Genomic DNA, 70,806 nt, shown 5'->3' on the forward strand with positions numbered 1-70,806 from the left:
TTCTGATTGAACAAGGTGGAGGTTGTGACTACCTAGACTCTCCACTTTGTCCAATCAGAGACCATTTTCATTCATTGAGTAAATGCAAAGCATTTTCTGCATGGCACCTGTGCCAAGCGGGCTACCCCTTGCGGCTACAATACAGCAAGGTATCCACTTGGCAAGGGATCCAGAAGAAGGTAAGGATCGCTGTAGTAGTGCTGGCTACTACAGTGATTCTCCGCTTCCACAGAGATCAGCCAGGTATGAAGCATGCTATCTTACATTGATCAATGCTGAAAAAAAACTTACCTGGAATTCAACTTTATATAATCCTTGTCTCTTCGAACAGCATTATTATATTGTAATCTCTGAAATATCCCAGTCTGTTATGACAGTGTATTACAGACATTTCTTAACCACTTGTTGCCCCGCCACAATACCTTTACTGCAGCGGGGTGGCAGCTGCAGGCACAATCACATACATATCCACTTGCCAACCAGTCATGTACCAAATACTTCACCAGTTTTCAAATGGTTGTACCAGGATGATGTCTGCAACTGCAGGTAGGGCTGTGGATAAGGGGGTACCACCGGTCCTACTGTATGGGGCCCAGGCAAGCAGGGGGGCCCAGGTAGCTGGGTGAATTGGATGTGGGCAGGGAGAGTGTTCTGCACAGTGTTGGCTGGGGGGATTACTAAAGCCGATCCCCTGTATGTCTGTCTCTGCAACAGCTGCAAGCTGGCTTCTTCTCCTCTCCCTCCTGCTGGCTTTCAGCTGCTGCAGAGAAAGCCATACTGGGGATCAGTTCCAGTAATTGCCCCCCGCTGTGCTGATCACCCTCCCTGTGCACCATTTGTTTCCCTTTACTGCCCAGTCCCCTCTGTGTACCCACCATACCCCTGCAGTGGTGCTGGATTTCCTCCTCTCCTTCCCATTGGCAGTTGCATGCACATGATAGGATCCTTCAGGATGGAGAGTTGGGGAAGTGTCCATTAAATATGTCACATTTTCCAGCTCTTTCCTTTCCTGAATGAACACAAATGAGTGATTAATACCCATCACTCACTTTTTTCATTCATAACTGAAGCATAGTGTTTATTTGAGGGGGCCCTATCAGGTTGGCTATATGGTGCCCCGTGGTTTCTAACAGCAGCCCTGACTGCAGGCATCACCCTGGTACTTTTTTTTTTAGAGTGGTTGGCTCTCTTGTAATAGCAATCAGAGAGGCATAAAGCATGAAAGCGCAAGTTAAAATGTGCTACAAATACGCACTGAAAAACACATGATTAAGCCCCAGCACTGGTATGAACCTAGGTTCACTGCTGCTTACATTCTGTGGGATTATTTGATCTGGTGTGCACAGCTTTTACGTATTGGAATTATATGATCTGTTATAACATCTACCAATTGTAAATAAGCAGGTTACCACTGGATCACAGAATCTACTAGACATTACATTTGGCAAGTTATAAATACTGAAAAGTTCTAGTGAATGTATGGCAGATTTATACAACAGACGTTTACCAAGATTCACCAAAATTTTATAGATATAGGCCCACTGTGTGAATCTTAGTTGGAGTGTATTATTACGCTGTGTAGTTTATAAATATACATATATACAGTATATATATATATATATATATATATACAGTCATGGCCGAAATTGTTGGCACCCTTGATATTTCTCCAGGAAATCATGTATTTCTCACGAAACGTATTGCATTAACACATGTTTTGCTATACACATGTTTATTCCCTTTGTGTGTATTGGGACAAAACAAAAAAAGGGAGGAAAGAAAGCAAATTCGACATAATGTCACACAAACCTCCAAAAATGGGCTGGACAAAAGTATTGGCACCCTTTCACAACTGCGGATAAATAAGAATGTTACAAGCATGTGATGCTCCTGTAAACTCACCTGGGGCAAGTAACAGGTGTGGGCAATATAGAAATCACACCTGAAAGCAGATAAAAAGGAGAGACGTTCACTTAACCTTTGCATTGTGTGTCTGTCTGTGCCACACTAAGCATGGACAACAGAAAGAGGAGACGAGAACTGTCTGAGGACCTGAGAACCAAAATTGTGGCAAAATATCAACAATCTCAAGGTTACAAGTCCATCTCCAGAGAACTAGATTTGCCTTTGTCCACAGTGCGCAACATTATCAAGAAGTTTGCAACCCATGGCACTGTAGCTAATCTCCCTGGTCGTGGACGGATGAGGAAAATTGATGAAAGATTGCAACGCAGAATAGTCCGGATGGTGGATAAGCAGCCCCAAACATGTTCCAAAGACATTCAAGCTGTCCTGCAGGCTCAGGGAGCATCAGTGTCAGCGCGAACTATCCGTCGACATTTAAATGAAATGAAACGCTATGGCAGGAGACCCAGGAGGACCCCACTGCTGACACAGAGACATAAAAAAGCAAGACTACAGTTTGCCAAAATGTACTTGAGTAAGCCAAAAGCCTTCTGGGAAAACGTCTTGTGGACAGATGAGACCAAGATAGAGCTTTTCGGTAAAGCACATCATTCTACTGTTTACCGAAAACGGAATGAGGCCTACAAAGAACAAAACACAGTACCTACGGTAAAATATGGTGGAGGTTCAATGATGTTTTGGGGTTGTTTTGCTGCCTCTGGCACTGGGTGCCTTGACTGTGTGCAAGGCATCATGAAATCTGAGGATTACCAAAGGATTTTGGGTCGCACTGTAGGGCCCAGTGTCAGAAAGCTGGGTTTGCGTCCAAGATCCTGGGTCTTCCAGCAGGACAATGACCCCAAACATACGTCAAAAAGCACTCAGAAATGGATGGCAAAGAAGCGCTGGAGAGTTCTGAAGTGGCCAGCAATGAGCCCAGATCTAAATCCCATTGAACACCTGTGGAGAGATCTTAAAATTGCTGTTGGGAAAAGGTGTCCTTCCAATAAGAGAGACCTGGAGCTGTTTGCAAAGGAAGAGTGGTCCAAAATTCCGGGTGAGAGGTGTCAGAAGCTTATTGATGGTTATAGGAAGCGACTGATTTCAGTTATGTTTTCCAAAGGGTGTGCAACCAAATATTAAGTTAAGGGTGCCAATACTTTTGTCCAGCCCATTTTTGGGGTTTTGTGTGACATTATGTCATATTTGCTTTTCTGCCTCTGTTTTATATTTGTTCCAATACATACAAAGGGAATAAACATGTGTATAGCAAAACATGTGTTAATGCAATACCTTTTTTGTGTGAAATACTTGATTTTCAGGAAAAATATCAAGGGTGCCAACAATTTCGGCCATGACTGTATATATATATACAGTATATAGATATACAGTGCCTTGAAAATTTATTCATGCCCCTTGAAATTGTTCACATTTTGTCATGTTACAACCAAAAACGTAAATGTATTTAATGTATTTTATTGGGATTTTATGTGATAGACCAACACAAAGGTACAAATAATTATGAAGTGGAAGGAAAATGATAAATGGCTTTCAAAATTTTTTTACAAACATCTGAAAAGTGTGGTGTGCATTTGTATTCATCCCTCTTTACTCTGATACCCCTAACTAAAATCTAGAGGAACCAACTGCCTTCAGAAGTCACCTATTTAGTAAATAGAGTCCACCTGTGTGTAACATAATCTCAGTATAAATACAGCTATTCTGTGAAGCCCTCAGAGGTTTGTTAGAGGAAATTAGTCAACAAACAGCATCATGAAGGCAAAGAACACACCAGACAGGTCAGGGATAAAGATGTGGAGAAGTAGAACAGCTCAGTTGTATTGTGTAACTATTTGGCTAAACAATTTTGCACATGCAAAACACACTCAAATCATTAATTTCTATGGAGATCAGGGTGTGTGGAGGGAAGGTTACACCTTAAACGCTCCTTTACTCTCCATGGTCTTCTCACAGAGGCAGCTCTTTAATTAGGCAAATTATGCAGTTGCCTAAGGCCTGACACACACAGGGACCTTGCGACTGCCTCATTTGCCTAAAGCAGTGTTTCTCAACTGGAGTTCCACGGCAATCTACCAGTCAGTCGCAGGCACACACGGTGCAGGGAAGCAGTTGGCATGCTATTGGTTGTATAGTGCACTGTTCCCCGCTAGCACCTCTTCCCCATCCCGGTTGCTTGTATGTGACATCATCTGGGATGAAAAGAATAGGAGGAAGGGCTTTCGGGTTACAGCGTGACACTGGAGGACTGTTGAAAGCCACCTCTGAAGTCAGGTAGAAGGAAGCCAGTACAGTAGTATTCCCAGCTGTGTCCCCACACTGTGCCCAACAGTCTATCCCATACAATGTGCTTTGTCTCATGTAATGTGCCCTGTACCATATAATGTGCCCTGCTTACCCTTCATGTACTGTACCCTCCTGAGGTCCTGTACCCTGCCCTGCTGCCCCCACCCACCCACTCATACATTTATCCCATGTTTAGGCCAGAATGGAGCATCTCTGCAGAAAAAGAAAGCACAAGTTTCACATTAAATAGGTATGTTTTAATATTTTTTCTTTTATTTAATTCTATTTCTAAAAATAATTATTATCAACAGCTTGCTGATCATACCAATGTTCCGTGAGCTGGAGATGTGAACATTATTTCAAACTTTTTTCTAGGAGTTCTTGGAAGGTAAAAAGGTATAAAGGTTGAGAAACAATGGTTTAAATTGCAGCGTTAAATTATCCCAGTTTTGAGGGACAGGGGACCTTAATACTGCTGTGCTCTGGCAGTGTTAAAAGCCCTGTCATACTCAACTTTCGCATAACCTTTCTGGAGCTCTGGACAACAGCCAATGAGGAGAGACATTGCGTCCGCGCACATCACCCCTCCCATCCATAGGGCAGTATTATCAGTGCTGGGCCTACAAGAAGGGGCGCTCTACAGGACAGCATTATCAGTTTGGCAGATAAGGGGGTTAGTGGAGTCACAGCGGTTGGCATCCGATGTCTCAGCCTTCAGTTGGTGTATACTGTATTTGCTCTGTAAGAGATGCTGCAAACCTGTAACTTTTTTCCACCCTCCATCCACCCCTATGGACACAGGGTGGTGTCAGTCTCATAATACCTTAATGTTGATTTGATCAGGGAACAGTCGGTTTCAAGTTTAAAGCAAAATATGTAAGTATCCTTCGGTACATCTCTGCATAAGGAAATTATATCTATATTGAAGCAGTTTCCTTTGTGCGGTTCCACTTCAGGTCTTTTGTAGAGGAACATTCTATCTGTCTGGATCATGAAGGTCCAAGCATTGGATTGCCGGAGGGCTTTGTCCCCAGTGTAATGCAGAGTGGTTGGTTGTTTGGTATCTGGAGAAGGGATAATTTTCCTTCCAGTAATATGGTAGATAGCAACCATTGATGCCAGTCTCTCTGGTTGGGGGGCTAATTTAAAGGTGGCTACATCAATATTTAGAACTTCAGGCAGTACGCCTGAAGTACGCCGGATCATTGGACGAACCCGTTACACAGGTGGTGGTCAGGGTTCAGTCTGACAATGCCATGGCAGTTGTATATATAAATCACCAGTGCAGTTCCAGGAGTCATGCGGTTCAGGAAAAGGTGAACCACATTCTGTCTGGGCCAGAACGACATGTGCTCTCTGTCGGCAGTACATATTCCAGGTATAGGAAACTGGCTGGGTTTTTTTTCCCCCCAGAAGTCAGAGGCTGATACTGGGAGAATGGTCCCTGCATCCCGAGACATTCTTGGCAATCTGCCAGGGATGTGGACCTACTGACTTCCAGGTTCTACACCAGGTTACACAGGTTGTGCTCAAGTAGAGAACCCACTTGCAATAAGAGTAAATAGACTGGTAACACCTTAGGGACCAGTTCCCCCTAATCTATGCTTTCCCTCGATTCAAATATTGCCATGTCTTTTGTACAGGGTGAGGGAGGAGGTAACACTAATAATAGTGGTAGCCCGGCCTAGCCCAGGAGAGCTTGATACACTGACATAGTGTATCTGGCAGGGGACACTCCAGTCCTCCCAGACCTATTGTATCCTGTATATGATTGCTAGGATTGAAGGCTTGACTTTTTAAGCCCAATTCTGCTAAGATCAAGGGGTCTTGGGTCCTGTTTTCTCTGCATTTTTGAGTGCTAGGTAGCCGGTGTCAGGGCGCTTCCATTATAGGACTTGGAAATCTTATTTGCCTGTTAGGAGGCCAGGAAGTGGCACCTGCAGAAGTGGGTAATTGTAAGGTTTTTTATCCTTTTTCAAATCAGAAGGGGAAATTAAATTTACCTTGAGAACCATTTAAGGTCAGATTTTGTCTCTATCCATGTTTTCCCAGAGACCGTTGTTCTCACTCCTTGATTGGAACTTCATGCAGGGTGTAACATGGATGGATGGTCAGGCTGTCCTTGTGACTTTGGCTGTCCTTGCATAGGCTGCCTTTGGAACCAATTAAACAAGCCTAATCCTTTGTTTCGGAAGGTGGCTTCTTTGGTAATTATCACTTCAGCAGGAAAAGTGTCAAAAGCTGGTGGCCCTTTCATGTAAGGAGCCATTCTTGGAATCATGATAGGATGGATGTTGCGTCCTCATCCATCTTCCTGCCTAGAATTTTTATTTTGTTTGGTTTTCACTTAAAACAGGACCGTGTCTTGCCTTTATTTTTTCCTAGTCCACAGTCAGCAGGGGAAAGAGTGCTGCATACTCTGCATGTAGTTTAAGTGGTCAGGATTTACTTGAGTTGGCTGCACAGGTCAGGAATCCTGGTTTGTGCTGCCAGAAGGGCCCAGAAAGGGCAGGAAGCATTCAGGTCAACTATTTTTCACTGGATTCACCAATTAATCATTCAAGCCTATAGTTTGGAGGTTAAAATCCCACCCTTTCGGGTGAGAGCACACTACCAGGATTGTGGGGGTGTCTTGGGCTAGCTGCCATCAGCTGTCAGTTGCTCGTTTGCAAGGCCTCTACATGGTCTTCAGTCCATACATTCACAAGGTTCTACCAGGTGGATGTCAGTGACATGATGGATTCTGCCATTGGCCGCAGCGTATTACAAACGGCTGAGTAGGTCCTGAGAGATTGTTGGCAGCGGCTACCATGGTGTCTCCCTCCCCTCAAAATTTCTTTATTGCTTTCATCCTATAGTCATAAATAGCCTGCTTTGTGTCCCGTGATGTACGAAAACTGGATTTTTTTTCTACATACTTACCTGTAAAATTAATTTCTTGGAGTACATCACAGGAGACAGAAGTCCCTCCCCTTTCTGGAATTTCATTGCTTGCTACAAGAACTGAAGTACTTCTTGTGTAGGAGAAGTTATATAGGAGAGGACTTCCTTTCTGATTGGTTGGCCAGTGTCCATTCATCTATAGGTGGCATATAACCCACATAGTAATGAATAGCCTGCTCTGTGTTCCGTGATGTAAATGGATTTTACAGGTACGTTTGTAGGAAAAAAGGAAGGAAATGTAACAGATGCAGATCATTTTGCTTCAAATAGGCCCCTTGTGTGCCTGAAATAGAGCTAGAATCATATGCTGAGACTGGTGTTAGAGTCAGTTCTTGCTCTGGTGCAAGGCATGCATAGTCAGTCAGAGGTTGAGTGTTGTGCAGGCCTTCTGCAGAGCAAAGGTTCACCTACCATTTTGCATTGACGCTCTTTTATGTAGTCTCCGCCATAGCTACAAGAGAGGGTGTTCTACTGCATAGTACTCCCAAATAGGGTTCAAAGTATAGGGTGAGCACATCCATAAGGAGTGCGTGGTAATCCAAGTGTCCTATAACAAATCCTAGTGGCAAAAGGGCAGGATGACGCTCTTGAATACCTTATAAGGTCTCTAGGCAGGCGTTGTGGTGTGCGAACAGTGATGTTATTTAACACATGGACACCCACCTGAGACTGGGTGGTTGAATTTTAGCACTAAGTTAATTAGTTTACACTGCAAGGTGAATACATTCCTAATGCATCCCTGCAAATTTCAATACCATCCATGTCTCTGTTCCTGTACTATCAGCCTTTGAAGCTGCTGTCTGTAACAATACATCTTCACATGGTAGATCATGCACAGCTCACAGATTAAAGGCAGAGGATAGGATTGGGGGTTGGCTGTGAGTGACACCATGAAAGGCTTGATGTCAAGGAAAGGCAGAAGCTGGAAAGGCTGATAGAATAAAATCAAAGATACAGATGCATTTCCCGTTTCTAAGACTGGCCATAGCTGTACGTATTTTTTGATAGTCCTTTGGCAGATTGATAAAAATTAGACATGTTTCCCTATTCGCATATGCAAGGTGAATGGAGGAATCATCCTCACTGTTCTATTGTATTCTGACAGGGACTCTGCTTTCTGAATACACAAAAAGATTTACAGTCTGAACAGAAATCAGATTCAGAATACAATGATCAGTGGCTACAGGCAGATGATCGACAAAAGTTTTCCAACAGTCTCATTCAACTTTTGTCAAGTGGGAACAGACATAGACGGATCAAAAGTTGGTTGGTCACTTCTAAACTAGCTGAATTTCTAACCATCTATCAGCAGGTTAACGTCTTTAAAAACTCACAGCAATATTAAGATTGATTTAAAGAAAAAAGTAATAGATCAGAAAACAAAATAAATGAAGAAAATCTCAAATGGAAGCCACCATTCTTGGACACCTTGGGCTTTCTGGCTTGTAGTCACTGTGCTACCAGCAAGGGAGAGAACTACAGCAAACATTATACAGGAGATAATGATACTACTAAAATCACTAGTGATTGATCGTTAGCACAAGCTATTAACTGATAAATAGAAAGACTCTTTATGGCGTAAGCTAGACAAGTAGCATTAGATAACATCTTGCAGTAATCTGTTGAAAAAGACTTGAATCTTACCAGACTGAAAAAGTTGGCACTAGATGGAGTAATTTTTTTCCATATGTTTAGTGATCAACTGCTACTACTAGTGAATAACCGTCACTGATTTTAGCAGCACAATAAAAAGCTCTAGTATGACAAGGTGACTGCCAGCAAATTGATAATAGTCTCCCTTTTAAGAGATTTATTATTATTATACAGTATTTATAAAGCGCCAATGGTTCGCTCAGCGCTGTACATTACAAAGGGGGACAGAACATGTGAGAGAACAATACCAATACAATGCAAAACATGAGGGGATCGAGGGCCCTGCTCTTTCGAGCTTACAATCTAGGAGGGAGGGGATGGTGGTACAGGAGATAGCTGTGGGGGATGGAGTGGTAGGAAGAGTGGAGGAGGTTGGCAGGGGGTGGGGTAGGCTTCCCTGAATAGATGGGTTTTCAGGGTGCGCCTAAAGGAGAGGAGAGTAGGTGATAATCTGATGGGTTGGGGCAGGGAGTTCCAGAGGATGGGTGACACCCTGGAGAAGTCCTGGAGGCAGGCATGGGAGGAGGAGACCAGGGAACTAGAGAGAAGGAGGTCTTGTGAGGAGCGGAGTGTGCGTGCTGGGCGGTACTTGGATATTAGGTCAGTGATGTAGTACGGGGCAGTATGGTGGACAGCTTTGTACGTCAGTGTTAGGATTTTGAATTTGATCCATTGCGCAATCGGAAGCCAGTGGAGGGATTGGCAGAGGGGGGTGGCGGAGATGGAGCGGTTGGAAAGGTGAATGAGTCTGGCAGCCGTATTCAGGATCGACTGAAGCAGGCATAGCCAGCGGTGAGGCAGGCCAGTGAGGAGGGAGTTGCAGTAGTCGAGTCGTGATATGATGAGGGAGTGGATGAGCTGTTTAGTGGTTTCTGGGGTTAGGAACGTGCGGATTTTGGTGATGTTGCGGAGGTGGAGTCTGCACGAGTTTGTTAAAGATTGGACTTGGGGCTGGAAGGATAGGTTGGAGTCCAGAATGACACCAAGTACTCTGGCCTGCAGGGCGGGTTTGATGGTGGCGTTGTTGGATGTGACGGAGAAGTCAATGGGGGGTGGTGTCCGGGCTGGGGGGAAGACAAGAAACTCAGTTTTGGAGAGGTTCAGTTTAAGGAAGTGGAGCGACATCCAGTCTGATATGTCACTCAGTAGGTGTGTGATTCGGGTGGAGACCGAGGGGGTGAGGTGGGGGGTTGAGAGATAGATTTGTGTGTCGTCGGCATAGAGGTGGTAGTTGAAGCCGTGAGAGTTAATGAGTTGGCCAAGGGAGGAGGTGTAGATGGAGAAGAGAAGGGGCCCGAGGACAGAGCCTTGAGGGACCCCAACAGAGAGGGGGAGTGAGGGGGAGGTGGTAGCATTAGAGGTAACGCTGAAAGTGCGCTGTGACAGGTAGGATGAGAGCCAGGAGAGAGCAGGATCACTGAGGCCGAGGGAGTGTAGTTTTTTGAGGAGGAGGGGGTGGTCGACTGTGTCGAAGGCCGCAGAGAGGTCAATGAGTAGGAGCACTGAATAGTGGCCATTAGCTTTGGCAGTTAGCAGGTCGTTGGAGAGTTTGAGTAAGGCAGTTTCGGTGGAGTGTAGGGGACGGAAGCCGGACTGTAGGGGATCGAGGAGGTTGTTGTCGTTGAGGTGAGAGCTTAGGCGGGTGTAGACTAGGCGCTCGAGGAGTTTAGATGTAAATGGGAGCAGGGAGATGGGTCTGATTTATATCACAAAAACGTGCACATGAGCCCTTAACCCCTTCACACCTAAGGGTAAAACAAATCTTAAAGCCGAAGTAAAGCTTTACAACTTTGACATGTGTTAGTACAATTGTACATATCATCACAACTACTTTGTACATCCAGGTGAATTATACCTTGTTTTTTTTCAGGACAAATGGAGGCTTTCATTTGATGGTAATGGATATCTCCTGATTTTTTTTTCTATTATCAAAGGAAAACTGTCCCAAAATAGTTAAAAAAAAACAAAAAAAAAACAACACATTTTTAATTTAGCTGTGTGTTTCTTGTTACTACCATAACCTACCACCAAAGAGCAACCCAAATACATTTTCCAGCTCTTGGCACTCGCAGCGATAACATATATGTGAGATAATTAACGAGCGCTTGGAGATGCGTAGCAAGCAGCTGGCATAAAAGGCACAAACCTCAAACCTTCACATTAAGACAATAACACATGCAGCGCTAAAAATAAAATTAAAACATAGAAAAACATATAGAGTAATATGTGATGGACTACTAGTGCTTAGTAGTGATTTATAAGTGTCCTCATAGCATGAATGCAATAGTCCCAATAAACTTGTGCAAGACGTGATGAACTCCGTGCTGTGAAGTGTTTAATATTATGCACTCACCAGAAAGCGCATAAAATGCGCATTTGAGTTGTCAGACCACTCCTGGTCCCAGAAAAGTTGAACCTATATGGATCATCTGGTGAGCTGTCACTCTGTCACTCCTTAACCAGCAGGGGGACTCACGACATCCAAGGAACCCCACAGGGATAATCCAGGCTCATTAACCAGGGCACTCACATGCAGTATCCACCTTGAGAGAGGGGGGGCTTGACCAGAAAGCCCACCCCAAAAAACACTGATAGTGTAGTATGTTCCAACAAATGTTCTTTATTAGAGATGATGTATACAAATAACTCACAGGGTATCCCAGATAAAAAGATGGCCGCCGGCCTCCACGAGGTACGGAACGGCGTGACGTCACCGGCTAGGCTCCAGCGCGCTCCCAGCAGAAAGACAGGTGCACAAATATGCGGCCCCACAGAAAAAAAAAGCAGTTTTGTGAGGCCGCATATTTGTGTGGCGTCAGCGTCAAGGGGTTAAAGTAATAGAATGAATATAAATGAAAATCTAAACATTTGTGTACACATATAAAAAGAAAACCTTATAAAATACCTTTTCCCCCCACTTTTGTAGAAGTGATCACAGTCCCTCTCAGTTGCATAAGAGCTGGGGAAGGAGAAACAGCAGCACACGGATCTTCTTAGTGAAAGGGTGTGTGTCAGGATATGTCTGATCATTGGAGAGAAGCAGGCCGAGTTCCCAGCACAGATAGAGAACTGACCATGCAGTGCTCTCCTGCCTAGTGTGGTCAGTTTTTAATAAGAATGCAGAGGGACTGGCAGGAACCCCAGGGATTTCACAAGAGTAACAATACAAAGACTGCAGGATAAATTTTCATAAACATACATGGTACAGCAGGCACATATCAGGAATATGAAATGCTGAGTTTACATATTCTTTAACCACTAGCCTAAGGGGCACTTATAGCCCCTTCCTGCCCAGGCCAATTTTCAGCTTTCAGCGCTGTCACACTTTGAATAACAATTGCGCGGTCATGCAACATTGTACCCATATGGAATTTTTATCATTTGTTTGAGACAGATAGAGCTTTCTTTTGACGGTATTTAATCACCTCTGGGTTTTTTATTTTTTGCTAAACAAACCAAAAAACAGAAAATTTTGAAAAACAAAAACAAACGTTTTTTCTTAGTTTTTGTTTTAAAATTTTTCTCTTTCACTGATGTGCGCTAATGACGCTGCAGTGATGGGCACTAATAGGCTGCACTGATGGGCACAGATAGGTGGCACTTATGAGGAGGCACTGGTAGGTGGCACTGATGGGCACTGACAGGCATCACTGATGGGCACTGAAAGGCAGCACTCATATATGGCACTGATAGGCGGCACTGACTGGCATTGATAGGTGGCACTTACTGGCACTGAAAGGAAGCTCAGATGGGCACTAATATGTGGCATTGATGTGCACTGGTAGGCACTGATATGTGGCATTGATGTTGCACTGATGGGCACTGGCAGGTGGCACTGACAGCTGGCATTGATGGGCACTGACAGGTGGCACTGCTGGAGCTACACTGATCATTAGGGCACACTGATCATCAGTGCCCTGATGATCAGTGTACATGTCCCCTCTGAGGAATGCCGATCTCCAGCTCTCCTCTTGAGCTGTCAGCGTGACACCTTAGTGGAGAGAAATGCCGATAACCGGCATTTCCCTGTTTACATGTGATCAGCTGTGATTGGACACAGCTGATCACATGACCGAGCTGACATCTTCGGCTCTTTCCGTTGATCTGTGATCCACTGTGTCTGTGGGACATAGCGCACCACCGATGGCGGCGCTGCGTGCTCCCGGAGTCGTGCACACGCGGTTAGACAGGACGTCATATGACGTCCTCCCAGAACGAGAGAACCGCCTTGCGCCTGTCATTGCCTTATATGGCAGGCGGGAGGCGGTTAAAGTCCAAAAACCCGTTTTACAGGGTTTTTTTTTTTTTTAAATGTGTGGGCGCTTAATTCTGTAAACGATGTCTTGTGATGGTTAACACCATCACAAGACATCACAAGGCGAGCTTCTCCTCTGCATGACACAGAACAGCATTTGCTATACCCTTCTCTCTCCCCCCACCCGTACAGGGCTCAAATTAACAACGCTGCTCATGGAGCATGATTGAAGTTGACTGGAGCGCTGTGCATGGGGTTGTCGGACCTCTGGGGTGCACAAGAGCAGTGGACTAGCTCTCCAGTGTGCTGCTGACATAGGGAAGCTTTTACAGTATTAAGCACACACAAAGTAAAAAAAAAAATAATATATATATATATCTTTACAACAGCAAAACAAGTATACTTGATACTTCCATTGTGCATTAAATCTACAGTCTATATATCTGCTCTATGCAACACAAATAAGAACATCTATGTACGAATACTCTAAAGATAAGCTCAAAGTATAAAAGAAAATAGGCATAAGCTAACATATAAACTTTTAGGATGATTAAAACACAAATAATAAGAACATGTTACCTTAAGTATCCGATTTTAATAAACATTTCAATATTTTCCTTACAAAAGTCACACATACAAACAAGAAAACATTTTTTTTTTTTTTAACACAAAGTGCAATAGTCTGTCACTTTTTCTCTCTTTTTTGGTAACATATTTCAAGGTCCATGAATATCAAAAGAGATCTAAGCTGAAAAAGTCTTACATGTTATTACTAGGAATGTGTATTAGAAAAGATGCATGGAAATCAAATATGCTGGTAAGGTCTATTGCCATAAATCTTCAGTCCGACCAAATTTGAACACAAGCCCCCTGTGAATTGAAAAAGAATGCATAAGAATTCCAAAATTTATACATGTAAATTTATTATGCACAACACAAGAGAAAAATATAAAGCACCTTCAGGTCTACTTGATACACTGCAGGGATGGTGGCAAACTTTGTTGCAGACCCTTACTCACTTTTTTCAAATGTTTCTACTTCAATGCTAAGTGAGAGAAACTGCATATAATATAATCACATGAAACAAACACGATATTAAGCTGGGTACGAGCCGAAAATCAGCCAAAAATGGTTGGTTCGGCAGGAACCGGCTGGCTTTTGGCCTGTGTGTACAGCTCCTGAACCAGCTTCTATTGAATGGGAATGTTGGAAAACCAGCATCCAATTAGTGCTGCCAGCCAATGGCAAACAGTGTGTGCTGGCAAGGGCAGTCCTGCTGTCAGAACACATTAGCTCAGAGGGGAAATAGGCACACTAACATTGGATGTGTTAGTATGACAAGCTGTACGTTTTTTTTCTTGTTCAGCCCGCTCAGATGAACGAACAAAAATAACTTCCTGTGTGTACCCAGCATAAGAGTTCTAAAAAGAACACTGCACCCCTAATATGTGCATCAACCTGTGCAAACATTACACCAAAAAGAAAAAATGCTCAGCAGACATTACAATGTACAATGCCTTGAAAAAGTATTCATACCCCTTGAAATTTTCCACATTTTGTCAGGTTACAACCAAAAACATAAAATATGTTTTATTGGGGTTTTACAGGATAGACCAAACACAAAGTGGCACATAATTATGAAGTGGAAGGAAAATAATAAATGATTTTTAAAATTTTTTTACAAATAAATATCTGAAAAGTGTGGCATGCATTTGTATTCAGCCCCCTTTACTCTGATACCCCTAACTAAAATCTAGTGGAACCATGTGCCTTCAGAAGTCACCTAATTAGTAAATAGTTCACCTGTGTGTAATTTAATCTCAGTATAAATACAGCTGTTCTGTGTTTGTTAGAGAACATTAGTGAACGAACCGCATCATAAAGGCCAAGGAACACACCAGACAGGTCAGGGATAAAGTTGTGGAGAAGTTTAGAGCAGGGTTAGGTTATAAAACAATATCCCAAGCTTTGAACATCTCATGGAGCACTGCTTAATCCATCATCTGAAAATGGAAAGCGAATGGAACAACTGCAAACCTACCAAGACATGGCCGTCCATCTAAACCGATAGGCTGGGCAAGGAAAGCATTAATCAGAGAAGCAGCCAAGAGGTCCATGGTAACTCTGGAGGAGCTGCAGAGATCCACAGCTCAGGTGGGAGAATCTGACCACAGGACAACGACCAGTCATGCACTCCACAAATCTGGCCTTTATGAAAGAGTGGCAAGAAGAAAGCCATTGTTGAAAGAAAGCCATAAGAAGTCCTGTTTTGCAGTTTGCGAGAAGCCATGGGGGGGGGGGGGGGACAGCAAACATGTGGAAGAAGATGTTCTGGTCAGATGAAGTTTTTGGCCTAAAAGCAAAAAGCTATGTGTGGTGGAAAACTAACACTGCATATCACCCTGAATACACAATCCCCACCACAAAACATGGTGGTGGCATTATCATGTTGCGGGGATGCTTTTCTTCAGCAGGGACAGGGAAGTTGGTCAGAGTTGATGGGAAGATGGATGGAGACAACTACAGGGTATTTTTAGAAGAAAACCTGTTAGAGTCTGGAAAATACTTGAGACTGGAGCATAGGTTCACCTTCCAGCAGGACAACGACCCTAAACATACAGCCAGAGCTACAATGGAATGGTTTAGATCAAAACCTATTCATGTGTTAGAATGGCCCAGTCAAAGTCCAGACCTAAATCCAATTGAGAATCTGTGGCAAGACTTGAAAATTGCTGTCCACAGAAGCTCTCCATCCAGTCTGAGCTTGAGCTATTTTCCAAAGAAGAATGGGCAAAATTTTCACCCTCTAGATGTGTAAATCTGGTGGAGACATCCCCAAAAAGACTTGCAGTTGTAATTGCAGTGAAAGGTGGTTCTACAAAGTATTGACTGAAGGGGGCTGAATGCAAATGCATGCCACACTTTTCAGATATTTGTAAAAAATGTTGAAAACCATTTATCATTTTCCTCCCACTTCACAATTATGTGCCACTTTGTGTTGGTCTATCACATAAAATCCCAATAAAATAAATTTACGTTTTTGGTTGTAACATGACAAAATGTGGAACATTTCAAGGGGTATGAATACTTTTTCAGGGCAATGTATATTGCATTTTATTCTTTAATGTCTACGTGGACTTCTAAGAAAACAGTGACCCAAATGCATACGCAGGGGGAAGCAAGGACTTTTGCAGAAAAATGCTGCAAGAAATATTTTTATATCTAGTAGATTTTAAAAATTGCAGCAGTTGTGGGTAGAGGTAGTTTTGATAGCATTCAATTATAAAAAGGGTTTTAGAACAATTAGATACTATAGAAATTGTGGAAAGTGATTTTAATTTTATGGCTAAAAGAAGACAAACTAGTGACTGTTCGTTTCCTTAAAGTGTTACTAAACCCACAACAGTAAAATCAGTGTGTATATGCAGTAAAGCATGCTTGTTATACTCACTGTGGAACCTAAGGGGTTAATGCTTTGCATTGCATAAAAAGGCTGTTTGAGTCTTTCTTTTCTGCCCCTCCTCTTGTTGAAATGATCACCTGATACAGACTGAATCCGTAGTAACATGCACATGCTCAGTTTAGTGTGCATTGCTAGAGAGATTTTCTTTTTTTCCATGTGCATGTGATCAGCAGAGGGCCAATCAGCACTGTCCAGAGGGTCAGAGGTTTCACATCCTCCTAGAGCAGAAAGAAAACTCCTCCTACAAGCTTTAACCAAGAAGTCACAAGACTGCTCTAACTGCTGATTAGAAAAGGTATTCAGCAGTTTATATTTACTAAAATAATTGCATTTCCATGTTCTGTGTACTGTGGGAGACCAAATATAGTGAATACAGGCAATAAAAGTGGCCATCCGCCGCCCAAGTCTATAACTGGCTTATGAAGCAAGGACACATAAACAGGCATCACATAGTGAATAAGGGGGAGAGAACAATGTTCTTGTACAACTTACCAGCCAGCTTGCTAACAACCGAATTAACCTGTCTAACAGTATGCGTTTATAACAGGGGTTTAGTTCGCACACATTTGCAAATACATACGTAAGCCACAGAGCCACGACACGGCACCCTGATAATCTGTGGTCCTAACTCTACAATTTGTGTTTGCCTTTAAGAGGGGTGGCTCCCTCAGGTTCAGCTGCCCTTGATCTATCCATTAAATGCATGTGCCTCTACTATGGGGACTCACAAATTGTAGAGTTAGGACCACAGAATATCAGGGTGCCGTGTCGTGGCTCTGTGGCTTACGTATGTATTTGCAAATGTGTGCAAACTAAACCCCTGTTATAAACGCATACTGTTAGACAGGTTAATTCGGTTGTTAGCAAGCTGGCTGGCAAGTTGTCCAAGAACATTGTTCTCTCCCCCTTATTCATAGTGAATACAGGCTCCTGGGTTTAGTATCACTTTAAGTATACCTATGGTCAAAATTTAAAATTATATCTTTCCACATTGCATTTCAATATTTTCTAACATACCCCAATATTCTGAATGATCTTGACATTTGTAAATGTATTTTTTTGAAGATTCCCACACTATTACTTAAATTTCAAGCCACATATTCACTATTCCCAGTGAGTAGGAAATGCTGTGTCACACATTCCACAGAGCCTGCCTTCTAATTTACAGAGGTGCTGAAAGGAGGAGTTTCAGGAGGCGGAGTACAGGAATCACTGCTTACAGGTAGCAAGGTACCATGGGATATGTAGTCCTTAGAAATCGAAAGTAAACAGCAGAGGAGATGCTGCAAAGCATGCAGGGAATCCAGGAAGTTGTGGGAAAAGATGACCAACAGACAGGTAGCATAGATTTCTTAGGTAAGCTTATACTGGATTGTCAAAAATAACTTTTTTCTATTGCTATTACAATGCTTAAGTTATGAGTGAAAGCGTATGCTGTGGCAAAAGAACTCTGTTACTTTGACTAAAACACAAGGGAATGATAGATCAATCTTTACTTACCCAAAGAAAATAAAAGTATTTTGAAAAAACACAGCAATACCAGGATACACTTCTGGGATACCTGTGAAAAACACAATCACTACATTCAAATATCTTATAAAAATCTTTGCACTCCCAGGAGACGATTTACACTTCGCATTTAACATTTGATTTTAAAGGCCAACTCCAGAAAAAAATTGTAAATTCTGCACCAGCTACATAGGAAAGAGGTAATAACAGGCATGTTGTTGCGTGTGCAGTGCTGCCGTCTCCCCTGGATTACAAAGTGCTGCAGGCATGAAAGCAGCCGCTATCGGTAGTGAATGGATCCCGTCGCATGCGCACCCTCCTCCCTCCATGCCCCATTCACAGAAATTCTTGTTTTTTTTTCCCTCCACAGAATACAAGGAGTTCTGTGATTGGAAGACAAGAAATCACATGCATCGCTCCACTCCTCTCACATCCCCCAATCACAGATGTGACCAGAGCCTGCTGTACCCAGAAATCCAGTGGAGCTTGCCTGAGATATGATTAGTAGCACTGCACACACAACACACCTATTATTAATTCTTTTACACATAGCTGGTGCAGGATTTACAATCACATTTTTTTCTCAGAGCACTTCAGCACTGGATCCTCGCTGCTGCTGTGTGCATTTACAACACGTGTTGTATGTGCATTTTAAGGATCCTATTCATTTCCAATGGGCCGCCAAGCAAGTAAATGTAGTAAACAACACACAGGACTCTTCAGTGCACCACAATACAAAGATGTATATGCAGGAGTTGGAAGAAGACAATTCAGACTTTTGGGGGGGGGGGGGGGGGGCAACAGACACACATGTTAAGGTTGCAGACAAAATTAATTGGCCCATGTAAAGCAACAGGCATGGAACAGTGTCAATGTGCATAACAGTGACTAGTGTGTAACGGGTTAAAGCGGAACTCATGTCTTACCAATACTTACCTCTGCTTCAAAAGGTCCCTCACCTTGCATGTGCTGCTCAGTGTACATTCTACAGTTAGCTCTGAACAGGTAGGTTGGTTTATTTTATTGCAGAACAGACATTGCATGTCATTTGTGCAATAAAGAGTTTGCCCGCACACTAGACTTTAGTTTTGCTTTAAACTGATCCAGATCTTATTGCAGAAAGGTATGAATTCTTCCCACAGAGAATTTCCTGGGGTGAAATGTTTGTTCTTCACACCAGGCAAAGTGAGCCTTCAATGTGTGATAGTAGATCATGTGGGAGGATAGACTTCCTAGCTTTTAAAAGTGTATGAATGACCAAAATCAGAGAGACCCTCGTCTCAAATCCTGGGCTTGAACATGCATGCCGTTAAAGCCAGTGGCCTTGAAGCAGGGTGGTAAACACAGGAAATCCAGTTTATTGTGAAAAGCCCACAGGGTGTCTGCCAGAAATTTGAACAGGTCTGAATACCATTCCCATCTAGGCAGGTTTAGAGCCATGAGGATCACTAGAATGCCCTCCAGAGTGATCCAGTGGAGCACACGAGGAAAGAGTTTCCGAAGAAACCAGAAAATTACGAAAGCATCCACGGTCTCTTTGTTGTTGAACCTGGAGTCTAGGAAGTTCACAGCCAGTGTCCCCACCTGTGACCAGAAACATTTTTAGGTGTACAGACCATTCCCATGGGTGCAGGCATTGTTGGATGAGGTTATTTGCTTGCCAATTGGCCATGCCTGAAATGTGAACAGCCAAAACTGGAACATGGAATTCTGCACCAGGCTAGAATTTTTCTACCTCTCTAGCTGCTGGTTGCTCCCTGATGGTTGATGTATACCAATGCTGTCCTCCTCAGGATGCCTCTCCAATCATCTGTCCAGTGTTGAAGGGACAACCAAAATGTTTAGAGCTCCAGAAAGTCCCATACTCCAACAAGGTGTCCAATACTCCCCCCAAGTCCCTCAACCTAGCATCTGTTAGGATTTTTTCATAACAAGAGGAGAAAGGATTTCCCCAACTCTACAGCAGGACCAGAACAGAGACAACTTGGTCTGTGGTGTCAGACAAAATGGTTTGTCTAGAGACTGAACAGATTTGTCCCACAACAACAGAATGTTGTGCTGTAGAGATCTGGAGTTGAACTGAGCAAACTGAATTGCCTCGAAGGTGCCAATATCTTGGAGAACACACAGGGTGCAGACGACAGCACAAATGATAGGGCCACAAATGGATAATACTGAGTACACATTGCAATAGGGAAGTAGTGTAATGAGCTAGAAAGATGGGGACATGCAAGTACACATCTTTGATATCCACAAAGGCTAGAAAGTCCTCCTGATGGAGGGAGACTATGAAAAACCTGGTAGATTGCATTCGAGGACCAGCAGGATTGATCCCCTAGATGCATAGTGAAGCGGGCTGCATCAGATTGAAAATAGATTGTATATCTGAGTTATAAGAAACCTACTCACGTACAATCTAGTTAGAGGTAGACGTAATAAGAGCCTCAGGCACTCAGAGATAAAGGCACAGTAAGATCAAAAGGTAGACTCTGCACTGGAAGGCTTCAGAGAGTGAATAGTTTCTGTAAGGAGATTTTTCTGTTAATTATGCACAGTGTCACAAGATCAAAAGGTGAACATAAGAGGCCTTGAAGACACAGTATAATTCTTAGGCTTAGATAGTGGAGCTGTAGAAACAATTGAGTATTGGCATGATACTTTTATTATTTGCAATAACATACAATTTTGAGGACAAGCTTTAGGGGTATGTCCCCTTCTTCAAGGTCCAGGCAGTACTATTTCTTAACGTTTTAGCAAAATGTTAGAAGTGGTTAGCACTTCCGCCTGGCAGTACTAGGGTCGTTGGTTTGAATCCCAGCCACGGCACCATCTGCCTGGAGTTTGCATGTTCTCCCTGTGCCTGTGTGGGTTTCCTCCGGGTACTCCGGTTTCCTCCCACACCCCAAAGACATGCTGGTAGGTTAATTGGATCCTGTCTAAATTGTCCCTAGTATGTGTAAGAATGTAAGTTAGGGACTTTAGATTGTACACCCCTTGAGGGTTAGGGACTGATGTGAATGTACAATATATATGTAAAGCGCTGCGTAAATTGACAGCGCTATATAAGTACCTATAATAAAGAGATGTTGAAAAAAAAAAAAAACAGACAGAAAAAACACACACAAAACAAATGTACACAGCAATGGCTATAAGACTAGGATTAGACTAGAGAAGACACAGCAAAAGCAAAGACTGGGGGGGGGACAACATTCACAGAGGGGGTTTAAAACTGTTGGATAATAAGTGAGGAATCCCATGTCCAAATTAAGGCCATTATCTCTGGTATCAAATAGAATTATCATTCTTAGTTCAAAAGTTTTCTTTTCCTGATTAGTTTTGAAATTTCTTTTAAGAACTAAAATATTGAGGTCTCCCATTGTGTGGCCTGGTTGTGCGAAATGGTGTCCTACAGGTGTGCAGAAGTCATCTTCTTTATGTTCCTTGATGGTATGTCTGTGCAAATTCATCCTTGTTTGCAACTTCTGTCCTGTTTTGCCAACATAAGATCCTTTGCTATATTTTCTGCACTGGATAAGGTACACAACATTACTAGAAGTGCAGCTGTATGATCCGGAGATATTGAAGATCCCTTTTGAGTGTCTGACACTTTTTGATGGATTGATTTGGTTGCACAGACACTCAAAGGGGATCTTCAATATCTCCGGATCATACAGCTGCACTTCTAGTAATGTTGTGTACCTTATCCAGTGCAGATAATGTAGCAAAGGATCTTATGTTGGTGAAACAGGACAGAAGTTGCAAACAAGGATGAATTTGCACAGACATACCATCAAGGAACATAAAGAAGATGACTTTTGCACACCTGTGGGACACCATTTCGCACAACCGGACCACACAATGGGAGACCTCAGTCTTTTAGTTCTTAAAGGAAATTTCAAAACTATTCAGGAAAGGAAAACTTTTGAACTAAGAATGACAATTCTATTTGATACAAGAGATAACGGCCTTAATTTGGACATGGGATTCCTCACTCATTATCCAACAGTTTTACGACCCCCTCTGTGAGTGTTGTCCCCCCAAGTCTTTGCTTTTGCTGTGTCTTGTCTCTAGTCTAATCCTTGTCTTATAACCATTGCTGTATACATTTGTGTGTGTTTGTTTTTGTTTTTTTCTCTCCCCCTTTCAACATCTCTTCTAACATTCTGCTAAAACTTTGTGTAGTAGTACTGCCTGGACCTTGAAGAAGGGGACATTCCCCGAAAGCTTGTCCTCAAAATTGTATGTTAGTGCAAACAAAAAAGTATCACGTCAGCACTCAATTGTTTCTGTCGCAAGTGCACTAATACGGCTACAATCACCCCAAGCAATAGTGGAGCTGTAAAAGCTGCTGAGACCATCTGTTTAGAAATAGGGGTCTCCAGATACAGATTACAGGTATCGGTTCATTCTGGGAATACTGGTGTTTTCTCTCCAGGAACAATAGGAGAGTATGGGACAAGGTCAACCATTGCAGTGGGATTGTCCCCTGGGTGTCTTTGAAAAGACATGTTGCTCCACTTATCTGTAAGCGATTAGGCCCAAGGTTAGGCAAGGCCTTACATATCCACAAATCTATGCAGCTGGTACTGAGGAGGGTTGTAGGTGGCTGGAGGCGGTTAAGTCACTGTAGGCAGACAGAGGGAAAAATAATGGACAGTAGATGATTCACAAGGTGCTTAAAAAAGCAGCAGGACGGTATTTCTGCTCAAGCTGAAAGGCATTCAAGGAGAACACGCAAAAATCTATCTAGTGAAAGACAGTGGCGTTGTGTTTCCTCAAGCAAAGCTATCACCTCAATTAAAAAAAGAATGGGAGATTTAAAATGGTGCCCAACAATCAAAGCTGCTGTTACTAAAGCCCAACTGACAGTTGTGAGAGACTGGGTCACACTGAATGCTGTGCTCTAGAACTGGAAAGCACTCTGAAAGTTACTAATACGGAACATGAAGAAGTACAATAAAGCAAGTACCACTGTTCAAAAGTCACATATCAGGATATGTTAGTCACAATCAGAGACTCGCTGACAGTGAAACAGCAGAGAATGCATCACAACTGAAGCAGTGCCACAGCTATAGGCAGATCGGCAAATAGTACAGAGGGGTCTGTAAAGTGCCACAATGCAGAGCGCAGTGTTTGAAGGTGACATGCCAGGATATTTTTGCAAACTCCAGAAGTTTACTCACAAAGGAGTCATCAGAACCGTTACCACAGCTCTGAAATTGGAGAGTGCTCTGCAGCTGACAGTACATTGGTGTGGAAAGCATCAGAATTCAGAGCCTATTTCCTAAACATAAAACATTGCAGGCTCTCTGCACCCAATCAATGAGCTTAAAGACTGAGTTTTCAGTGACTAGGGCCACATTAGGGCTGTGAAACTGCTTTGGACATGTGAAGTTCTCTGTGGCTAACACAGTACACCAAGGTCTGGGAAGTGTCATAAGCAGAGCACAGTGCCTGAACATCACATATCAGACAGTCCCCTTTTATTTTCAGTCTAATATGACCTTCCAAAGCTATTGCTGAATATACCCTGATCCACATAAAAAAAAAGAAAAAAAAAAAAAAGGACGATTAAGTACTGTAAAAATTCTAAATAGGAAAAAAGAAGACATCCTAGGTAACATTAGCAAAAAACTGAACCATGATGGGAGTGGCAGGGGATATACCTGGCTGGCCAACATTTTTTTTGTTTCCTCCTGAAGAATTCAATGAATAAGAAGAAAAAGAAAATTTTATATTTTTGATACAGCAAATTCAGATGCAACTATCCTACCTTTTGCAACATAACCACCAAATAATATCCACATGGATGCTATCAGAGATCCAAAGGACAACATGAAACCAATGAATAGCCAAACACGGGCACCTAAAAAAAAAACAAACAAAAAACATTTAAATATGTTTAATTGTAAATATCCAGTGTGAACAAAGTTCAGTGTTATATTACCCTAATGCTGGTCATAGACAGGTCGAATCCCAGCCGGTTCAATAGTGACCAGACAAGATTCGAACCCTGTATGGGCAGGCTGAATGTAAGTTGATCATGCATGTTTTTCATGCGAATATTGCAAGCGCCTATTATAGCAGCTAGCAGTAATTGCCTTGTTCTCCTGGAAGGGACGGCTCCCCCCACTGAGAGAACACAATGGCTTTTTGGGAGGGATTCCCCCATCAACACTGAATGTGCTGATGGGGGGAATTGAGCAATCTTCTTTCCTGCAACCTGTGGTAGCAAAAAAGAAAAATCGCTCCATCTATAGCTGACATAAGAGTTGAAAGAGCACACATCATAGACATCTAATAACAGAAAATATGGAAAAAATTATTTATTTAAAATGAAGTTTATTTTTTCAAAGATGGGGAATATAATGCACTGCAGCAGCTCCCAAATTTCAACTACGTTAATCAGTGGGAGTTAATTATGAACAGGTGAACTACATCATCGTATTTTCTGGACATTAATCCTAGCTTGGACCAAAGTAAGTATGAATAACTCACACCTGAGTGTTCCCTGTGGAATCACTATATTAGGCAGCACTACTACAGTGACAGTTGCACCTTTTGGGTCCAGTGCTGAGCAGTTGCCCTTCTGCAAAGTATCCACATGCTTGCTCGCTCGCTTGGCACTGCTGCCATTCACAGAAGGCTTGGTACTTTGTTTTTCAGCGAATACAAGAAATTTTCTCATTGGATAAAGAGGAGAATGTGTTATCACCACCCAACCTCTCCACCTTGCCCAATCAGAAAAAGTCATTTGTTCATTGATACAAATACAAGACGTACTGTGAATGATGACAGTGCTGAGTGAGTGATACCCTGTGGTTACTATGCAGAAGGGGAACTGTTAGCTGTGGACCTTGTTGTAGTGCTGACTAGTAGAGTGGCTTGCAGCTTACATAGGGAATGGATAAGTATGACATATGCATGCTTATGTTGGTCCAAGCTTGTTGGTTCAATAAAATTCATATCTAAACTTCAGCTTTAAAGTGGTAGTAAACTCTGTTTTATTTTTTTTTTCAATCTAAAGGTAAGCTTAGAATAAAGCTTACCTGAAGATAAAATTAATATCTCCTAAACATGCACCGTTTTGGAGATATTCTAGTGAACAGCAGTCAGTGAAGTCACTGGCGCATGCGCTCTAGAGGAACAGCATACCTGTGCCGTTCCTACAGAGCTGTGTACTGCAGCCGAAACTCTTGTGCGCATGCTCGGGAGTGACGTCATCGGGGCTCGGCCATATAAGTGGCTACAACCTGCGAACCTGAAAGGAAGACCGGGTGAAGATGGAAGCCTCTGCAGTGCTGACAGCGCACCGCTGGAGGTCTTTGTTTTAAGGTAGGTCCTTATAATTATACATTTGCCTTGCAGGGGAAAAACGTTCCCCCCCACCCTAGAGTTTAAACCTTACAGGCAACTAAATTTAACCCAACATTATTGCTCAATGCTTGTCTCATTAAATAATGTTTTACATTTTGTATTTCTACAGAAGTAATATTTACCTATTTGCCCAAAACAGCCCTCACTGTAGCTATCACCACGAACCTGTCCATTAGACACTGCATTAATCCTGTAAAACAAAAATACTATCATTCAACAGTATACATATAAACATGTAGTTATAGTGCCTATCAAATATCATATACATGTTTTGTAGGTAAACTATTAAGTCTTTTTCTTAATTTTCATGATAATCATGTTTCTGGTTACAGCCACAATAGTTTTCATGTCCTATTTTACTTAAAGCTCCAGGAAGTTATAAAAGGCAAAAATTAAGTGATCATCAATACATCTTTTATTTTAATGCAAGCTGCATAAGTATCTGCATTTGACTTGGTATCAGCCTTGTACAGTCCCAGTATAGCAGAGCTCAGAGTTTGGGGGGGCAGTAAGAAACCAATCAGGTGTGCTACAGCGCATTAAGCGTGCCAAGAGGAGGAAAGAGCAGTGACAGAGAGATGAGTTCATCAGTGAACTGCTTCTATGTCCACTGTCCCGTCACAGCAGGTGTGGAGAGGAGATCTGTAAGTAAAGTATAACTGCAGCAGAGAAAGATGAGATCCCCTTCCCTGCCAGACAGGGCTGTGCTGTGAGGCAGACCTTTGTATATCTCAGGTGAACAGAAATACAAATTCTTAGCATGTAAAACTGCTCTCATAAGCATTTCATCTGTAATTTTTTTTGCAATTTTTTTTTTATATTTATAATTTTGTTTCATTTCGCTCTTCAGCAAAGTACATAGTACAGAACAACAGAAAACAGTCTGCCTGTCATGGAGAAACAAAGACAGTCATACTGTACACAACAATAAGAGCAATGAAAAAGTCAGTGCACATCCAGAACTGTACCATCTTGTATGACTCTCAACCCATTTGAGAACATGTATAACAGGACCCCAAGAACATATCATTCGGAACCACTCAATACAGGTGCATGTGCGGGAGTCCAACTCACGAAGGCTTAAGCCAAAAGAGCATTTTTAAAAAACTGGAATATATCAGATATGGGGATCAGGAAGAAATAACTGAGAAAGGAAGAGGGGAAACAAAAAAAAAAAAAAGGGGGGGGGGGAAGGGTGTGGATAGGGGTACATGGACTGGTGCCCATTCAGAAAAATGAAAGGCACGAGGTATCTGGTCCTTACTGGGACAGGTACAAGGCATAGTCTTGTGAACATTTGAAGTTGTGCCAATAATACAATGTTTTACGGAATTTTTTACATTTCAAACCAGCTGTTAGATGTTCCATATCATTAATCTCATTTACCACAGCTATCCATTAGATGATCCACTGAGGGTCAGTATTTTTCTATTTTTGTGGGAAACAGACTTTGGCAGCATTAGGCAAGTGGATCAGGTGGGATCTACGTCTTGAGAGTGGGGTGATGTTTAGAAGGAATGTCTCAGGGTGCATCTCCAGAGAGAAATCAGTAAGCTTATGAATCAGCTGTTTAATATCTTCCCAAAATGATTGTATGCAAAGGCATGCCAAAAAGATATGCAACAACGTATCCGGTTTCTTGTTGGTAACGAGAAACAGCGGGAAAGATCCTATGAAGAAGCGCAGGGGTCCTATACCAGTGAGTCAGTAGTTTATATCCTGCCTCCTGGTATCTGCTGGACAGATAGGACCAATGCGCAAAATAAAGGAGCCAGTCTCTCTGCGCAGGAGTCAAAATTTTATCTAAATCTAGTTCCCATTTCTGAAGGAAGGGAGGAACATAGTCCTTAGGAGGATTGGAAAACAAAGCATAGTACATCGAGAGAGTGTGAAGCAAAAGGGAAGGATGTGAACAAAGCTGCTCGAATGGAGAATTCCTACTCAATCTGATATTAGATAAGAAATTACATATTTGCATGGCCCTCCACAAGTCCAATGGGGGGGAGGTCATGGTCTGGATCTCCGAGATGGACCGCCATCTACCTCCCATCAGAGAATGCTGAACACAGAATTGGTTGCTTAAAAGTCTTTGAATCTTGTATCCTCCAAGCCTGGGATAAATTCCTGAGCGCCTATTATTGGGGACATTAAAGTAAATTTCCACGGAGCGGACCTCAGGCAGCCCACTTTGGCCAGTACTGCCACTGTGGTCCCTATCGTAGGGTGCTGGGTGATGTAAGGCTTGGATGCAGCTGCTCAGCCATGGAAACCCATTCTATAAAGCTCTCTATGCACTGTTGTGCTAATCTGAATGTCACATGAAGTTTGGAGGTCTTTAGCTATTAACTCTGCAGACAGTTGGCAACTTCTGAGTTAGTGTGCTTCAGCGTGCGCTGACCCCGCTCTGTCATTTTATGTGGCCTACCATTTTGTGGCGGAGTTGTTGATCCCAGTTGCTTCTACTTTGTTATAATACCACTAACACTAATAACACTGTGGAATATTTAGAAGAATGAAATTTCAAGGATGGACTTATTGCACAGGTGGCAAGCTATCACAGTAGCACGCTGGAATTCACAGAGCCCCTGAGAGCGACCCAATCTTTCACAAATGTTTGTAGAAGCAGTCTGCATGACTAGGTGCTTTTATACAACTGTGGCCATGGAGGTGATTGGAACACCTGAATCCAATGATTTGGAAGTGTCCCCGATATAGTGTGTATGTATATATATATATATATCTCTCTCTATATATATATCTATCTCAAATTGTAATGTAAAAATTAAGTATAACATTTGCTACAATGATCCACACAGTTAACTATAGAAAATCTTATGTGCTTTGCCTCATTTCTGAAATTTGCTTCCAAACTCCATTTTTCCAAAATTTTAAAAACAATTTTAAAAGCTGAACTCCAGCCTTACTTTCAGTCTTGTACAGTTGTACAGACTCCTCTGCTGTAATAAAATCATTTACTCTGATTTCACTGCACACTTTAAGCTTCTTACAAAGTGCATTAGAAGCAGCAGCAAGTCAGGCTGCCTTATTTCTCAACAGGAGGACATCCAGTATTATCTATAGAACTTTCCTTGCTAACCATACTGTTCCTGGATTGCCCCCTTTATTCACTGAATTTTAAAATGGATCTAAAGCCTGAAGGCTTTTTTACCTTCATGCATTCTGTGGGCATTTAGTACATTAATCCTTCCCAGGAAGGAGATGGCAAATTTGACCCAAGATTTTAAGGATTGAGTAATGGTTTGGAAAAAGGGCGGAAAATTAGCTTCCTCAAGGGAGTGGTAGGTGGAAGTAAGGTTGGTACCTAGGTACCTCAAGGAATGGGAGCACCAGCGGTAGGGGTAATTTAGCTTAAGGGAAGATAACATAGCTGGGGGTATGTAAAGTGGTAACGCTTCTGTTTTAGAAGTGTTCTCTTCATATCTGGACAAGGCACCAAAGAGATGGAGAGTACGATGCAGAACAGGAAGCGTGGTGTGGGGCTCCGTCAATGTTAGTAAAATATCATCTGCGAACAAAGATAGCTTAAAATCACTTTTGTGGGTATGTAACCCATGAATATCAGGATTGGATCTGATAGCTATTGCAAGGGGCTCTAGACAGAGGAAAAACAGTAAAGGGAAAAGAGGGCATCCCTGGCAGATTCCATTAGACATCCGAAATGTAGGTGATAAGTATGAAGCCAATTTGACCTGGGACAGTTTATACTTTTGATGTGTTTCCTATTTCCTATTGTGAATACAATATGGGCTTATGCGATTTGCAGGTCATTGCATTCTGCTTTTATGTAGACATAGTGTCCCAAAAATGTTGGAATTGGGGTTGTATAAGATTAACCACTTGACCTCCAGAGGATGTACCCTCCTTAATGACCAGGCCTCTTTTTGCTACTCGGCGCTGCACTAATTCAACTGATAATTGTGCGGTCATGCAATGCTGCACCCAAACAAAATTTACGTCCTTTTTTTCACACAAATAGAGCTTTCTTTCGGTGGTATTTGATCACCTGTGCACTTTTTATTTTTCATGCTATAAACAAAAAAAAGGCCAAAAGTTTTGAAGAAAAACAATATTTTTTCCTTTCAGCTATAAAAAATATATAGTAAACTCAAAGTTGGTTATAAATTTAGGCCAAAATGTATTCTGCTACATGTTTTTGGTAAAAAAATCCCAATAAGTGTATATTGATAGCATTGTGAAAGTTATAGCGTCTACAAACTATGGTATAGATACTGCAATTTACACCATTTTTTGCTAAACAGCACTGCTCTAGTTTAACGGACAATTGTGCGGTCATGCAATACGGTACATAAATGACATTTACATCCTTTTTTTCCCACAAATTGAGCTTTCTTTCAGTGGTATTTGATCGCCTGTGCGGTTTTTAGTTTTTGCGCTATAAAAAAAAAGGCTGACAATTTTGAGGAAAAAAAACAATATCTTGGACTTTGTGCTATAAAACATGTCCAGTAAAAAAAAAATTTAAAAATCAAATTTAGTCATAAATTTCTGCCAAAATGCATTCTGCGACATGTCTTTGCTAAAAAAAAAAACCCAATACGTGTAAATTAATTGGTTTACGTGAAAGTTATAGCGTTTACAAATGGCGGGAAAGATACTGGGATTTTTAGTTTTTTTTTTACTAATAATGGCGGCGATCAGCGACTTATGGCGGCGATCAGTGATTTATGGCGGCGATCAGCGACTTATGGCGGGACTGCGGCGGACATTCTGACATTTGGGGGGTACTGACTTGGGGTCACTGACATCCCCAGTGACACCAATACAGTGATCAGTGCAAAAAAAACAAAAAAACACTGACACTGTACTAATGGCACTGGGGAGGAAGGGGTTAAGTTTATTATTCAGGGAAAGGGTTAACTGTGTGAGGGGAGTGTTTTACTAGGGGGCGGGGGGGGTGTACTGCAGGGAACACCGCTGATCGGGAGAGAGAAACTCTTCTGTCCCGATCAGCGTGTCCTGGAGCTGTCAAGGAACTGACAGAAAGCACAGCTACTGCCGATCGCCGGGACATAGCCAGTAACGACCAGCTGTGACCCGACAACTGACATCCGCGGCTGTGATCGGCGGGACAGGTAGGGCGGCGGCGCGCCCCCCTACCTGTTTACAAAACACATGTTTTAAAACGTGCTTTTGCCCAGCCGTGCCTCCCTGCCCTGCCGCCGTATTTATACAGTGGCTGGGCGGCATGTGGTTAAACTTTAGCTTTAAATGAACTGTGAAAATAGCATAATAACACAGTATGCTCCTTTGAGTCATAATCTACCAGTACACCACCTCACAGCAAATATTCCTGTTTGGTGCAAGATGCATTATGCTTATTAGCATCATAGCTCTTCTCTCTGCATGTGGGCCTAATATGCATAAATCTGACAACATTTCTGATAAGCAAACAAGTGGATAGCTGAAGCTATTTTGCACCGCAGCTCTTAGAACTCCAAAAACACCAGCTGCATTCATACTGTACTTACATAAGGAAAGCTACAGTTGCTATAACACCACAAGCATGGTAAGAGTGATTCAGTTGTTCTTGAGAAGGATAATTAACAGCGGCATCAATGATAATCCACCAGCCTGTGAAAAACTGAAAAGTCAACCAAATTGATTTCAAATCATAAATAACAACTTTGTTACATACATTAAAGAAAGATCTACTTTTACTGTAAAATCACATATATACACTAGTCTTTGTGTAACATAACATTATTAAAATGACCTCTCCATTTCAATCTGCAGTGGCCTTAGTTTAATAAAAAAAGGTCAACAATCAAATATCACTTCCTTGTAACATGGCATCCTGGAGGTGTTCCATACAGCCTTGGCACACACAACCAAAAAATTCATTTCTTGATGGTGTGATAGTCTCACTGTTTTTCTTAGACTTCTGCACGGAGACGCAAGTCACATTTTAGTCATCCTCTGAATAAGAAGTTTAATTTTTGGTGAGGTACTCTCAAAAGGTATAGGTCCACCAACTTTTTTATTTAAGGCCCAGTTCACAGTCTATCAGAATATTGAGGGTCTAGACCAGGGGTGGGCAACTGTGGCCCTCCAACTGTTGTAGAACTACAAGTCCCATGAGGCATTGCAAAATTGACAGTTACAAGCATGACTCCCAAAGGCAGAGGCATGATGGGACTTGTAGTTCACCAACAGCTGGAGGTCTACCCCTGGTCTAGACTTATCATGAGAAAAAAAGAAAAAAAAAGAAAAAAAGTGCCCCCGGCTCTGTAAGTCAGTTAACGTAAAAAAAATTCCCATGGAATTAGTAGGAACAAAATATCCCTCTACAATCCTGGACCTGCTGCCATTTTGCACTAAAAAGCTTCCTTTAGCATGCAATGAAAAAAACTTGCATGCCAGGCCTTTTTATTGCGCAGGCCAGTTTCCAAGCAATGGCCTGTAAGCAGACCACTACCTAATTTGAGGACCACTGCTCTGAGGCCTGGACTGTTCTTAAAGGATAGGTTCACTTTTTGCATAAAAATAATAAATGCACTTTTTTGCAAAAAAAAAAAAAAAAGTGCATTTCTTATTTTGGTCTGCATGAGCCTGTAAAGCATTGCACCATGCAGGTCTTCTGCAAATCTGTCAGTATATCTGCTTGCCCGTATGGAATGTATGAGAAAGCAGATATACTGACAGGAAGATTCAATGGACTACCACGGCACTCCACAGCACCATGATAGTTAATTGAAAACTACAAAATGGCAAACCGACAGCCGCTAAGGCTGTCGGGACTTTTAGTTCATTCATTCACAGAACGCACGGCCGCTCTGTTTTCAAATCTGACAGATAGTATGGGAAAATTTCTCCCCCTATTTCTGTCACGGGGAGGGGGGAGCAGCTGCAGCATTGGGAACACGTTACATGTTCCACCCTAAAAATGTGTGGAACATGTAACATGTTCCCAAAGGAGAACTTATCCTTTAAAAAGCGCAGTCACTGCAACTAACAATTTATTCAAAGCAGATAAAAATATATAAATATGAAAAGAATTGCTGTTATTTATATAGTTTACTTTCAGTCAGTCAAGCAGTAAGGTCCAGTATGTCTTCAGGGAAAACCCTCAGGTAAACAACCTGAGCAAGAGCACAGGCAAACCCAGACCGAGTCACCTGAGGGGGCCTTAACCACAATTATCAGAGGCAGGGGAAACAAAACAAACATAGCGACGTGTACTCCTGGATGGTCACAAACACAAAACAACTGCGGATGAGAGGAAGGAGCTGCTTTTTAATCTCCATTTAGTGCTTCCCGTTGAAGGCAGAGGCAGTCATCTCTCAAGACCTTGTCCTTGATGATAATTTGTGAAACTGTTGTCAAAGTACAGGTTATCCGAGCACAGGCAAACAACAGAATTAGCCAAGGGCGACATTGGCGATTACATCTCTTTGCTACTGTAAGCTGTAACCTCTTGTTGGCAGTAACCACATTTGGAGCACACTGAAAGCAATGTGCAGCTAATGAGATGATGAGCAATAAGTAGTCACGTTTCCAAGTACTGAAGAGGATTATTTGCCAGCATGGCACTTGGGAAAAAAATGTGTTGCACCTATTGCTTGTAGTAACATTGTTCCCGTGCTCTGGCAGTGTCGGTTGCCTGTGTTTCCTGCTGAGCACCATAGTTCCATCCCTTGACCCCTTCAGTACTACATGACTCACCAGTGATGTAAAAGTGGGGAATGTAGACATCTGAAACTCCCAAGTGTCAAAATGCTGAAGATTGTGAAAGAGGCTGTAATACCTTAAAGTGAGGCAGGCCATATGGTATGAGAGCTCTTCAATTGCTTGGAGCTTTCATAGAATGCTGTGCTAGCTAACATCTGTCACAGAGATCTAACCTAGGCAGATTAACTATACACAAGGTAATTTATACAAGCCTTTTTCAACCAGAGTGCCCAGACAGCCTGGGGTGCCTTGGAAAAATTCCTACAAATTTCCCAACAATTGTATATAAGCAGCAGGTGGATCATTCATGCCTTTAAGTTACACAAAGCCATAGGTTTTCATTGGGCACTTTTATGACCTTCTAGCTGCCGGCATCCTAACAACCAATGACATCATCAGCTGATAAGGAGGACATCGGGTGCATGCACATCATCCTTGTTTGGCCCTCTCCAGTCCCTCTCCATCAGTCACATTAGCAGAGCGAGGGAGAGAAACACTGGAATACTAGTCAGTACCAATGTGCAAAGGTATATTTGCTTTGGAAGAATAAATCGCCTCTAACATTGGGTGTACTATATGTGTGTAGAATAGTTTTTTACATTTTAAAATGGGGTGCCTTGAGAATGAGCAGAATTTTAAGTGGTGCCTTGACTGAAAAATAGTTAAGAAATGTGGATTTAGAAAAACCGTATAGGAGAGCTTGATAAAGTATGTTGCTGTCTCAGTGCTCTCAAGAAGGATAATGCTAGCGGTAAATAGGTACACACAAATGCTAGCAGTATATGGGTACACACAAAATGATAGCGGTATATGGGTACACACAAACGCTAGCGGTAAACAGGTACACACAAATGCTAGCGGTAAACAGGTACAAATGCTAGCGGTAAACGGGTACACACAAATGCTAGCGGTAAACGGGTACACACAAACGCTAGCGGTAAACGGGTACACACAAACGCTAGCGGTAAACAGGTACACACAAACGCTAGCGGTAAACAGGTACACACAAACGCTAGCGGTAAACAGGTACACACAAACGCTAGCGGTAAACAGGTACACACAAATGCTAGCGGTAAACAGGTACAAATGCTAGCAGTAAATAGGTACACACAAATGCTAGCGGTAAACAGGTACAAATGCTAGCGGTAAACGGGTACACACAAATGCTAGCGGTAAACGGGTACACACAAATGCTAGCGGTAAACGGGTACACACAAATGCTAGCGGTAAACGGGTACACACAAATGCTAGCGGTAAACGGGTACACACAAACGCTAGCGGTAAACGGGTACACACAAACGCTAGCGGTAAACAGGTACACACAAATGCTAGCGGTAAACAGGTACAAATGCTAGCAGTAAATAGGTACACACAAATGCTAGCGGTAAACAGGTACAAATGCTAGCGGTAAACGGGTACACACAAATGCTAGCGGTAAACGGGTACACACAAACGCTAGCGGTAAACGGGTACACACAAACGCTAGAGGTAAACAGGTACACACAAACGCTAGCGGTAAACAGGTACACACAAATGCTAGCGGTAAACAGGTACAAATGCTAGCAGTAAATAGGTACACACAAATGCTAGCGGTAAATAGGTACACACAAATGCTAGCGGTAAACAGGTACAAATGCTAGCGGTAAACGGGTACACACAAATGCTAGCGGTAAACGGGTACACACAAATGCTAGCGGTAAACGGGTACACACAAATGCTAGCGGTAAACGGGTACACACAAATGCTAGCGGTAAACGGGTACACACAAATGCTAGCGGTAAACGGGTACACACAAATGCTAGCGGTAAATAGGTACAAATGCTAGCGGTAAACAGGTACAAATGCTAGCGGTAAACAGGTACAAATGCTAGCGGTAAACAGGTACAAATGCTAGCGGTAAACAGGTACAAATGCTAGCGGTAAACAGGTACAAATGCTAGCGGTAAACGGGTACACACAAATTCTAGCGGTAAACAGGTACAAATGCTAGCGGTAAACGGGTACACACAAATGCTAGCGGTAAACGGGTACAAATGCTAGCGGTAAACAGGTACACACAGATGCTAGCGGTAAACAGGTACACACAAATGCTAGCGGTAAACAGGTACACACAGATGCTAGCGGTAAACGGGTACACACAAATGCTAGCGGTAAACAGGTACAAATGCTAGCGGTAAACAGGTACACACAGATGCTAGCGGTAAACAGGTACACACAAATGCTAGCGGTAAACAGGTACACACAGATGCTAGCGGTAAACGGGTACACACAAATGCTAGGGGTAAACGGGTACACACAAATGCTAGGGGTAAACAGGTACACACAAATGCTAGGGGTAAACGGGTACACACAAAATGCTAGGGGTAAATAGGTACACACAAATGCTAGGGGTAAACGGGTACACACAAATGCTAGGGGTAAATAGGTACACACAAATGCTAGGGGTAAACGGGTACACACAAATGCTAGGGGTAAATAGGTACACACAAATGCTAGGGGTAAACGGGTACACACAAAATGCTAGGGGTAAACGGGTACACACAAATGCTAGGGGTAAATAGGTACACACAAATGCTAGGGGTAAACGGGTACACACAAAATGCTAGGGGTAAATAGGTACACACAAATGCTAGGGGTAAACGGGTACACACAAATGCTAGGGGTAAATAGGTACACACAAATGCTAGCGGTATACGGGTACACACAAATGCTAGGGGTAAATGGGTACACACAAATGCTAGGGGTAAATGGGTACACACAAATGCTAGGGGTAAACGGGTACACACAAATGCTAGGGGTAAATGGGTACACACAAATGCTAGGGGTAAATGGGTACACACAAATGCTAGGGGTAAATGGGTACACACAAATGCTAGGGGTAAACGGGTACACACAAATGCTAGGGGTAAACGGGTACACACAAATGCTAGGGGTAAACGGGTACACACAAACAAATATACTTACTAGGACTCCAGCTGCAACAGATGCTATCATGTTCCTCTTCTCACCCCAGTCAATGCACTCTGAGCACCGCATACTGTCAAGAAAGCCTGACATCTTCAAAAGACCTACAAGTAAATGTAAAGATCAGTAAACAGTATAGAACAATTTACATCCTGATAAAAAAAACAAAAACAAAAAACAGTCAAAATAATACATGTAAAATTCTCCTCACTTATATAGTGCACAACTTTGCAGGGTACATGTATACAGGACCAGTACCTGACAAAGTCTTGTTCATGCACTCATGACACTGCAACATATGGAAACACAGGCTCTGCCCCACAAAGAAATTGTGCAAGTTCGATTTTAGGTGTTAGCAGTCTGTTTAAATGAATAAGGGATCCTAATGCAACACGTGTTAAATACACCACAATGAGTTGGCAAAGTGTGAATGGGCCCGTAAAGTGGTTGTAAACCCTTACATATTGCCAGTGAAGTAACTAGCATCGGAAGATACAGAGATGAAACACATTCTCATATATAAGTTGTACCTGTTTATTTGCAGCCATCTATCCTCTACTGCACACAATTTTCACAGCACCTCTCTGAAGCAGAGTGGGGATCTGAAGTTTCACTGAGCAGATCTCAGTGAGGACAGCTCTGAACCCTGATTGGAGGGAGGGAGGGAACACCCCCCTCCCCCACCACACACACACACAGTACAGGAGAACATGCACAGCTGTGGCTGTCAATCACAGTCTGTGTGCTGGAACTCTCAATCACCTTTTAATCTTTTGCTGTCCAGAAAAGCTGTCAGAAGCAACTCATGCAGCTAACAGGAATGCTGTGACCTGCTGCAGACAGAAATCACACTCAATGCTTTGGTTAGAGACACAGTATAAAAGCATATGCTTTGTTCATATTTCATGTATGAGGTTTACAACCACTTTAAGGAACTAGCAATCTCAGGTACCTACTATAGTCATGTTTAAGGAATTTTGGGTAAAAATTGACTAAACAACAAGTATAATTTTAGACTTAAAGACCACCTGTAGGAAATCCATGAAGACAAAGGAAGAACATACTTTTACTCTCCATGTAGATAGTGTACCTTATAATAACTAAACCCAGGACCTTGTCCTGCTAAACTACATTGCAAACTATTATGCCTATCTTTCAAAGTGATGGTAAAATCATAGTAGCAAAGTTTGTATATAAACTCTGGCTGACAGTACAGGAACTTTGTGCGGAGTAAAATAAAGGGACTCGTATAAGAATACTAGTTGCATGGCTGCCTCTCATTTTAATGCACTCTAGGTCACTGACCTGGAAATATAGCGTGCAAGCTAAGTTAGAGTGAAATGAGATCTCCTGATCGGCATGCTGAAGGGTTCACAATTCAGATTCTCACAGTATAGGTTTACTTTAAAGTGCACATGTAAAGAAATGCATTCATTAAGGTCAGTGCACCCAAATGAATATTTTGGTTTTCTTGGTAATGGCAAAGGTTCCATTTAACAATTAGAAACGTAATAAAGATATCCTGATGATGTTTTTTTGTTCAACTCAGTGGGCGAAAAAAACGAAAAAAAAACAGAGATATGACCATGTGATGTGTGTGCTGCGATCTTCCCTGTAGAGCCTCCCCCTGCCAGAACACACTGATCAGAGCTCACAGCCATTGGCTGCCAGTGAAGATCGGATGCCAGTTTTCCACACGTTAGAGTGGCTTCTGTCAGAAAGGCTGATGAACACAGTGGCTGAATGTTGGCCAGTTTCTAACCAGCCAATGCTGGCCTATATTTGGCTCATGTGTATTAGCCTTTTGTCTCTGGGTACAAGCAGCTGTCCTCATAGAGGCATGGCTTTGCTTCCTCAAATCAGAGAAGTAGGGCATGACAGTAATTAAATAAAAAAAAAAATCTGCCAATCTTTCTCCAAATCTGATGAGATTAGAAGTCAGATGCAGCAGTACCTTAGATTTCACACTGCAGCTAGGAGGATGTAGGCACAGAAGAGTTCAGAGTACCTCACAAACCAGCAAGTGCATTGGCTACTTTTTAAGAGTAATCCAGACAAAGTACATTTTTCATGGTATTGCTTAAGTACAATTAACAACCAGGATGGGCAAGCACACAACCAGAACTATGTGACAGAAATCACACATCCCCCAAAAGAAGTCACTTGGCTGTTCAAACCTACCACGACCTGATGCTGCATCTGCCCCTTTCCGGCTCTGCACTGAGAACCAAGAGATCAAAGAGCGCTGATCACTCAGTTCTCCCCTCCACTCTGGACAGACAGTCATGACTGTCAGTTGACAAGCGTGCTGGGCTGTAGAGAGTAGGGAGCACATGGCTCAGTCTCCCAGTGGTGCAGCTGAGAGAGGCTGAGCCGGGTGCTGGTCCAGGCATCTGGGTGGATCATGAATGTAAAGTCAGGCTCTTTCCCAAGCACGGACTGGCTGAGTGATGCCAGGTGTCAGAAGGCTTTAGCCTACTGCCAGCGGAACACGGGTCACAGGAGTGCAGTTTGTTCTTGTTCATTTATAAAGTAGTATAGCCTACTAATAAGGCTTTGGCCATACGTCTCCTTTAAGTAAGGAACAGCGTTCTGTATACACATGATTTCCCACAGAAGAATCATATGACTTACAGCTTGAATGGATCTCTTTTATAAATATATGTACTGCACACTGCTGTCATTTGTACTGGAATACTTCACTTCTTGATGGCTACAGCTATATATTTAAAGTATATGCAGAGGTTATAAACACAATAGGGTTACTGCATAAACTTGAGGCTTAGGATTGCATAGCTTAATCAAGTTTTGTTACATTTTCTGTTTTTTTTTTTGTGTATGTGAGACAATATACAAAATGTTTTCACATTCAAATCCATGTGGGAAAATAGTGGTGCACCAAAATGAAAATTCTGGTGCCAAAAAAGTAAAATTCAAAATGTACTTGGCCGAAAACCGAAATGCGCAGTTTTTAAAAATGAATATACAGTGGGGCAAAAAAGTATTTAGTCAGCCACCAATTGTGCAAGTTCTCCCACTTAAAAAGATGAGAGAGGCCTGTAATTGGCATCATAGGTAGACCTCAACTATGAGAGACAAAATGAGAAAACAAATCCAGACAATCACATTGGCTGATTTGGAAAGAATTTATTTGCAAATTATGGTGGAAAATAAGTATTTGGTCATCTACAAACAAGCAAGATTTCTGGCTCTCACAGACCTGTACCTTCTTCTTTAAGAGGCTCCTCTGTCCTGCACTCATTACCTGGCACCTGTTTGAACTTGTTATCAGTATAAAAGACACCTGTCCACAACCTCAAACAGTCACACTCCAAACTCCACTATGGTGAAGACCACAGAGCTGTCGAAGGACACCAGAAACAAAATTGTAGACCTGCACTGGGCTGGGAAGACTGGATCTGCAATAGGCAAGCAGCTTGGTGTGAACAAATCAACTGTGGGAGCAATAATTAGAAAATGGAAGACATACAAGACCACTGATAATCTCCCTCGATCTGGGGCTCCACGCAAGATCTCACCCCGTGGGGTCAAAATGATCACAAGAATGGTGAGCAAAAATTCCAGGACCACACGGGGGAACCTAGTGAATGACTTGCAGAGAGCTGGGACCAACGTAACAAAGGCTACCATCAGTAACACACTACGCCGCCAGGGACTCAGATCCTGCAGTGCCAGACGTGTCCCCCTGCTTAAGCCAGTATATGTCCGGGTCCGTCTGAAGCTTGCTAGAGAGCATTTGGATGATCCAGAAGAGAACTGGTAGAATGTCATATGGTCAGATGAAACCAAAATAGAACTGTTTGGTAGAAACACAACTCGTCGTGTTTGGAGGAGAGAGAATGCTGAGTTGCATCCAAAGAACACCATACCTACTGTGAAGCATGGGGGTGGCAACATCATGCTTTGGGGCTGTTTCTCCACAAAGGGACCAGGAAGACTGATCCATGTACAGGACAGAATGAATGGGGCCATGTATCGTGAGATTTTGAGTGCAAACCTCCTTCCATCAGCAAAGGCATTGAAGATGAAACGTGGCTGGGTCTTCCAACATGACAATGATCCCAAACATACCGCCCGGGCAACGAAGGAGTGGCTTCGTAAGAAGCATTTCAAGGTCCTGGAGTGGCCTAGCCAGTCTCCAGATCTCAACCCCATAGAAAACGTTTGGATGGAGTTGAAAGTCCGTGTTGCCCAGCGACAGCCCCAAAAAATCACTTCTCTAGAGGAGATCTGTATGGAGGAATGGGCCAACATACCAGCAACACTGTGTGCCAACCTTGTGAAGACTTACAGGAAACGTTTGACCTCTGTCATTGCCAACAAAGGATATATAACAAAGTATTGAGATGAACTTTTGATATTGACCAAATACTTATTTTCCACCATAATTTTCAAATAAATTCTTTCCAAATCAGCCAATGTGATTGTCTGGATTTGTTTTCTCATTTTGTCTCTCATAGTTGAGGTCTACCTAGGATGCCAATTACAGGCCTCTCTCATCTTTTTAAGTGGGAGAACTTGCACAATTGGTGGCTGACTAAATAGTTTTTTGCCCCACTGTATATTTTTTGGAAAAAAATACACTGATTAAAAAAACAATATATATCCCAATTTTTTTGTAAAATATGAAAGAGGATGTCACAGCGAGTAAATAGCATGCATCCCTTGTGATAGAAATAATTAGTGACAGGTCTTCTTTATGGAGAGATATGGGGTCAATAAGACCCCACATCTCTCTTCTGCAATGTAAAGCATTGGATCAATAAAAAAAAAATAAAACCCAAAAAACATTGATCTAGTGCTTTAAGTGACATCGCTCCGGTCCTCCAAGGGCATAGAGATGAGTGGCGGCCATCTTTCCTTCACTCATCTCTATGCCCAGTGCCAGGATTGATGGTTTCTCAGGTAAGGCTGAGAACTACCGAGTGGCAGCCGGTGACGGCAGGTGGGTTTTTTCGGCACCTGTATCGGTGCTTTTTTTTCATTTTGGCCAGCGGCTGAAATGGGTGTTTTTGGTGGATTCCTAAAAAGAATCAAGTAGAAAGTACTGTTTGCATAATATAAAAAGCATGGAACTTCAAGTAATAGGTTCTCCTGCACAAGGATGTTTATTAGTTCCAAGCCAGCATAAAATCCATAGCTCTCTCCCAAGCATGGAGAGCTGCGGGTGCACCTTACCTGCGGCTTGAGATAAAGCCTGAACTAGTGCCCCCATAGCAAGCAGCTTGCTATGGGAGCACTCTGCTGCGGGGGGGGGGGGGGGGTGCCAGTAGCACCAGCTATGGACCCCAGAATAGGACTATCAGGGCGGCTCTGTGCAAAACCATTCTGCAGAGAAGTATGATGTGTTTATTATTTATAAAAAAAAATTACGTTTGCAATCACTTTAATGCATTAAGGTAGAAAATGTCCCATTAACTGCTCCCCCTAAACACTTACCTGACTTCCCCACTGATCCAGCTCTGTTCTGTTTGCTGCAGCACTGGTCTCTCAGGACACAGAGCAGCGATAGCCAATGGCTCCTGCTGCTGTCAATCAAGCCCTATGAGGAGGGAGTGGGAGGCGGGACCAAACTGTGCTGTTTGTGTCTATGGACGCACACAGCCTGCCTCAGAACAAGCCCACATGGATTCCCCTATACCCTCATAGCACATTGTAGGGTTGCCACCTCATCCCTTTAATACCAAACCCAAAAATAATTCCACAGGTTCTGAGGCTGATTAAGGTGGTAATTAAACTCACTTAGTGCCTTATCTGCAGTAAATCAGCCTCAGAACCTGTGTAATTAATGTGTTGGTTTTAAAGGGATGAGGTGGCAACCCTAGCACATGGTTTGCCATGGAGGCACTTGAGAGGAGCAGATAGCGCCAGTGGAGGACTGCAAGATGTTTGGGCAGTACCACTGCACAGAGCAGGCAAGTATAACTTTTTTAAATCTAATTAACTGCCCTTCCCGACCAGAACTACAGCTACAGGGCTGTGCAAAATATATGTGATATTGCATTTCCAGGTAGGTGGTGCACGCGCCGCCCTACGCGGATACAACTGTCAATCACCGGGTCCCTGCCGACACACGGCGACTGCTGAGTATCACTGACGGGGGAGAGAAATGTATGTAAACAATACAGGTCTCTCTCCTGCCAGCAGTAACATACTGCTGTGTATTTCTCTGTACAGCAGAGAAATACACAGCAGCATGTTTCCCTAGTAAAGCACACTTAGTAAAACAGCACATAGTTAACCCCTACCTGCCCAGTGTCATTAGTACAGTATCAGTGCTTTTTATTACCACTGATCACTGTATTAGTGTCACTGGGTATGTCAGTGGCAGTTAATCAGTCCCCCCCCCCCCCCCCAGTGTCAGAATGCCCGCCGCAGTCCTGTTATAAGTTGCTGATAGCTGCCATAACTAGTTAAAAAAAAAATTCAGTATATATACCACCATTTGTAGATGCTATAACTTTCACATAAGCCAATTAATTTTTTTATCAAGACATGTAGCATAATACTTTTTGGCCTAAAATTATGAAGAAATTCAATTTTTTTAAATGTTTGTACTGCATAGGTTTTATGGCAAAAAGTCAAAAAATTTTCCAAAATTTTCAGTTTTTTTTGTTTATAGCGCAAAAATTAAAACACACAGGTGATTAAATACCACCAAAAGAAAGCTCTATTTGGGGGGGGGGGGGGGGGGACACAAATTTAATTTATGTGCAGCGTTGCATGACCGCGCAATTGTCAGTTAAAGTAACGCAGCGCCATATCGTAAACAATTGCCTGGTCAGGAAGGGGGGGGGATCCTCTTGAGAGCAAGGGGCTAAAAGAAAATGCTTTTACAATCACTTTACACCTCCTCTCCCAAGTTAAAACATATTCAGTGTCACATGAAACTTCCTTGTCTGTAAACAATTAGCTGAGAGATCTGCATGTACAAATCTGTAAGAGGAAGTTTAGTGGAAGGAGAGAACTGTTTACAGACAAATAGAGGAGTGTTGCCTTAGGACACACAGGAGCAGAGAGAAGGAATGGGATCAGAGCCTCTCATCAGTCACATGTCTAGAACAGAAAAGCCTGTTAGTAATGTTTATCCAGGCATTGCCACTGACCAGCTCCAACCCCTGCACTGCTGGGCTCAGTCCAGGACAAACTTCCATGGATGGGAAGGAGATGACAGCAGTGAAGACAAAGAAACCCCCTGTGTTTGGATCTGTGCTCCAGTGTCCTCTGCCATCTGCATACAGACCCACCCAGCCACTGTACAATTGTGAGCAGAGATACATTACAATCACCAGTCCCATACACAACACCACCAACCTTCGCGATCCTGGCCGGTAATAAACAATTCTCAGGGATGCAGTGACGCAGAAGCAGACTGAGCCTATTCCCTGCAGAGGAAGCCGACAGGCTGAAGCCAGTGGCGGCCATCTTACTACAGGGCTCTCAACCCGCGACCTCCTAACGTTAGCTAGCCCCCGCTAACGGACAGGCTATAGGACTTGTGGACGAGACCCTTTACATATTCTGTCATTCAACACTATGGTAAAGTAGCGTTTATTTGGTGGAATCAAGGTGGAAAGTGAGGGCTGGCGTCCATCTTGGTAACGGACAGAAGCAGGAAGTGATCGGCGCTCCTAAGCACAGGATGTCAGGCTGTTAAAGGGACCGCACTATGGAACCTAACCCTAAATGCGCGTGATGTTGTCACGCCTGGAATTTAGTACATGGAAACTGTAAGAGTTACATTACATGGGCAGCTTTTAAAGGGTAACTCCTCTTTCGTGGGGAAATTTTTAAAAAAAGAAGAATAATAATAGGCAGCACAGTGGACAGGTGTCAAACTAGCAGCCCTCCAGCTGTTGCCAAACTACAAGTCCCATGAGGCATTGCAAGATTGACAGTTACAAGCATGACTCCCAAAGGCAGAGCTGTGATGGGACTTGTAGAGGGCCACCAGTTTGACACCCCTGGTTGGTTAGCACTTCCACCTGGCAGTATTAGGGTTCAGATCCCAACCATGGCATTACCTGCCTGGTGTGGACCTGCATGCTCTCCCTGTGCTTGCGTGGGTTTCCTCCAGGTACTCCAGTTTCCTCCCACATGCCAAAAGACATGCTGGCAGGTTAATTGGATCCTGTCTAAATTGGCCCTAATATTTGTGAATGTAAGTTAGAGAATTTAGATTCCCGTTGGGGGTTAGGGACTGATGTGAATGTAATAAAAATAAATAAATAAATATATATATGTGTGTATGTATATAGATAGGTTTTTTTAATATTTTTTTTTACATATTTTACATATCACTTTATATATGAAAAGTACTGCATAAACAACTGAAGGCACTATATAAGTACCTGAAATAAAATACATAATAAATAATATAGCATATATAATTGTGACACAAGCAGGGGCGGACTGACAACTCATGGGGCCCCCGGGCAATAGGGATCATGGGGCCCCTGTGTCCTTGCCCAAACTCAAAAAAGCCTATGAAAAAGGTACCAGGGGCATCTCATGGGGCCCCCTACTGACCCCGGGGCCTCGGGCAGTGCCTGAGTTTCCAAATGGTCAGTCCGCCCCCTAACTCATGCAGCATACACACAGTGGTGTATTTTGGTTTTGTGCTGCCCTAGGCAAGACTAAAATCGGGCACCACCCTGCATCTAAATGTGTCCCACCCCTTCCTGTTTAAGATCCACCCCTTCATTTGAACCCCACCCCTTCCTATTTAGGCCCCACCTCTTCCTATTAGAGCTCCACCCACTGACAACGATGGGGCGCTATCCCTCCCACTGACACCAACAATGGGACAGTATTCCTCCCACACTGGCACTAATGATGGGGTACTATTCCTCCCACTGACACCAATCAGAGAGGGAGAGAGAGAGAAGAGAGGGGGAGATAGAGAAGAGAGGAGATAGGAAAGGGAGAGGGGGGGAGGAAAGGGGGGAGAGATGGGAGAGGGGGGGAGGGAAGGGGGGGAGAGATGGGAGGGAGAGGGGGGGAGGGAAGGGGGAGAGAGATGGGAGGGAGGGAGAGGGGGGGAGGGAAGGGGGAGAGAGATGGGAGGGAGGGAGAGGGGGGGAGGGAAGGGGGGGAGAGATGGGAAGGAGGGAGAGGGGGGGAGGGAAGGGGGGGAGAGATGGGAAGGAGGGAGAGGGGGGGAGGGAAGGGGGGAGAGATGGGAAGGAGGGAGAGGGGGGGAGGGAAGGGGGGAGAGATGGGAAGGAGGGAGAGGGGGGGAGGGAAGGGGGGAGAGATGGGAAAGAGGGAGAGGGGGGAGGGAAGGAGGGAGAGATGGGAAAGAGGGAGAGGGGGGAGGGAAGGGGGGAGAGGGGGGGAGGGAAGGGGGGGAGAGATGGGAGAGAGAGGGAGAGGGGAGGAGGGAAGGGGGGGAGAGATGGGAGGGAGGGAGAGAGAAGAGGGAGGGGGAGAGAGAGGGGGGAGGGAAGGAAGGGGGAGAGAGAGGAGGGAGGGGGAGAGAGAGAGGAGAGAGGGGGGAGGGAAGGGGGGAGAGATGGGGGGAGGGAAGGGGGGAGAGAGAGGAGGGAGGGGGAGAGAGAGAGGAGAGAGGGAGAGAAGAGGGGGGGAGAGGGGGGGAGGGAAGGGGGGGAGAGATGGGAGAGAGAGGGAGAGGGGAGGAGGGAAGGGGGGGAGAGATGGGAGGGAGGGAGAGAGAAGAGGGAGGGGGAGAGAGAGGGGGGAGGGAAGGAAGGGGGAGAGAGAGGAGGGAGGGGGAGAGAGAGAGGAGAGAGGGGGAGGGAAGGGGGGAGAGATGGGGGGAGGGAAGGGGGGAGAGAGAGGAGAGAGGGGGAAGGGAAGGGGGGAGAGATGGGGGGAGGGAAGGGGGGAGAGATGGGGGGAGAGAGAGGGCGAGAGAGAGAGGAGGGAGGGGGAGAGAGAGAGAGGAGGGAGGGAGAGAAGAGGGAGGGAGAGGAGGGATGAGAGAGAGAGGGTGGAGAAAGAGGGAGGGAGCGGGGGAAGAGAGAGAGGGAAGAGGGGAGGGAGAAAAAGAGGAGGGGGAAGAGAGAGAGAGAGGGTGGGGAGAGAAAGAGAGAAGAGGGGGGGGGGAAAGAGAGGAGGAGAAAGGTGGCGAGAGAGAGAATAGAGGGAGAGAGAAGAGAGAGAGGAGTGAGAGAGGGGGAAAGAGAGAGAAGGGGGGCAGAGAGAGAGGGGGGAAGAGAGAGAGAGATGGGGGGAGAGAGAGATGGGAGAAGAGGGGGAGAGAGGAGAGAGATAGAGAGGAGGGGGGAGAGAGAGGGAGAGAGGAGGGGGGAGAGAGAGGGAGAGAGGAGGGGGGAGAGAGAGGGAGAGAGGAGGGGGGAGAGAGAGGGAGAGAGGAGGGGGGAGAGAGAGGGGGGAAGAGGGAGAGGGATAGAGAAGGGGGAAAGAATACACAAGGCTGGCTGGAAGTGTGGGTAGGGCAGACACAGGAGGAGAGGACGGGAGGAGGAGGGGCAGCTTTCTCTCTCCTCTCCTGTCTGTGTGAGGGGGGGAGGGAACTGTCAGCACTGGGTACTGCATATGCTGACAGATCCCCTGCAGTGCTGGAGGGGGGGGGTGGCCGTGGGGGCACATACAGTAGCTGACTGTATGCAGGGGGATGGATAGGGGAGGTGACTGGCGGCACATAGAGCAAAAGAGAAATGCACAGTCCTCTATATGCCGCCCGGCCCCCTCTCCAGCCGGCTCCATGGCTGACAGGTTCTCTGTCTCCTCACCCATCCTCGCTGCCGAGCACACACGAACCCGCCCCCCTGGCCAAGCACAGCCCTTTGCAGCGACAGCACTGGTCCCTTCTGCCTGGGGGTGATGCCGCCCCCTGAAAAGTGCCACCCAAGGCAGATGCCTTGTTTGCCTCGTGGCAGATACGGCCCTGCATACACATATGACATATATAGCCAAAACTAGGTGGGTTGCCTGAAATAAATAGTTACCTTTATTAGCACTCTCTTGACAAACTCCACTGTGGGCAAAAAGGCAAATTCAACACAACCAGTCATAATGTATTTAACAATCACAATGTTGCCAGTTTGCATATAGTCTCCAGAGAAGTCTTTGCAGAATAAGCCCATGATGTGGCTACATGTCTCCTAGAATGTGGTGTCACCACAGGAAGTGCCAACTTTCTCAACTTGTATGCTGCTTGAACAGTGTTGACTATCCAAGAAGCTAAGGAACAAAGAGACGTTTTCTTTCTCTCTGCTCTTCCCATTTTTGAGTTTGTGCAAGTACACAGGGGCCCTATGATCCCCTATTGCCTGGGGGCTCCATTAGTTGTCAGTCCACCCCTGGCAGTGACAGTGGTATACAGATGATTATTCAAACATCATAGTGTTATTGCTAATATTGGCAAGTTTCCTCCTTTTCTGTACAAAAAGGCGGTGGTGGCAGTGTGAAGGGTTAATTGCGTAATTAACCTGACCCAGTAACAATCGCTCTCAGGCTGCCAGTACATAGATTGTGGTCCATTAGCTGGAAAATCTTTGTGCAGGGTGCAGCTGATATTTGTACGCATGGGACAGCGCGGTTTTAGATTGGCTAGTTCTTCGGTCACGAGTTAGTGAGAAGGGCTGGGGGTCTGACGCCGTGATCGTTACACTGAGGAGTTTACTGTCTGTAGAAAAAAACGCGAAAAGACAAAAACAGTAGCTGTAAAAATGTCCAGTGTGCAGGAGGACTAAGTTGTAAACTGAAAGCGCTGCGGTTAGCTTTTTAACAAATAGTATACCGGGCAATATAAATATAAATGCAGCACTAAAAATGATAAACAGTGACGTCACGCTGCAGACGGCCCTGAGGAAGGTAAGCGGCCATTTTTGAAAGTCTGTAACACGCGAGTGCTTTTATTTCCCTACTCTGCTGGATTTTTTTTATAAAAAATTCTACACTATCAGTATCTATCTGTCTCTGGCTTGTTATATACGAGCCCCTAAGGTGGCAATTTCCCCAATTCTGGATGTTTCTGGTCTGGTGGTCTGACTTTTGCTTGGAGCTGTCCTTGGGAGCAGAGAGTGTCCTGTGAGTGACTGGAGTTGCCTTGTGTGCCTATGGTGTGCCAGACGACTCCGCTGCCCTTGCCCTGACCCAGATGACCAATGGTGGATATATATATATATATATATATATATATGCGCATATCTTTTGCACTTCTGGTGAGTGCATTAATATTACTGGCCCTCGCCATAGAGATCACCAGCACGGAGCACGGATCACCATTTTATCTGGACTTCATTTGCGGTTGTACCATTATATGCACTATAGTCACTATATACTTATGACTTTATCTGGGAGATACGTCACGTTATGACGTTTCACTATTATACCACTTTATAGCGCTACATAAGCGCCCACTTCATATATTTTACCAGTATTGTTGTTTATCATTTTTAGCGCTGCATTTATATTTATATTGGATTATTTGGAGGTCAAGAGGTTTACCTTTTATGCCAGCTGCTTTTCTGATCTTGAGCTCGCATACATTTACTATATTCATTAGTATAATGGGCAATGTTTTTCTTTATTGTGCTCAATGTTTTAAGCTAAAAGAACATCCTGAGTTGAACTAGTTGAAGACAATGAACGTGCTACACACTCCCCCAAAAAAGTCATCAACGTACAAAGGACCCGTGTAGCATATCCAGCACTTCTATCCTGATGATGGGCCTTCTCTCCCACTCACAAGTAAGACTAGGTTCACACTGCTGCAATCCAATATTGATATGACTTTCAGAGCAATTATGTAGTGCAACTTGGATAAGATTTGTGTATTCTAGGTGGCCAAAATTGCTCTGGAATCACACCCAAAGTAGTACAGGGACCTTTTCCAAAATTTCTCCATGCTGCAGTACAATGATGTGAATGAGCACCAAGGAAAACAATGTGATTTCCATTACCATGCAATTCTATGTGACTCAAGTCACATCTGAAATCGCACTAGTGTGAACAAAGCCATGTTCTTAGCTACAAAATCAAAGCCTGGAAGTGCTGTGTAAATACAGAAGCTCCAGCAGCTGCTTCTGTCAAAAAAGACTGACTCAGTATTTATCATCACAGTTAAGAAGCAAAATAACTAGCTACAAAGTAACATTGCTACTTTTGTATCTACTTTGTTTCATTCAACTGCAGATCAAAGGGGTTAGCTTAGACTTGCAGGTACTGTCAGTTAAAGTAACATGACAAGTAAAAAAAAACAAACATAAAAACTTTACTAATTGTTCATTCACCCTAATCAGCCCTAATTAACCCCTTCATCCCCTTCTCTTGTCAGCTATTATTTTCCTGCCAATTCTTTTCTTTGTTTATTTTTACTAACCATTATTATTTTAACTTTTTCATTTTTAGTTGTTTTGTTTGTTATTATTTTTAATGTGTCACATTTAAAAAAAAATTGCAAAATTGGAAACAAATAACTTTATTTCATTTGTTAATTACTTTAAAATTACACTAAAATTTATGATTTTGGTGCAAAGTACTGCAAACATGATAAATTATAGCATGAAATGTATACTTTTAACTGACAGTAGCAATATTTTTTAAGCGGTCAAAAAACAGAAGTGTGGTTTTTTTTTTCTAAGGATGAAAAAAAAAAAAAATAATAATATATATATTTATATATATATATATATATATATATATATATATATATATATATATATATATTAGAAATATTTTTTTTCTTTAGAAAAAAACAACAAAAAATAGGCTCATGGCAGAAATGTAAGAACTGCTCTGGTCCATAGTGGGTGTAAAGGAGTGAGAGTTGAAATGGTTAATTCTACTTTAAGAGTCTGGTTCCACAATGTTCAAATTTGTCATGAAAAGAGAGGTCCAGTAGATATCTTAAGAATATAGACATCCCTTTTTGGAAACAATGGACACTAAGAAGTCTGTTTCATTGCTGCCTGCATGAAATGATCCATAGGATCTTGCTTAGCCTATACGTAGACCTCTAAAGACAGGAGACCAAGGTCTTTGTCCAGGTCAAGTTGCAAGAATTCCAGAACTTCCTGGACCTGGGGTTTACCGGGCAAAAAAACACTCATGTGGCAAGCTAAACACAATTTACAATTTTCTTCTAGACCATCTTAAATTAGGCTTCCTAGAACTTTTCAATGTCTTGGAGACTTGGTACAAATATTTGGCTTCCGTTAACCTGTCCACTCCAATGTCTAAACCATTAAATAGAGATATGCTGGCCACAAATGGCATGAGCATGTGCCAAGAGATCTGGACCTAGAGGTATTGCCTGCTCATTGAGGTGTGACAAGAATAAAAACCAAAACCTCTTCCTTCAAAATGGAATCAATGCCAATACCAATAGACTTTTTCTGCCACATTCTGGAAAGAAACTTCATAATCAGTGGCACTGGAAGTGAGGTGTAAGCCATTCTGAAGCTCCATTGTGCACATTATTATCAACAGATTGCTCCCCAATGCCTGGTTGCAAAAATCCTGCAATAGATCCTGCTCATTTTTGCCTTGTAAAGAGAAACATACCAGTCCACCACTGGGCACTTAAACGATCTACTGAAGGACCTCTGGGATGTAAGGACCTCTCATTGTTTACTATTACTTTCCGAGAGAGGAGATTCTCTTATATGATTTGATTTCATAGGATGTATATCGCTGCTATGTTCTGCAACAGCTTCTGTGCCCGTACCATTATGGTTTCCACTTCTCTTTTTGTCCTACCTGAGTTGGACCAGCTAACCAAGAAGAAGATGCCTGAAATCCTTCAGGACATCGATGACCACACTTAATTAGAGTACATTATACCCAAAGTTCTTCATTGCAAGCTTAAGCAGCATCCCTGAGCTGTTTTGCCCTGGCAATGTGTACTCCCCAACTAGTACCACTGTCATCTGTTGTAGCTATGGCCCCCTATTTCCCTGGTGTAATTACCATCAGAGGCATTGTTTTATATCTCTGGTGATCTGAATTTTCTGGCACAAATCCCCTGATGCCCATTTAGACAGAAACTGCTGCTGAAAAGTGTGAACATGCCACTATGCCCATTGTCTCTCTAGGAGGAAAAATTCATGGAGAGCTATTGCTACTCTCTACTCTCTGCTGGTCAGAACTTTGTTGTATGGTAAGGAGACTGTGTTATGGATGGTACTGACGCAGACCCCTAGAACTATAAAGTTGCTTGATAGGATCACAACACTTCTCTATAGTTCACAGAACAACCCACGACTCCCACGTGGTTATCACTTTACCCATGTTTTTGGGCAAAGATTTTCCTGCCACTAATCAAATACAGACATGCCATCTAGGTTGTAGAGTAATCACATCCCCTTCTTTCTTAAAAATGGAACTGTAACATCCACCTTTGTAAGTGTGCATGGGGAAATTAGGAACCCAAAGTACAGACTAGTTATTTAAAAGTTTTGGTTGGTCACTGTTGTGACGAACGCAGTGCTCGACCCCTGCCCTTCTCACCAACACATAACAAAGGACCAACCAATCTCACACCGCGCTTTCACTTGCGTAATAATGCCACTCTGAGCTGCGCCCTGCACAAAGACTTTCCAGCTCATGGGACAACAATCTATGTGCCTGGAGCCTGAGAGTGATTATCACTGGGTTAGGTTATTTACACAATTAACCCTTCAACCTCCAAACTGACATCAGATAGCTTTGGGACTATCAACCCTTCACAATGTTAGCAAGAACTGTCTATAAATGTCTGTAACACACACTGTTACCACAGACAAGTATATTCAGAAGATTATTATATACAGTAGCACTCTTCAAGAGACAGGGATTCTTTAGTTTGCATTAAAAGCCTTAGAGATAATTTTAACACTTTTCAAAATAGGGTTTATTAATGAAAAGGTCAAATGGTGCAATTAAAATATTTACAGAAAGGGATGTTACAAAGAAATAAAGAGAACAATTAAGTAACAGAGAAATAAAAGAAAGGCGTTAAGAAGGCAGAATACTTACAAAGTCCTTGGTTTTAGCAGAGTCCAATTGTTCATGCAAAACCGTTGCCTTGGCTCTCAAGTCCGTTAAGATGTTCCTTGGTTTATGTTAAACGAGAGCTCTATACTAGATCCGATCAGTCCCTTTTCTATGATGTCAAAGGAGTTGCGCCTGAGAACAACTGACCAATCATCTGGTTTAGGGGATGGGTGCTACAAGGTCACCAAATTTATGACCAAGTCCCAACTACAGTTTCATACTAATATTAACAACTTCTAATACATGCAGAGGGTATTCTAGCAACTGGCAGATTATTATTCAGAATTATATTTAGAACCCAGAGATACCAAACACAGCGTACCTTTGTCACACAGGAGGGAGGAGACTGCTTTCTCCCCCTTTTGTATGTGCTAACATAGTCGAGTATGACCTTGATTTGTTCGGTATGATATTCCTCATTCAAATATATACCTAACATTAATGTGTTCTCTTCCTGTTTAATACTATGAATTGTATATGAAATTGGTAATTTGTGGAATAGACATTTTATGGAATGTGCTCCATTCCTAGAGGCTTAATGGACTTACAGGTCATGTGTGACAGCTTGACTGAGTTATCACTGTTTTACGATAGGGCAGAGGAAAGGGTTCTCTGTGGTTAGTGGAAACAGACATCCTGGGAACACTAATTAGCTGTTTACAGCATGGACAGCTCTGTGTTTTAATTAAGATAAGAGGTTCTTTTGAAGTTTGTTAAAAGTTACAGCTACAGATTCCATAGTTTACAAAGGGGGAGGGGGAGTAGGAACACCACTCATGAAACCAAAATGCTGACACCTTAACAAGATGGCATGCTGCATACAGCTCGGTGTCTCTGTTGTGCACAATCATTACAACTGCCTCAAGAATTGTTTGCTTGTTCCAAGCCTGTGCTTGGAGAACTTAGGCTTTTTTGAAATGTAAGCACTTCTTCCAAGAGCGAGCTGTGCGTTTCTTCAATTTGTTTGAAAAACACTACTGGGTTGGCTTGCACAGCTTGGCTTTTCTGGTGCAGTGCACAGACTAGCATGTAAACTAGAAACATTTCTGTCTTGTAGTTATCTATCTTTCACATGAAAAGTGAAGTACTGCTCATTCTCTCCCTACTCCCAGCCTCTAACTGGGTTGCACCTTTTTTTTTTTTTTTTTGTGCGTGTGTAAGGGGGGGGGGTGCAATACCTATGTACTTTTTTATTAGTACATTATTTCTCCGTGCATGCACCCACTTCAAGTTTCTGTCCTCAGGCCCCTTGTCTTCTCCTTCTACACCTCCTCCCTTGGCCAACTGATACATTCTCATGGCTTCAACTACCATCTCTATGCCGACAACATGCAAATCTATCACTTTACCCCTCACCTCACCCCTTCAGTCTCTGCCCATATCACAAGCCTACTGAGCGACATATCGGATTGGATGTCACTCCACTTCCTCAAACTAAATCTTTCCAAAACTCAGCTCCTAGTTTTCCCCCCAGCCTGCGCCCCCCCCCCCCGACTTCTCCATCAAGACCAACAACACTATCATCGGTCCCACCCCTCAAGGCAGAGTACTAGGTGTCATCCTAGACTCCAATCCGTCCTTCCAGCCCCAGGTCCAATCACTGACAAACTCATGTAGACTTCACCTCTGCAACATCTCCAAAATACGACTGTTCCTAACCCCGGAAACCACTAAGCAACTCATTCACTCCCTTATTATATAACGCCTTGCCTACTGTAACTCCATCCTCATCGGCTTACCTCACCGCAGGCTATCCCCGCTTCAGTCTATCTTGAATGCTGTGGCCAGACTCATCCACCTTACTAACTGCTCCATGCCTGCCACCCCCCCTCTGCCAATCCCTCCACTGGCTCCCGATTGCCCAACGGATAAAATTTAAAACGCTAACACTGACGTATAAAACCATTCATAACACTACCCCAAACTATATCACCAATCTGATATCCAAATACCACCCAAAAAGTACTCTCTGCTCCTCACAAGACCTCCTACTCTCTAGCTCCCTGGTCTCCTCCTCCCATGCTCATCTCCAGGACTTCTCCAGGGCTTCCCCCATCCTCTGGAACTTACTACCCCAATCCATCAGACTATCACCTACTCTGCTCACCTTTAGGCACACTCTGAAAACCCATCTCTTCAGGGAAGCCTACCCCGCCCTCAGCTAATTAATGAACTCCTCCACTCTTCCTACCACTCCATCCCCCACAGCTATTTCCTCCTGTACCACTATCCCCTCCCTCCTAGATTGTAAGCTCCAAGGAGCAGGGCCCTCGAACCCCTCGTGTATTGAATCGTATTGTTACTGTACTGTCTTGTGTACTGTCTCCCACCATAATGTAAAGCGCTGAGCAAACTGTCAGTGCTATATAAATCCTGTATAATAATAATAAATAATAACTTCCTTAAGTGGGATGGATAATGTTGCCTTGCATTTGTAGCTGCTGACTTTTAATTTTCACAACACTGAGCGAAGTTCCTCCTGAAGCCAATCTTGTTGATTTTCCTCCTCTTGCATACTCATGGCCGTATCTAGCTTGTTTGCCAACTGGGATAAACCCTAAAATGAAAACGTTTATACCATCCCAGTTTAAAAACCTGTTCCACCACCTAGTGACACAATCACAAGGCCCTCCTGGCCGCCACAGGCCATTGCATGGTATAGGCCAGCGGTTCTCAACCTGTTGGTCACGACCCCTTTGGGGGTCGAACAACCCTTTCACAGGGGTCTCCTAAGACCATCGGAAAACACATATTTCCGATGGTCTTAGGAACCGAGACACCGCTCCGCTATCAGTCTCCAGGCGGGTCCGCCCACATGCAGATACGTCCACATTTCCCTGGACCGCGATGTGTGCGCGGGATGACAGGCCGCCCCTGTCATCTGGCCACATCCCCGGGATCACTCAACAGCTCCGCCTCCTTGCAAGTGATTGGCCGCCGGAACTGTAGCTCAGGAGAGGCACACAGGCGGCCAATCACCGGCGAGGAGGAGGAGGACAGCTGACAGGTAAGTGTCTATAGCGTGCAGGTGCTGCTGCAGCCAGGTATGCTGGCTGTAGATGGGAGAGGGAGGGAGCGAGCCCAGGCTGGAGCAGGAGTCGGCAAGGTAAGTATCATTGGTGTCAGTAGGAGGAATAGTGCCCCATCATTGGTGTCACTAATACCAATGATGGGGCACTATTCCTCCCACTGACACCAATGATGGGGCATTATTTCCTCCCCCCCCACTGACACCAATGATGGGGCACTATTCCTCCCCCCCCTGACACCAACGATGGGGCACTATTCCTCCCCCCACTGACACCAACAATGGGGCACTATTCCTCCCCCCACTGACACCAACGATGGGGCACTATTCCTCCCCCCACTGACACTAACGATGGGGCACAACTCCCCCCCACACTAGTATCAATGATGGGGCACTATTCCCCCCCCCCCACTGACACCAATGATGGAGCACTATTCCTCCCACACTGACACCAATGATGGGGCACTATTCCTCCCACTGATACCAATGATGGGACACTATTCCTCCCACTGATACCAACGATGGGACACTATTCCTCCCACTGACATCAGTGATGTGGCACTACTCCTCTCACTGACACCAATGATGTGGCACTACTCCTCCCACTGCAAAATTACAGTTATGAAGTAGCAACAAAAATAATTTTATGGTTGGAGGTCACCACAACATGAGGAACTGTATTAAAGGGTCGCGGCATTAGGAAGGTTGAGAACCACTGGTATAGGCTAAAGAACACATACATGTCAATTACTGCCTCCTTACATTGTCTAAAGGCAGAGATGAGCTCCTTCTGACTTGTTCTGGAGATAAAGAGACACTGGTGATTCCAGTGCCCATATCTTGATAGCTGTTAGCACAAAACTGAGCTTAACAATTAGATGACAGTCTAAATAATATTAAATAGTCTTTCTTAAAATCTGCATCAGTGCTTCTGTAAAGTACATTATAAAATGGCACTGAACTTTCAAGTGATAATGTGACATACCTGGCTAATTTCATTATCATGGGGTCCACCAGCAGATGTTAACTTCTTCGTCATTTAGAGGATACAGCTTTTTGAGTCTGTTATTCTTCTTCCTCATTTAGAGGCTAGAGTATATATCTTATTGAGTATCTCACCCATGCTTCTTCCTCATTTAAAGACATACAGTATCTTGTCTATTATCCTTTGCCTCTTCGTCATTTAGAAGATATAGCTTGTTGAGTCTGATATGCATGAACATCAGACTGTCTGAACCTCTCTACAGGCTGTAATGTTATCTTCTTTCAGCAAATGTTACTCTGGAAGCTTCATTCCTCTCTCTGACATTCACCTTGAGCAAGAAGTTGAGTTGACATGGCTGAGAAGATAAATATGTACATCAGACTTTGCCTCCTTTCCTGTATCAAACTACTCACTTATGTTGCCCCTTCCCTACATTGATAAAGTGGAAACTCCCTGAATTGAGCTTCCTGGTGCTCTTGAAGCTGGTCAGTTCTGCTAGAAATGAATGCCCTTTATATTACAAAATAAATGTTACATGGGATTACATCACCTACTCTATCTGGCAGAATCTACCTTCCAAACTGAAAGATAAGCAAAACTGCAGTGTTGTGGCAGTGTCATCCCTGTATGTTCTGCAGTTGGGATCAATATATATATTTTTTTCATTTTAGTGTAAGGTAAAGGTACATGTAACTTACATACACAGGATCCAAGGCAAAAATACACAATATACAGTTGTGTTCAAAATAATAGCAGTCAGACATCACTAACCTGATCAATCACTGTTTTTGGTAGAAATGATATTTCTACATGGCAAATAATTTACTAGCAGGTGTAGTAGAGTAATAGAAATCCAACAGACCTAATAGTCATGACATGCATGCTGCTGATTCTGTGTAATTGAATCACTAATTGAAAGGGGCATGTTCATGTGAAGCCAAGCTATCTGCAAGAAGCCCCCGCAAAGTCCCACTGTTGAAAAAAAGACATGTGCTGAAGAGGTTACAATTTGCCAAAGAGCACATTGACTGGCCTAAAGAGAAACATTTTGTGGACTGATGAAAGTAAGATTGTTCTTTTTGGGTCTAGTGGCCAGAGACAGTTTGTCAGATGACCCCCAAACACTGACTTCAAGCCACAGTACACTGTGATGACAGTGAAGCATGGTTGTGCAAGCATCATGATATGGGGATGTTTCTCATACTACGGTGTTGGGCCTATTTATCGCATACCAGGGATCATGGATCAGTTTGAATACATCAAAATACTTGAAGAGGTCATGCTGCCTTATGCTGAAGAGGAAATGCCCTTGAAATGGGGTTTCCAAAAAGATAACGACCCCAAACACACCAGTAAACGTGCAACATCTTGGTTCCAGACCAACAATATTGACTTTATGGAGTGGCCAGCCCAATCCCCAGATCTTAATCCAATAGAAAACTTGTGGGGTGACATCAAAAATGCAGTTTCTGAGGCAAAACCAAGAAATAGAGAAGAACTGTGGAATGTAGTCCAATCATCCTGGGCTGGAATACCTGTTCACAGGTGCCAGAAGTTGGTTGACTCCATGCAACACAGATGTACAGCAGTTTTCAGAAACAGTGCTTATACAACTAAATATTAATTAAGTGATTCAAAGGAAAGCAAAATCTTCAAACATTTTTCAGTTTATATAGTGAATGTTTGAGTTTGTAAAGAAGAATACAAACACTGCTATGTTTTTGAACAGTCTAATATTCACTTTTCTTCAATTTTGTTTAGAGGAACAACACAAATTTGATATATTTTTCTTCATGTTTTGATTTGGAATAGAATGTGTAGTGTTCCCAATGCATTTGTGTGTATGGAAATAAAAGCTATTAGAAGGATTTCGAGCTTTATTCACTTTTTTCAACACACTGCTATTATTTTGAACACAACTGTATGTGTAGCAACCTACTTTTAGTAGGAGATTACGCCAGTGTTCTACAATTTTAATAAAACACAGCACATTAAATGGATACTAACAAATGGGCATTATGCTCTTATCCAAGATGGCCGTCGGATGTTTCACTGACTCCAGGTGGAGCCACTCATGCCTACTAAAAACCTGAATACTGGCTATAATGCCCCTAACCAATATGGCCACTTTGAAATCAAATTTACAGCACTGAAAACATAAAAAACAAACAATGAACCATTAGCCTATGTATTATTTTAATTATCTTGAAACCAATGTTATTTATGTCATTTTTTCATTAAAGGTAATTTTAAACCTGCAGGATTTCCATGGGCGCTGAATTTAACAGTTGATTTTGACATTTAAAAGCAAAGGCTGCAAGCTCATATTCATTCATAGATGTACTAGCGCAAATTTAGACAGGAGCTAAGTAACCTACCAGCATGTCTTTGGAATGTGGGAGGAAACTGGAGTACCCGGAGGAAACCCGCACAGGAACAGTAAGAACATTCTGTGATGGTCATGCATACTGGGCACACGACAGGCTGTGTATGTAGCAGCCATGTTGTTCAAAATTCAGCCATTACATTTTACTTGTCACTATCTTTTCTGTGTTGAACCAGAGACACAGCTTAGTCATGGAATGCACAACTGTTAGCTGATGCCAGGACCTTTTTATCAGTTTATTGATCGGACACACACAGACCCTTTCCATTAACCAATCCACATTTCAGTTTGGAAACCCTAATAAAACTGTCACCCTCACATACTTGAGCAATCTGGAGAACTAACAGATATTCTGTCATATATAGCTCAGCTGAAGGGAATGGCGAAAATACATTCCTGATAGACTGGTTATCAGCCAACACTCTAAAACTTCAGTATACTTTATTACTCATGAAATAAAAAAGAATATATATATATTTAATTTCCTTTGTAATGTTTTAGGTCCAACACCCCTATATTAGAGAATATGGGGAATCACTGGCACCCCATATCCCTCCTAGATAAAGTAGACATCTGAAACCTGACATATTTATATTCATTCTGAAGCTAATTTCACACTGAATAATAATATGCACATTAGCAGGCTGTAATTTGTAGATATTCATAAATATGAATACCTATAGCAAACTGTATCTGGGACTTGGTCGTAAACGCATTGACATCCTAGCAACCTCCACTTATACTGGATGATTGGTCAGATTGTCTCAGTCAACACCCCCCTTGATGTAAAGAAAAGTGGAATGCAACCACATTTTAACAGCTCTCATGTACCATCAAGCAACTGAAGACCTGTCAAGATATGAGAGCCATTGATTTAAATCTGCTGAACCAGGACTTGCAAATATTCTTAATTTTCAACTCCTTTTTTTCTCTGTTGCATTGTTATCTTTTTTTTTTTTTTTTTTACCTTTTCATTATTAAACTGTATTTGAAAATGGCTAAAACTGTCTCTAAAGCTCTAATGCAAACTAAATTAATCCCTGTCTCTTGTAGAGCCCTCTGAATATACCTGTCTGTGGTGTACAGACATTTATTTTTCAGAATTGTTTTTGCTAATATTGTGAACGAGTGATAGGCCGATCTTATCTGGTGGCAGTTTGGAGTTTAAGAGTTAATTGCTTAGTTAACTAAACCCAGTGACAATCACTCTTAGTCTGTTGGGACCTAGGTTGTATTCCTACAAGCTGGAAAAATCTTTGTGCAGTGTGGGGCTGAAAGTAGCATTGTTGCATAAGAGACAGTGTGTTGTGATGTTGACCAGTCTTTGGTAACAGGTTGGTGAAAAGGGCATGATCTGACACCAGTGTTCATCATACATGCAAACTTCATGCAGGTAGTGCGGTGGTTGGGATTCAAACCAATGACCCTAGGCAGATGTGCTAAGCATATCTTTAAGAATGTAATTTGTATTGATACGTCTATAAATTATTTGAAGAAAACAGGCACCTCAGTCTGCCTAATATCTAAGCTCCTCTTCACAGCCAGACATGCAGTATAAATGAGAATCAAAGCAAGCGCAGACCAGAGCCACCTGTATACTGAGCCCAGCCTGCTAATTAAAATGTATTTTCCTTGATAGCAGTGTAGTTGGACATCAGTGGGGGTCATGCTGTTAACCATACTACTCAGCAACCATTTTACAACCAGAATAGGACCACATGCTACATGTACTAGGTCCCCTGGGGGATTACAAAAGTACTGTATTTAAAATTTTGAAGGATACATCTTCTTTAATTGCTTGCTGCCTTAAGACCATTAATATATGGCCTCGGCAGCAAGCGATTATACCAAGATCATGGCTACAGGATCACATAGGTCCGACATGCATATCTAAATGGTAATTGCACTGCACATGCAAAACATCAGAGTGAGAGCAATAATTCAAGTGTCATAGCCCATGTTTAATGCTAAACTGATTTCCTATAGACAATTTTAGGTACTGTAGTTTGTCGCCATTTCACAGGTGTGTGCAATTTTAAATCTTGACACGTTTGATATCTATTTACTCAGAGCAACATATTTTATATTTTACTAAAAAATGTGGTATTATATTGTGTTTGTGTGCACTAAAATTCATTTAAATGTCTTTTTCCTGAAAATTTACACTTGATAAGCAACTGCACAAACATCATTATATCCTTTTTGTACCATTTGCCCCACCCTACTAGATGGTAAGCTCTTATGAGAAGGGGCCACTTATTCCTCTTGTATTTTATTGTATTGTAACTGTACTTTTCTCTCTTTAGATTGTAAAGTATTGCGCAAACTATTGGCACTAATGTATATAAATCCTGTATAATAATAATAGATAACAATACTAATACTCTGTAACATAAAAAAAACAGCCAACATTTAATTTTCCATGGCCTCTGTTTTCAGAAAATATATAATGTTATATATTTTATAATGAGTTCCAAGTCATTTTCTAGCACAAAAATGCAGATTTTAACATGAATGTGAAAATTTAATGCCCTGGTAGGTCTGCGGGACAGAAGCTGGCGGTGCTGATCGCTGAGAGATTACCGGCTTTGTGGAGTGAGCTTTTAACCACACACAGAGCTGCAGGAAAGGAGGGGCAGAGCCATTGCTGACAGCGGAGTTGAGCAGTGAGGGACATCAGACCAGACCTTACTTAACCTAAAGGGGCCTCCAGTTTACTGAGAGTGTTATCTCTAAATGCGCACACTGATTGCGCATCTAGTGAGTGCGCAGTCTTTATAATTTTGGCCACATCACCATCTTACCGGATAGACCACCAGATATCGAAAATCTTCATAATCTTCCATACACTTATTTGGACTATTTGTTGATTATCGTATTTAGCACTTTATTTCGTACACTATTGTCACTATATAGTGACAAAGTTCTTTGTTACCACTCAGTCACCTTATCTATCTAATTTGTTAGCACCGTATCACTGGCCACCTTTATACCTGCTTACCAATATTTAATCATATGTATATGCATATATGGTTAGAGTGACAAAACTTTATGGTACCACTAAGTCACTTTATTGCTGCCAGCACCTTGTCACCTGTCACTTTAACAGATCTTCTTATTATCATTTACTTTTTTATTAACATTCATTCATATGTATGTGGTTATTTTAGCTCTGCACCCAATTTTATATTGATGTTTTGGAGGTTTTTTGGTGTTTCAGCAGCTGTATTGACTTCTAGCGCTTACTTACCTCTTTGTGCTTTTCAGTGCCATCCACCTATACCACTCAGCAGTGCCACCCACCTGTGCCCATCAGTGCCACCCATCAGTGCTGCTCACCAGTTGAAGGAATAGTGCCTCATAATTGGTGTCAATGGGAGGAATTGTGCTCCATGACTGGTGTCAGTGTGAGGAATAGTGCCCCATCATTGGTGTCAGTGAGGGGAATAGTGCTCCATCATTGGTGTCAGTGAGGAGAATAGTGCCCCATAATTGGTGTCAGTGGGAGGAATAGTGCCCCATCATTGGTGTCAGTGGGAGGAATAGTGCCCCATCATTGGTGTCAGTGGAAGGAATAGTGCTCCATCATTGGTGTCAGTGGGAAGAATAGTGCCCCATCTTTGGTGTCCAGTGGGAGGAATAGTGCCCCAATCAATGGTGTCAGTGGAAGGAATAGTGCCCCATCATTGGTGTCAATGGAGGGAATAGTGTCCTATCATTGTTGTCAGTGGGAGGAATGGTGCCCCATTGTTGGTGTCAGTGGAAGAGGTAGTGCCTAGTATCAGTGGAGTGCCCCAAGTGCTGGATAAAGGCAAGCAAAGGGCCACATCTGGCCCGCGGGCCACAATTTGGAGACCCCTGCTTTATACTGTAACAGTGAAATTGAAGAACATGAAGGTGGACACTTTCTTTCGAGCTGGCCATGGTCAGGGGTGTCTGTAAGATGAACTTGCCTTGCTTGATTAAAGTGAACTTTGAAACAGTCTATTGCCCCTTCCCCAGCAGCCCACACTCCACTTTATCACAAGTTGCTCTTCAGTGTCCAATGTAGTGCAGGTAGTGGTATTCATTCTCCATGATAAATAGGCCCCTTAGTTTATAGTGATCATGTTTCTTCTTGGCCTCCTCCCTCTTGTCCCTACTATATTCTGTAACCTATAGGGAGCTGAGGAGGAGTGATCCACAACGGATCGATTTAAGACATGGCATTTCAGGCATTTGACAGGCAGTGATTATGTCTCCTCCTCACCACCTGTTTTAACCACTAAAAGCCCACACCATTGTGTTGCAACTGCACACATTGCATATGGTTGTGGTGTGGCCCCATGGGTTGTGTTTGGTGGGCAGCACTGCCTGCAAAATGCTACAGTGTGGATAATTTAGACATATGTATACCTTTTACATGGCTACCTTTGCAGCTTAGGGGAAGCAGTTGCAGTGGTAAAAATGTGACTTCACCATTCTCCCCCCCCCCCCAACTGAAAGTGTAAACGAAGCCTATAAGCAACTATGATGAGACTATGGTGTCCTTTTATGAAACAGAGATCAGCTGCGATCCTGAGGATCGTTGCTGATCTCCGATCATTAGTGGTTTAGGAAACAGAGGTGATCAGTGGAGAACATGTTCTCCACTGATCATCTCAGCACACAGATGGCCAGTGCATGAAGGAGTGATGTCAGCCTTTCACTGGTGATCTGTGTTCTCCCTCCAGATTCTCCAGCCCAGAGGTGGAGGATCGGGGGAACCGCAAATGAAGCAATGGTAATTTACTGCAGCTTAGTAAATGGTGTTTGACTGATCTCTTACTGTAATCTCACAAGATTGCAGTAACAGCAGCCGTTTTCCAGCGTTGAAAGTGTTTGTAGATCGCTTCTCTCTTCATTCGGAGAAGTGATCTACACCGCTTCATAAAAAGGCATTCAGAGGAGAACTCTCTCCTCTGAGAATGCTGGAGAACGCAGCAGCGGTCACTTACTGCTGCATGATAAAAGGATAACTTAGTAGCATGTTTCCCTCACATGTCCCTGTTCTGGGACAATAGTAAAACATGTCAGGAGTTCTAACCTTCTCTGCTCTATCCAAAATGTAAAAAACACTTTAGCTATAGATATACTCTGCCTATCAAATCAATTCTGTTTCTCCCATCTCCAGTTGGTAGTGAAGAGAACTTTGAAAGCAAATATATTAATCTTCAAAAGACACACCTAGGCAGTAAACTCAGCAGGATGGACTTTGACTGTCTAAAACCAATGTAAGCAAACAAAAACTATTATTACATTCTCTGAAATACAGAACTAGAAGTCTACAACAGGCTTAATGGCAAAACCATTTTTTTTGGTTTGTGATAGAGGAAGAAAAAGTTTTTTTTTTTGTTTTTTTTTTATAGAGTTAGACATTTTTTTTGTTTTTGACAGAAGGAAGGGTAAAACTCTCAAGTTTTTATAGCTTTTTGTGTTCCCATTGGGGGGGGGGGATTCACCTGTCTATTTGTACCAGTGATCATAAGCATTGAGAAAGAAAGTGAGGAGAAATCCAAAATATTTCAGTTGTCCCTAGAAGAAGAGGTAAGAGGAAGTTTTCCAATGCGGACATCTGTTTCAAAGAAAACTAAGAAGCAGATTTCCATCACTTTTTCTCAAAAGTACACAGGGGATAATTCACTAAAGGTTATCGCATGTGTTATGTTGGTCACGTGACCATATATCGCATGCAATACTGAAAATGTCAATTCACTATTGCTAGTATGCGGCATTTACCGCAAATAGCAAAAACGCGCAGTAAATACAGAAAGAAAAGACATTAAAGTCTGTTCACGAGAGGAAATAAATAATGAAATGTATGTAGTAATTAAGTAGTGGTTGAGGAAAAGGGAATGTACTGGTTGTTCAGGAGCAGGCGGCTGTTGCCGGTGTCTGTAACAACCAGTAACTGTCATGGTTGTTAAGGAACGGGTGGCCGCCACATCCTTAACAACCAATGAGTTATTAGTTGTCAGTGGGGTTCCCTGCTGACAGCTAAATGTAAAAAAAAGAATTGCCAGCAATTAAAAATTAAGAAAAAAAAGTTGTGGGGTCTGCCCCAAATCCTTACCAGCCCCTTCAGGTCTGGTATGGATTTTGAGGGGAACCCCCTCGCCAAAAAAAAAAAAAAAAAGGCATGAGGTCCTCCCCAAAATCCATACTAGACCCTTATTCGAGCATGCAGCCATGCAGGTCAGGAAAAAAGGAGACGAGCGAGCGCCCCCCCCCCCACCCCCCCTGAACGAGACCAGGCCACATGCCCTAAACATGGGGAGGTGATTTAGGGTAGGAGGGGCTCTGCCCGCCCAAAGCACCTTCTCCACATATTGATGGGGACAAGGGCCTCTTCCTCACAACCCTGGCTGGTGGTTGTGGGGGTTTGCTGGCGGGGGCTTATCGGAATTTGAAAGCCCCTTTAGCAAGAGGCCCACCAGATCCTGCCCCCCCCCATTTGAATGAGTATGGTACCCCTGCTCTTTCACCAAAAAAGTGTAGTGTATAAAAACACAGGAGGTAGTTTCCTGACCCAATATTTCCCATATTCCTGATATGTTCCTGCTGTACAATGTTCTGGTATGAAAATGTATCCTGTTCTCTTTGTATTGCTTCTTTTGTGTGAAATCCCTGCCAGTCCCTCTGGTTTCCTATTAAAAACTGAACACAGTGAACAAGAGAGCACGCCATGGTCAGTTCTCTAGCTGTGCTGGGAATCCAGTCTGCTCTCTTCCAATGTCCTGGCACACCCCCCTGCACAGCGCAAAAAATAAAAAATGCACAGGCAATCAAATACCACCGACATAAAGCTCTATTTGTGGGAAAAAAGGATATAAATTTAATTTGGGTGCAGCGTTGCATGACCGCGCAATTGTCAGTTAAAGTAACGCAGCACCGTATCGCAAAAAATGGCCTGGTCAGGAAGGGGGGTAAATCCTCAGGAGGGCAAATGGTTAATTCGATTTAAAATAGAAAATACCACATTTGGCCTCTAGATAGTGCTAAGCTTCCTCACCCCAAGAAAGACCATTTGACATGTGGTAACGTTGACCATAAGGCTCCATGCACACTGGATGTTTTGATAACGCTGGTAACGTTAGCTGTGTAAAGTCACATTAAAACTGTGAGTTTTTAGCGTTTTTGCATTAGTGTTTACTGTTTTTTTTCCACGATTAGTGGCCTTTTCCCGTGTTTTTCTGCGTTTGTTATTTTTTTTTAAAAGTCCAAAAATGCCAGTTTGTGGTGTTTTACTGCGTTTTGCCACGTTTTTCAGCGTTAGAGCATTTTTACAGCTAAAAAACTCTTCTAGAAGGCCACTAGTGGGTTTTTTTCCATCCAAAAAATGTCCCAGCCAAAATATGTTGATTACAGTGTATGTGTGCATGGACACATAGGATAACATGCTGGGGGGTTTACTGGCTGTAGAAAAAACAGCAGCTGGAAAAATGTCCAGTGTGCATGAGGACTAAATACAGCGAAAAAGCCTCCTGGACTGTCTTGGTGATCCATGATTGGTCACAAGATATTTATTTAGCGAAGAACCTCATATGACCAAATATACATCATTTAGTAAGTTAGAATGTCTCCCAAACATCCATGTTTATGGAATAATATTTAGATTGTAAGCTCTAACTAGCAGTGCCCCTGATTCTTCCTGTGTTGTATTGTATTGTAACGGTACTGTCTGCCCTCATGTTGTAATGATGCTATATAAATCCTGTATAATAACAATAATAATTAAACCCAATTAAAAAATGCAATACATTGCAGCTTACAGTCCTTAAAGTGATTCTAACGGCTTTTTTTTTTTAGAAGAAATAACAAACATATCTATACTTACCTGCTGTGTGAAGTGGTTTTGCACAGAGCAGCCTGGATCTTCTCGGGTCCCCAGGCTCTCCTGGCCCCTCCTTCCTGTTGGGTGCCCCCACAGCAAGCAGCTTTCTAAGGGGGAATTCGCTGCTCTGTGTGTCTATTCACACATGGAGCCGTGGCTTGGCCCCACCCCTTTTCTCTTCTCATTGGCTCACTGGCTGAGACTGACAGCAGTGGGAGCCAATGGCTCCTGCATTTGTCTCAGCCAATGAGGAGAAGGAATTGTTTGCTAGCTGAGACTCCAGTGCACATCGCTGGATCGAGAGGGGACTTAGGTGAGTATTAGGGGGGGTGGGGGTTCCGCTGCACACAGAAGGTTTTTTTCTACTTTAATGCACAGAATGCATGAAGGTAAAAAACCTTGAGCCTTTACAACTAATTTAAAGCGGCGTTCCACTCAAAGGCGGAAGCTCTCCTTATTTGCCTCCTCTCCCCCTCCACTGCCATATTTGGCATCTTTTGGGGGGGGGGGTGAGTGGATACCTGTTTTTTACAGGTACCAGCTCCCACTTCCGGCTCAGTTCGCCACGGCAAAGTGAGACGGAAGTTCTGCCCCCCTTCTTCCTCCCTCAGTCTCCTGGGAATCTTCACAGGTCCCAGAAGACTGTCAGACCAATGAGAATGTGCAGCGTGACTTGCACATGCGCAGTGGGCATCCGGCTGTGAAGCCGCACTCTGTCACAGCCTGGTGCCCACAGTTGTGATGCCGGGGAGAGAAGAGGCAGAAGGAACTGCTTGGGTGAGCACATCGCTGGACCCCGGGACAGGTAAGTGTGTGTTTATTAAAAGACAACAGCTACAGTTTTTGTTGCTGCTGACTTTTAATAAGCACAAAAATAACTGGAACTCCGCTTTAAATGTAATGTAAATGTAAATTTAAATGCTTACTAGCTATCTTCTGTAAACTTACAATTGTCCTGCCCCCAGTGTAAAAGAGATACAGACAAATAGATTGTCCATATCAGCAAAGCAGCCTAGGCTGACAACCAGGACTTCCTCCATAGATAACATGGAGGAGTGATGTTGCAACCCAGGGACAGTAAGTGTGTTACTTGCAGGATTACCAGGTGAAAACAAAGCAAAAGAAGCTTGGAAAAAAGAAAAAAAAAACAAATGCAGCCACCACACCAAGGACTAGTAAACTTACATTATTGGTTTTGGGTTTAGATGCAGTTTAGATACGGAAAATGGTTATGATAATAGCCAACACAAGCCAATGTGTTTAACCTCCTCCCGCCCGCCATATAGTCCAATGACGGGCGCAAGGCAGTGGATAAAGTGAACACTTACAACACTGTTTGTAGAGCACGGTGTGTTTTTCGTTAATGTGAGTGCATATGTTTGGTGCATTCAACGTTTATTTTAAACTGTGTTGCATACGATATATTTCTTGTTTTTTATATACGTTTTTTGGAGCCGTGATTGAGTGACAACATTTGGATTCATCGCCTCATGAAAGGATTCATTTGACTTATTATAATTTGGGGGTCGAACTTAAAGGTGAGAAGGGAGAGTATCTTGAGAACAAGCACATCTTTTGGAAAGTGATTGCTAAACGCGTTAATTTGGACATTTTTGGATTTGGGCTTTTATAGTGTGAATTTATTTTTTAAGGGACTGTTGGAGGTTTATTTAATTTTATTCGAATTGTTCCATGAGGAGTTAGCACACTACACATTTCTTGTAAACATTTGCAATTTGCTGCTGCATTTCTAAAGTAGTTGTTTCATTACTTTTTCTGCAGTTTTATTGCGATTTCACATACATAGAATATAATGAAAATTGCACTGTAAATTGCAAGAAATCGTTAAAAATCTTCACAAGCAGCAATAAAGTGTTCAGAAACAGCACCTGAAATCGTACTGAAATTGCACAGATTTTAAATTGCAGCGGTGTGACCGGTGACTTAGAAAAGATTACAGTGCTGCAGATTGAAAAAGAAAGGACATTTTTATTAAAATTCAATTACAATGTGACTTGTGTTGCAATTGTATATGCTATATTAGTTTTTTTTTTAATTTGCTAACATTTTTCAATGACAGTGGAGTTATCATTTAATTTTTTGATAGGCAGGCTCCCTAGCTGGTATCTTACCAGCCTGGCCAGTAAAAATTGGTCTTTTACCAATTTTCTATATGACAGAGATCATAAATATGTCATTGCTTCCATGAAAAGGTTGCAGCTGTACTTTATGTTTACTTACCTTTTCCATTCTGGTTGAATGACACCAGAACAGATAAAAAGTGGCTGGGAACATTAGAGCAGCTTTGCTATGTGTCAGTTATAAACAAGTTTTTTTTCTATGCCAATTATCAGCACGCGAGAAGCCACGTCTGAGAACACGTTTCTGTGTTCTTATTGGAAAGATTTCCCTTCATTTCCTATCAGTACAATGGGGAGACAAACAAAATTAAAAAACATTTTTAGTAGAGTGTTTATTTAAAGGATAGGTTCACCTTTCCACAAAAAATAAATGCACATTTTTGGGCAGGTAAAAATGTGTATTCATTATTTTTGTGTTAGGAGCCTGTAAAGCATTGCATCAGCAATCAGCAGATCGCTGGTGCCATGCAGGTCTCCTGTACACTGTCATTGTATCTGTGTGCTTGCACATCCCATATGGGCAATCTGATACTTGCTGACAGGATGACTCAATGAACTGCCACAGTGCTGTAGTCCATTCATTAACATAGGACTGTGAATGAATGATGTGGCTGTGGGGGCAGCATGTTTGGGTCCCCCTATAACCAATCCAATCACAGCTCACTCAGTAGTTATCAATGGCTGCAAGAATGCAGACAGAGAGAAAGAGAAATGATTGCCATTACATCCTATATGGGTGTAAAAGCAATCAGTGTAAAAAAAAAAAAAAAAAAAAAAATCTTCATCACCCCCCAAAAGTAGTATAGTGTCACCATGGTGACACTGTACTGCTAGGGTGGCAGTATGTAAAAAAATAAATAAATGAAATAATATTTTTTTTTTTACTAAAAAGATAACGGAATACATTTTGGCCAAGATTTATGATGAAATATTATTTATTTGGATAGAAATAGATATTTTTATAAGAAAAACACCTTTTTTCTAAATTTTTGGACATTTTCATTTACATAGCAAAAAAAAAATAAAAATCCCAGCGGTGAATAAATACCACCAAAATAAAATTTTATCTGTCTCAAAAAAATGGTAAAAATTAATATGGGTACAATGTTGCATGACCGCGCAATTGTCATTCAAAGTGTGATCGCGCTGAAAGCTGAAAATTGCCCTGGTCAGGAAGGGGGTGAAAGTGTCCGGACTGGAAGTGGTTAAAAAAAAATAATGTATAAACTTTAAAAAAAAATTACATAATAACCGCCCCCCTCCCCCCAGGTGTGCAATGGTGAATGTACATGTCCATCTTCCACACACACAAACGATTGTCCCACACATGTGAGGAATGGCCATGATCGTCAGATCATGGGCAGTAATTCTAGCACTAGGCCTCCTCTGTAAATCTTCACTGGTAACCTGTAAAGGCTTTTAAAATATCGCCTATGAATAGTAAAATTTACGCAGTTTGTTGCCATTGCATGGGCCTGCGCAATTTTAAAGCATGACATGTTTGGTATCCATTTCCTTGGTATAACATCATCTAATTTTTTTTTATTGGGTTATGTACAGTGTTTTTTTTTTTTTTTGCAATAAAATTTAAAAATTTTTTTTTTCCCAAAGTGCATTGGATAAACTGCCACACAAATACCATGTAACATAAAAAAAAAATGCAAAAATCACCAATTTATTCTCTAGGGCTGCTGCTTCAAAGGAATATATAAAATTTCAGGGTTCTAATACATATTCTAACAAAACATACTAATTTTAAAATGTAAACAAAAAGTGCAAGAGATGGCCTGGAGCTTCAGCTTAGATTTGTTCATGTGAAATCTTTATCCCAAAGGGAAAAAAAACTGTTTGCTGTTTATAAAGTGTGAGCTGGAGTTTGACTTCAATTTGTTAATGTTCCTCAATCTGCTAGTATATCTAATACTCACCTCTCCCCCAGACTGACACTGCTGCTGTCTCCTGTGCTCATTTCTCCAGAATGGTGTCTCACCAATACCGGAGGTGTGTTACTGACCAGATCACCAGGTGAAAACAGAGGAAAAAGGGTACAAAAAGAAAACTAATGCCGCCACAACATCTAATGATTGGTACGCTGCAATAAATGACATTTTTTGTTTTAATACCGATTTAAGGATTTCATCTAACAGTCTTTCTGAAAGTTACCATATTATTTTTTATATTGTATTAGCACAGACTTATGGTCAATAAACATTTCAAGCTGGATCTAACTTTTAGTGGCATATTTAGCATATGCATATCAGTTTCTGAAGAAAAAGAATCTTTTTAGTTAAAGCAGAACTCTCTCAATCAACGACTATTTTAAATTCTTTTGCTGCTAGCATTA

The 70,806-nt window shown here is 42.7% G+C and overlaps 1 protein-coding gene across 2 annotated transcripts; it reads right to left on the reverse strand.

Annotated features, from left to right (window-relative positions):
- Positions 1-13,635: 13,635 nt before the first annotated feature.
- On the reverse strand, positions 13,636-56,226 carry TMEM50A (transmembrane protein 50A). 2 transcript variants are annotated; one of them, XM_089665172.1, is made up of 7 exons: positions 56,084-56,226; positions 36,084-36,187; positions 30,920-31,032; positions 25,532-25,599; positions 23,806-23,898; positions 18,024-18,084; positions 13,636-13,930 (listed from the first exon to the last, which is right to left on the reverse strand). In XM_089665172.1, the coding sequence occupies exons 2-7, from the start codon at positions 36,174-36,176 to the stop codon at positions 13,885-13,887; spliced, it is 474 nt and encodes a 157-aa protein (XP_089521298.1). In that variant the 5' UTR covers positions 36,177-36,187; positions 56,084-56,226; the 3' UTR covers positions 13,636-13,884. The 2 variants fall into 2 exon arrangements, with proteins under 2 accessions (XP_089521298.1, XP_089521297.1); XM_089665171.1 differs by lacking the exon at positions 56,084-56,226 and adding an exon at positions 43,419-43,553.
- Positions 56,227-70,806: the final 14,580 nt, after the last annotated feature.

The sequence above is a fragment of the Staurois parvus genome, unplaced genomic scaffold (genome assembly GCF_062004578.1).
Source record: "Staurois parvus isolate SC_StPar_1 unplaced genomic scaffold, SC_StPar_1.0 ptg002140l, whole genome shotgun sequence".
Taxonomy (NCBI): domain Eukaryota; kingdom Metazoa; phylum Chordata; class Amphibia; order Anura; family Ranidae; genus Staurois; species Staurois parvus.

What these genes read in the sequence shown, in the direction of transcription:
- TMEM50A (XM_089665172.1), bottom strand. Translation starts at nt 36,176, where the DNA reads ATGTCAGGCTTTCTTGACAGTATGCGGTGCTCAGAGTGCATTGACTGG. An exon ending in GCAACTGTAGCTTTCCTTAT is followed by an intron (nt 25,600 to 30,919) that starts GTAAGTACAGTA and finishes TTTGTTTTACAG; the next exon opens with GATTAATGCAGTGTCTAATG. An exon ending in TGGTGGTTATGTTGCAAAAG is followed by an intron (nt 18,085 to 23,805) that starts GTAGGATAGTTG and finishes TGTTTTTCACAG; the next exon opens with GTATCCCAGAAGTGTATCCT.